Source organism: Ochotona princeps, chromosome X (assembly GCF_030435755.1).
Source record: "Ochotona princeps isolate mOchPri1 chromosome X, mOchPri1.hap1, whole genome shotgun sequence".
Lineage (NCBI taxonomy): Eukaryota > Metazoa > Chordata > Mammalia > Lagomorpha > Ochotonidae > Ochotona > Ochotona princeps.
In genome coordinates, this window is record NC_080865.1 from 18356471 (window position 1) to 18428559 (window position 72089).

Below are 72089 nucleotides of genomic sequence, written 5' to 3' on the forward strand. Positions count from 1 at the left end.
AATAATACTTAGGGCCCAGCATGATAGTTCAAACGGCTAATTCTTTCCTTGCAAGTGCTGGGAACCCATATGCACACTGTTTCACGTCCTGGCTGCTGCACTTCCCATCCAGCTTCCTGCTTATGGCATGGAAAAGCAGCAGAGGATGGCCCAAAGCCTTGGGATCCTGCACTCACTTGGGAGATCTGAAAGAATTTCCTGTTTCCTGTTTTTGGATGGCTCAGCTCTGACTGTTGATGCTCTAAAGGGAATGAACCAGCACATGAAAGATCTTTCTCTTTGTCTCCCCTCTCTGTAAGTCTGCCTTTCAAATAAGAATAAATACATCTTTATAAAAAATAAAACTCAATGTTTGAAATAACCATATGAAAGAATTACAGATCATATTACTCTATTATACATGATTACCTGTTTGGTGGCTGAAGACCCTTTAAATTATCGATGTTCTTTTTGCTTTCCTGCAGTATATCTTGGTATACAGGTGTAGCTTTGGTCATTTCCCTTTCAACTTCAATAATTTTCTCCATATGGTATCTGAATATTTGATGATATCAACTGATTTCCTCATTTTATAGCTTTTAAAAGACATATGGTGATGATTTGCTTCTTTTCCGCTTCTTTATTCCAAGGGGATATTCATCTTTTCTGCCTCCCCATAGTCAAGGGGGAAAAAAAGTAACAAGTAAAAGCATTAATTGGATTTATCTTGAGAACTTAGACTCTGGCAACACTTGATAGGGTAAGTGTTCCAATGAGCTAAGCAGACTGCGGATTTTATAAACAAAGAGGAGCTATACAAAGCAAAAAACTTAAGTAGATTGGTATTTCAAAGTCACTTTCTTCATAAAGGGTAGAACTGGAGACAAAACAAAAGAAACATAATTGGTTAACTTTAGACTTATTCTAAGGATTAAAAAGTAAAGAATGTAATAGTTAAAGGAAAGGAATTGCATTATAATTTCCCTTTAAAATGTCCTGCTTAGGAAAATTGGTCCTTATCTCACTTTCCCTTGAATATCAGATAACAATTTAGCTTTCCTTTTGTGACATGTAGCTATAGCCTGAGTGACTCCATTTTCATTTGTCATCTCATCACCTGGAACCATGTACAGGAGCCTAATTCAAAATAATGGGCTCCTGTAAATTTTAATAAGCATCACTTATTTCTGTATGAAGAGACAAGTCTGAAAAGAACCATAAATACAGTTTTATTCCTTATTATTTGCAGAGGCAAACTATTTCCCTTTTGTATATGCTTTGATTGCGATCTTCTCAGTGTATTAAATAATACCCAAGAAATTTGTCATCCTTTCCATTTGGTATTTTGTGTTGTCTCTTACATTTTCTTATTGTGGAAATTAAAGCACTTCACTCTGTGACTTGTCCTATGAGGGGGGTTAAGAAGCAATAATTAATCACACCCTTGTTTCATTTCATTTAAATTTAAAATCCTTAAAGACACAGTTGTGGAAATAAGGCCAATGTTGATAAAAATGTCAACCTAATTATTTTAAAGATGAATTAGGGGCTTGGGACTTCAGACATAATTGGCTTATTGATACCGTCCAGTGAAATTGAGTATATTTACCCCAAACCAGCCAGTTGTAGCCTTCCTGCATGCAGGGACAGATAATTGACACATGGAGGAGGGAGGAAAAAATGTGCTATCTGCTCGTGTTCCATTCCAAATTCACTAATCAGAACTAGTACTTTTCGTCCCAGGGCAAATCATGAATTGTGAGTGAGGAAGCAGTTTGAAAGGAGATTACTTTTCCTTACATACTTTTCCTGCCTTGTAAAGTGAACAGGCTCTTCTAGATTAGCCTTACAAAAATAAGAGATAAGAATCCCCATCAGTCCTTCTCCATTTGCTTCTTCTTATTGTCACAATCTTTTTCCCTCCAGTCCACTAAAACTATCATGCCACATTAATTGAAAATATCAGGACTTCTGTGCTTTTTGTAAGCCCTCAGTCCTCATGTACACCACTGAGTTAACCAAGATTGATTACTTTAATATCTTTATCATTCAACAACAATGCAATGAATATCTTTGCTATCATATATTAAGCTCAGCCTTAGAGATGTTAAAATTAATGAAACACTGATTCTTTGTTCAAGCTGATCAGACATCTATAAAAGATGTATTATTTATGCACTTTCACTATTTAGATCAGTATTGCCCTATTAGAATATTATTTTCCTTGGATTTTTGGAATCTTTTTGGCATTCTAGTTATACAAAATTGCAAAAACATTCTCTGTAGGCATAATTTCTCATGTATTTTTTATTTTCTCTTGATGAATAACTCTTGATCCAAGCATTCTTTTTGCGTCTCTCGGGATTGTTTCAGTGACTTTTGTTATGGTAGATTCCTTGTAGCAGCAATTTTGCCATTCAAAGGTAAATCAGATTTATAGTTGCTATTTTTCATTTCCCAGGTGTTCTCTAGCTGGAGGCCATTGTTATTTGATGAACATTCTTCTTTTTCATGTCTAATTTGCTGATACTTGTGTCACACTGGTCTCATTCCCCCCTAGGGTAGTCATCATATCATCCTTTGTTTGCATTGTGTATGTAAACTCCCATGCCAGGTTTGATCTATAATCACAAACAGCTCTAGAGAAATCTGCCATTGAGCCTCTGGGACGACACATTTGCCTCTAGTCTGGGACTCTGTTCTACTCCTTTTCTCTTTGTTTTCCCTGACAAATTCACCTGATCAAGGCTTCTATCTACCCACTTTAGAAGCATTATCTTTGAAAAGAATGCTAACCAATGCCTAACACATTAGTCAGATTTGTGTTCTGAACTTTATATGTCAGCAGCATTTACTGGTTGATCAACATTAGAGACTTCCTACTATTGGTTCTCATGCCAAATATTGTTAGGTTACTAACTCTCTGGCTGTTGCTTCTCTTACTGTATTGTTCTCTCCTTTTCCTCAATCAAGATGTAAATATTTGAGTAACCCCAGGATTCTTCTCTAAGAATCACAATATAAGCGTCACTGGTTATGTCCTATACACTTTCAAACATTGATACTAATGATGCTTCTGTAGCAGTTGAATAGTTGAGCTCTGGTTGTTTGTAAAGTCCAAAACCAGCTTGGATTATTTCATTAAATTGGACCTCAAGAAAATTGCTTTCCTTCATTGTAAACTAATTTTCTTCCATTGTAATAAGGAGATAATAATATCCACAGCCAAAGATATTTGGGGGAATTAAATGTATAAAGGCATGTGTGATTCTTAGAAAGTTCTGGTTGTAATGAATGTTATATGTTAGATAACATCATGATAACTTCAAGCTTTGCTTGAGTATTATGTGGCAGTGAGGTACTGCAGGGTCTGTTTTCCATCTTCAGACACCAATAGATGTTATGGTTATCCCAATGTCATTCAGTGAGTATCTCACAATCATACACAGAAACAAATAAATAAGGTGAAAAGTCTTGGTTATAGTCTAAAATTGGATGTTTAGAGAAAAGGTTTATGCTTTAATAAACTTCCTTATTTTATTCTGACATTTTGATTAAAAAAGAAACAGATATGAAAAGCACCAGACATGTAGCTGCTTTTCTTTTCCTTCTTACTGTTCCTGCAGTCAAATAAAAGGAATCTGTAGTCATTTTTACTAGTCAACATGTCTGATCTATTAAATGATCTTATGAAAGTGAAATAATCACATATAAATAAAAGATTCCTTCAAAAAGATATGCAATTTTACAGAACTAATATCAATGTATGGGTTAAGATTTTAAAGTCATCTGTTATAAAGAAACTAGCTTCTCTAAAGAAAAAAAATGCATCAGTTTTCTTGGCTAGTTTGCAACCCTTATATTATATTTCAAAATACATCTTCAGTGATTCCATTCATTTCTTACATGTTTAATATGTTCTGTTAAACAAATGTTTGCATTTACCCTGTAAGTAGAGAAACTGCAGAAATAGAAAGAATACAGATAGCAAACATCGTTATGCCATGATGTTTATTTCTTAATCACTGAGATACTTTTGGTTGACTTGTTAAATACATTTTCTAAATATGAAAATGCATATCGATTTGGGACACAAATTGCTTGCACTTCAGAGAGTTTTAAACTATCCCAGATAATCAAGTATCTTTCAAAATTACTGGTATTCAGCCAAAAATGATTAAAAGTTTCCTGTTCTGGAACAGAAATTCTTTCTTTAAAGATTTATTTATTTATTTATTAGAAAGACAGATCAGATTTATGGATAGAAGCAGAGAAAAAAAATCCTTATCCACTGATTCACTTCCCAAATGGCTGCAATGGCCAGAGATGAGTCAACCCAAAGTCAGGAGCCAGAAGCTTCTTCAAGGTCTCCTACATGGGTGCAGGGTCCCAAGGGTTTAGGCCATCCTTTAATAATTTCCCAGGCTACAAGCAGGGAGCTGAATGGGAAGTGCAGCAGCTGGACATGAACTGACCCCCATATTGGATTTTGGAGCTTGCACATGAGCATTGAGCCATTGGGCCATCACACCAGGCCTGTAACAGAAATTTTTGACCAATGCAACTTCCCTTGTATGCTGTGTTATTACCATGATACAAATGTTAATCGAGATCATAATTCAGCAGGGACAAACTCTAGACGAACATGTATCCCTTTTGCTCAGCACAGTCATTTTACTGCCACACTTAGTTCCGACAATAATTTCCCTACTCTACTCCAATGAGAAGAAAGTGGCCAGTTTTTCCTCCCCTTTCTTCTTTCATTTGGGTATACTCTTTAGTTTTGGAGTATCGCTCTCTCTCTGGAATTCTTAGTCATCAGTCCCTAAGCTTGTGTTCTGATAACTTTGTTTTACTTCTTCACAGTAACTGTTCAAAACTGGTTGTGGTAATTGTTCGTTCCCTCCTCTGATCAAAAGCTCCGTGAGGACAAGAACTCTTCTTTCTTTTTTTTTTTTTTTTAATTACATTTAATTACATAGGCTCTGGGATTCCCCCAACCCCTCCCCGTACCCTCCCCCTATGGTGGATCTCTCCATCTAGTTGCAGTATTACAGTTCAAATCCAGCCATGATTCCTTCATTGCAAGCATGTACTTTGCATAGTGTCCAGCATCTTATTGTCCAGATAAATTCAACAAAGAACTCTTCTTTCAATGAAGACCTTCATCTAATGGCTCTTGAAGGAATGAAGAAATGTAAATTATAAAACATTAAAGCATGTTATGTGTGGTTTGTTCAAACACATTATATATTTCATATTAGGAATTTCATCACAACTAGCAGGTGGCCCTTTGAGAAGGCAGATGTGTGTTCTTATATATAGTGAGATATAAAAGGGAGGTCAATAAATTTTTATATAGACTTTTTCAAATACAACTAAAATATATATTTATCTGGAATACAGATCTCATTAGGTTGAATGTTTCTTAAAGCTGGCTAAGAAGATGAGGCAGAAAATTTTCCAATGTTAAAAGGTTTGTTACAACCTTATTAAGAACAGTTGAACTCGAAATTTAAATATGTACTGTGGAAAACTGTTCTTACTGAAATAGTCATGTTAGAAACATACGTTTATTCTTTTTAATCTCTCAGCTATGTTTATCGTGATTGGCTTTGTCCAACATCCATATGATAATTGACTGACTTAACTCTTATCAATTCAATTGAAAGCACTGTGTAGATTTTCTCCAAATTAGAAACATAGTAAAATACATATTTCTTACTTGGGAATATGACTTTTCAAGTAAAATACTGAGACTAACAGAAAATCTTTAAAGTACACTGTAGAATGTCAATTTATCATGATTGTTGTCAAAACAGATTCTATAACCTATCCTTTGGGACTCATATCTAATATATTTTAGTTCCAGACAAGGGCGATACTAGTAGGGTAAAAAATATACTTACATGATTCCTTTTTCTCCTTACCCTTTTCCACTCACCTGATACTCGTATCTCTGTACTAACTGATATTCTTATAATCAGAATTACTTCAATTGTAGATATCATCAGGGAGTTCAGGGTATCTGAAGTCAAAATTAGTTTCTCATGTCTTAGCTTCATTCCGGTGCTGCCAATAAAGGCATTGGCAATTAAGTAGAAGTGCATGTGTAACTCAACTATGTGCAGTATTTTCATGTGTGGGTGGAGATTAGTACATATAATGAGAAATGGAATGGAAAACTCCAGAAGGAAGAGAGGGGAAGACAATAAGAAATGGCTCACTTTCTTCTGTGAAAGCTGTCTTTATTTCAAAACAGTTTTACATGGAGAAGAAGGGGAAATACTTCTCCTAAAAGTGAGAATTCATGCAATTCATTTGGAGAGATACAGAAAGAAAAAGGATTTTAAGGTTTTTTTTTTTCTAAGTACAAAATATATGCACGTTCTTTGAGAAGTAAGTATGAACTTTACATGTTAGTGAACTCATTTCATTGTGTATTCATCATATTTTATACACTGGCTGTGTTTCATAAATATTAAAAGATTTTGGAAAGATTTTCAGCGTAATGCATATTCATCACATGTGTAAGATACACAATTTTCGTAATTTTGCAAAGATGTTACATAACATCTTGGCCTCAAGTAGTTGTCATTTTTCTTAAGTAAAATTATGTCAAAGAACCCTCTAGAAACAAATTTTAGAATATTCACAGAAGCAAACTCTAACATAATAATAACATAACATCCATTGGATTTTGTGTGTCTAATGGAGATCTAATTATATTTTGTAAGTTTCAAAGCTCTAAATTAGATTATCAGTGCAAGATTACAAAAAAAGCTAAGTAAGGGTCAGTAAGAAAATGCTTAAAGTTCCTTTTGCTTTGGCATGTGTACATGTAATTTTAGCCCTTAAGGTACTGTAAAAATTTAAATGTTTAACTTACATGTCCTATATATTTCTCTAAGCATCCATATTAAATGTTATCATGTAGGAATCCAATCAAAACAAATTAGAATCTTAAATTCTGATTAGAATTGCAAAAGCTATCTCTAACATCTGAACACAAAAGAGAAGATATGAATAGTAGAAAATTACCTTGCTTATCATATAAACAAAACGATATGCCTATATTACAGTTTCTCAATGATGATACAATTATTTGTGGTCAGATGATGATCAGATGATTCTGAGTTTGGTGAGCTGCACTGTACATTGTAGAATGTTTAGAAATGTCTTTGATCTCTTCTCACTGGAAACCAATAACACCCTTCCCTTAGTTATGACAAACGAGAGTGTCTCTACTGATTGATGAATATCCCTCCCCTTCCAGGGGGAGATCAAACAGTTCCTTTGATAATCACCGATCTAGCATAAAGAAAATTAATTTGTGCATATGCAGCTATACCTATGGGATGGATTTCTGGAACTATGATTCCTGTGTCACTGAGTAGTTTTGGTAAAGTAAATATTGTGAGATTTCCTTCCGTAAGGATGTACTGTATTTCAGTATCAGTAGCAAGGTAGCATTTTTAAAAATATTTATTTGAAAGTCATAGTTATAAAGAGGGAGAGACACACACAGAGAGAGTGATTATCCATCCTCTGATTAATTTCTTAGCTGGTCACAATGGCCATGTCCAGACCAGGCCCAATTCAGGAGCCAGCAGTTTCATTCAGGTCTCTCACACGGGTGACAGCAGCCCAAGCACATGGACAATTTTTCACTGGTTTTCCAGTCAATCAACAGGAAGCTGGATGGGTAGTGGACTAGCTGAGACACAAACTGGCACCCACTGGGGATGGTGGCATTGCACACAGCTGCTTTACACCTACACTCCAGCACTAGCCCTGGATTGTTCTTAATATTTCATGGCATGATTGAAAAGTGAGAGGTTAAATTTGAATTTTTGCCAGACTGATAGGTAGAGGACAGTGTCTCAGTGCCACTTTGATTTGTACTTGCAAGCTTTTTTGAAACAGAATTTTTCATTATTCTCTTGTCAAGTTGACCACTTTAGCAATATTTGTTATTTTTAGAAGCTCATTTTTCTCAAATTGTGTCACTGTTCAGATAACTTAAGGGAAGGAAAAATGTAATTTTGATATTTCTTTGGCTTTGAATTACTTTTATTAACACATTACTCAAATCCATTCAAATATATAAGAACATATCCGTAATATACAACTTTTATGCAGGTATAAACATGAAGTAATCACATTTTACATTAAGAAAAAACAAAGAAAACAAAACTAGAAACGATCCAAGACACAAACCTATAATTAACAATACTAATTTGATATGGCCAATGACACTGTGAATACTTACTCCTTGTAGACAACATGACTGTCAAAGTGTTTGCAAAAAGAGAATTCTTGGGTGTCGGCCCTTGCCTTTCATGCAGTGTCACCGGATGTGGCAGTCTTTCCTCTGTTCTGAGCTGTTGTATGAGTGTAAGTTTAGGTCTCATTAAAAGATCCATGGAAACATCTGTCCTTGTTTTGGTGCAAAAACAACTTCTGTGCCTGTCTTAGTTCATTTTCTCTTGCCTATTCACAAATTGGGTAAGTTATAAACAACAATAACATCAAAATGTTTTCTTTGTCTCAATTCTGGTCCAAAATCCAAATGATGCACCTAGTAAAAGCATACATTAAAAAAATCAAGGGCTTATTTTCATCTTGCTTGAAAGTGTGACAGAGAGAGAAAGAGAGGGAGAGAGAGAGAGAGAGAGAGATCATCCTTCTGTTATTTTACTCCTCAAATACCTGCAGCAGGCAGAGATCTGCCAAGCCAAAGCCAACAGAATGGACCTCACCCTAGATCTCCCATGTGAATGGCAGAGCCTCAACTATTTGAGTCATCATCTGTTGCCTCCCAGGATGTATATTAACAGGAAGATGGAATTAGAAGTGAAAGATGCAAAGCTTTTGAGCCAGGCCTCTGATTTGTTCTGTGGGCATCTCAATAACCATCCTAATTTCTACACCAGATCCGCACAAGAGTGATAACCTTGCTGGGACAGTCTTCAGGTAGCAAAGGACATCATATGGCAAAACACAGTGATTGCATGAGAGACTTAACCAAAGCGGTTTTTATATTACATTAAAATATATTTTACATTAACCAATTAACCCATTAATCACATAAACAGATGTATCTATTCATGAAGGCAGAGCCCTTAATTACCCCCGAGGACCCTCTTTGGTTTCATCTGTTAATATCTCATGATGAAGACTAAATTTCCACAAGTTTCAAAAGGGACAATCAATACAGCATTGCTGTTTCTAAGTTCCTCTGTTCCTTTTCCTCTTATTGCAGATGTATTTATGGAAGTTTTTTCCAAAGTTCAGGAAATTGGTGACCCCTGCTGCTCTGCTCAAGAGAGTGGGATTCATTCTTACTTGCTCTATTGTGTTTTACATTTTCTAAAACATGACAGAATTGGTTGCTGAGAATTTTCTGTCCCTTTACACTATGCTTGCTTTCTCATCCTAATCACACATGGGGCATGTCAGAGAGCTGGAGACTGAAGCCAAGAGGTTTTAGTTTGACAAAAGCTCCAGACTAATGCCTTGAGGATTCCACTGTGAAATTACCCACCAGTGCCTATATAACAAGTGTTTATCAACTACTTTTGGAGTTAAATTGGATGACTCATCAATGCATTAAAATGATTTTTCACTGAAAGCCCCAGATGCATACCAAAGTTTCATAAACCGTACAATGAACCCCACAAAAATATATTTTAATCCAAACAGTACAAATATTAAATTTAGGAAATAATTAATATCACATTATAGTCCAACATTTCCATTTTAATTTTGAAGGTTTATATATGTGAAATGGGGAATACTGGAAATAGATTGGTTGATTTGCACTCCAAGTGGCTAAAAAAATAAGGTCTGGTTGAAGTCAGAAACATGGAACTCCATTCTGATCTCCCACCAGGTTTGCACAAGTCCAGGCATTTATATTTTCTTTTTCTGCTTTCCCAGGTTCATAAATAGGAAGCTGGAGTGGAAGCACAACATCTGGGATTTCAACCAGCATTGTAACATGGCATGCTGGCATCAAAAGCAGTATAACCTACTATACCACAACACTGGCACCAATACAGCCCAATTTGAAATATTGATGATTATTCCAATAATGATATTGGAATACTTCCCGACTACTCCACTTGCCATCCAACTACCTGCTTGTGACCTGGGAAAAACAGAAGATGGACCAAAGAATTGTGACACTGAACACACATGGGAGACCCAGAAGAAGCCCCTGGTTTCTGGCTTCAGATCCACTTGGCTCCAGATGTTGAGGCCATTTGGGGAGTGAACCAGATTGAAGATCTTCCTCTCTGTCTCTGCCTCTCTCTGTAAATATGTCTTTCCAATAAAAATAATTAAGTCTTAAAAAGAAAAAAAAAGAAAAATTTCAAGACCAAATCCAGGAATACAAACTGAGTTGAATTTTTTTTTTTAAAGATGATTTGTTTATTTAAATGTCAATGTTGTAGAAATGGAGGCAGAGACAGAAAGAGATTGAGATCTTCCACCCACTGTTTGTCATTCCTCAGATGACCTCAGTGGCCAGGGTTGGACTACTCTGAAGAGCCAGAACCTTCATCCAGATCTCTCATGTAGATGGCAGGAACCCAAACACTTGGGCCATCTTCTGCAACATTTTAGAGACCATTAACAGGAAATTGGATGAGAAGTGGAGCAACTGCACGGTAACTGGGATCCTGGCGTCACAAGCAATGGCCTTAACTGCTGAGTCACAATTACCTGCAGTACTACAACAGTGACCCTTGGCTACAGAGTCTTTTCATTTCCTTTAATTAACTTTTCATTATGACTGTCTTGGTAGTGGCATATTCAAGGCATATAGCTTAGATAATTTTCTCATGGGTAGATTCAAGTTTTGCATTTTTGATGTAAGTGATATCGTTTGCTCTCTCAGTGCATCGCATCATTAGGCATGGAATGTCAACTTGTTAGGTTCTGGTGTTGTCAACAGGGCTACTTAATTAAACTGAGGTCCAACAAGTTTCTGCAGAATAAAGCTCATGCTGTCCTTCTGTAAATAATAAGAATTTGATCAGGGACCAGATCATTTGAGACTGTAAAATTTTTGTTATTCAGAAGCTTCCCCATCAGGATTTAGCCTCCTTTCGTGATTATTGCCTGAAACAATTATTATAATTGCTTCCAAATGTTGGTTTTTCTGGTCCCATCATTTTCTGCATTTATTAGTTGATTTTCTGCTATGAGGAGAGATTTCATGGAAGAGTAAAATTAAAGATAAGTTTATTTTGGTGCAAAAGTATTTGAGATACGTGAATATAAGGGATCTTCACAAAGGTCATGAAAATGTATATCCTGAACAAATTACACATGGATTCTAAAGCAGTTTTTGCACCAAAATAAATTTATCTTTTAGTTACATTTTCCACAAGCTATTTGGAGTACTTGCATAAGTATTTGTTTTTATTACTGTGATTCATGGAGTCTTATTTTATTTAATGGGTTATAATGCATTACTGTCCTTATTCACTTTGGAATTTAATTTGTCCCAGATTTAGAGTGTGGAAGTGCCTGTAAGTTGGCTCCTATGTCTTCTTGACACCTTGCTAACTTTCTTTAATCACTTTTCTACTTCCTGGTCCAATATATTCCAGGCTTATCTTGTACTTTGCATGCAGTAGCCCAGGAATCAGTCGTTATTCCAAAAAGACTTGTTTCCTTTGAGTACAAAATGGCACATCTCAAACTCCTTTCAGATGTTACATAATTTTAGCGAATCTGTTCCATTCTGAGGATAATTTTTGTCCATGCTTAGTAACCCTGAGGTTCCATCCTTCCTTTTTTTTTTTAATTTTTAAGATCTACTTATTCTTATCTGGAATACAGGTTTCACAGAGACTCTCACATGATGGAGAATTGAGGATAAGTCCAGTTGCAAGCTCCATTTAGGAACTAAGACTATCTATCAAAAGTCACAAAGGAACTGAATTTTGTCAGTAGCTGTATAAGTTTAAAAGGATTTGTTGTTGTTGTGTTATTTTGTTTTGTTTTGTTAATTAAGCTTCCAGATCATAGTCCTTCTGGAAACCTTCTGGTCCCAATCTCAACCAACAAGTTTATTTATTTTTTTTCTGGATAAAAACAAATTTTTATGTATATAAAAGATAACATTTTAAAAGTGATAAAATGAGATGTATCCATCTGATTCCTGTTATGAAGAAGTCTTTAACCAACAAGTTTATTTTAGGCTTGTGATTTGAGCCTAAAGACTCAGTTAAGCCATCCACGGGAAATAGGAAATATCAGGTAAATTTTTATAAGGTATTAAGTTTTTAGGTCATTAGTTACACAGTAATAGAAAAATTGTATAATAATAATTCATTAGTTCTTTCATCTTTCAGTAAAATATATTAAAATGTTTTTACATTAATATATTCATAGTATGTTATATATTTTATTATTCATCAAATTTAGTGCTAAATTTGTGCTACATTTTGTAAACAGATATAAAAGCAATAGTCAAACTTGTAAAAATAAAAAACTATAATGAAATACTGGAATACAATATTAAGTTTTGCACCTCCTTGCTGACAAGATAGAAAGGCAAATACTGTGTACTACATATTCTCAAGACTTTGCAAAAGAACATGATCTATTGCTTTAAAATGTATATATCCTTTTCATAAATTCTAGGAAATTTTTCACTTGAAATTTTAAGGTACATTGTGCTATTCAATAAAGTATAAACTTCTAAAAAGATCCTTTTAATGAAAGATAGAGGGATATTGCCCTCATGACCTAATATTATAATTTAAATAAATGAAGATATTTTGATGATATACAGTCTGATAATCATTCAAGGGCAAGACTGAGTGAAATTTTCTGTAGACTAATATTTTGGACCTTGTGGGTCATAGATTCTTTAATCACAGTTGACACGGTAGCATGAAAGCAGGCCTAAAATATTTATAAGTGAGAAGGTACAGCAGTATTTCAATAAAATTCCATTTCCAGAAATGTGATGATCCAGATTCAGACACATAGACTGTAATTTACAACCAATTCTATAAGTTTAAATAATGTAGAGAAATTATATATATCAGTTACTCTGGTGTTATGCCAAAATACTAATTATCTTTACTTTTCCTTAAACTTATGTGTCAAATGTTAAATTGTTATGCTAACAAAAATGACTCCTCTTATATATTTGTACAAGTAAATATATTTCTCCAATAATATGTAACAAATTAGTGATTGGCAGATAAATGTAGATGAATCTCCAACATTTCATGTTGCGTGGAAAGAAATAGGCACAAAAATAGCATTTTGTACAATTCTAGAGCAGGAAGAATTAGGCCTTGGTATTAGAAAACAGAAGAAAAACTGTCTCATGGGTAGAGTGATGAAGACATTTCTTAAAGCAGTTACAAACTGCTTTTAAATAAAAAGTTAAAAAAAAGGAAAAAAATGGCTAAGAAAGGCATTCACAATTGCCAAGGTAACGCTAATCATGACGAGAATGTTAATAACCTGGGATTGTTGTCCATCCCATGGTTTGGCTCAGTGATAGGCATTTATATATTTCAGAAATAAGATTTCATCTTATAATTTGATTTATTTTACTTATTTTTACACTGGAAAGAGAAGAAAACTAACACATTTAGAGAATTCCCTATGTGCCCAAAAACGTGATTTGTTGTATTTTACCTGCGTTACCTAATGTCATAATAGATCTGTGATGTAAGTGATAGAATACATGGAAACTTTAAGCACTGATGTAAGAAATGCAAGGTGCATACTATAATTGAAGAACTATACAATCCAGGCTTTTCAAATCTCAAATTTTATCTCCTCTTCACTCTTATGTGATTTTCTGATTACTCACAGAAGATTCAAAGAAATGACCACCATCACAAGTATTATTACGAAAATGGCATCCACTTTAAGTGCAGTCTAAAACGGGTAACGGGAGGTGTTTGTAGGCCTTAATTATCTGACTGCTCTGAGCTATTTCTTGAAACACATCATATATTCAAGGCGTATAACCTGACAATCGCTTATAAAGGCACACTACGTAACTAGGTGCACATTCAAATTAACAAGCATGCCTATCATCATCCACATTGTATATTAGGTTATAACTGAAAATTCAAACACTTTTATCAATTTCTTCCCAATTCCTCAACTCCCTTAGACCCAGACAAAATCCTTCTACTCTGTTTTTATGAATTTTGTCACTGGCAGTAATAAATATCAGCATAACTTGATGAGGAAGAGCAGGGCAGACTGTGCCTGGAATGTTGAGTTCTTAGACCTCTGATACCCAGGAACAAGGTCAAACTCTGTGGGCAAAGCTTCTCTGATGAGCAAAAGCCTGAGGCCAAGGTCTAGGCCTGCAGCAAAGGGTCTGCAGCTGGCCAATGGTCCAAGTGTACAACACTGCATGTTTTAAGGATATTCTTGAGATAATCATGTACTGACTGCTCTTCTTGGGTCATGTTGTTGCTTTCTGGTCATCAAGCTTTGACTAGTGAACATCAGTATGGGATGTAGCTATCAAAATCTGTGCCATGTCAAGTCCTGTAATTTGACTCCCCAGTAAAAGGTTGAGACAGTGAGCCTTGTGGGTCAACCTCCCTTCCTTAGAGAAGGAGCTGTCCCTCTGGCAGCCCCTGCCTTAATAATTTTTATCTTGTGTTTGTTTCTTTTTTTGAATTTCTCCATTGCATGTCACTTCCCTTTCCAACTGTTCATGCCACTGCAAGCAGAGGTAAGTTTGGGTTTGGATTACCATTGGAAATTATGGAATTGAATCATCTATTTTGGGGACAACTGGGTAAACTTTCAGGACAGTTCAGTAAAAAACACTTTGGTTGTTAGAACTTGAGTCCAAACAGATATTTTGCAAAATCTCAAGATTTACATTTTTGCTTTGAATAATAATATGTTATTATTCTTTCAATTCTTACTTAGAATGTTTTAAAAATTCGTTTCTTTTGTGTCTCAGGTCACACTAATAATACAGTGCATCATAAACAGAATATAGAAATCTCTCACAACATTTGTATCCACTGAATCTGAAATGGATGGTGTCATTGACATTAAAAGAGTGGAAGCCTAGCTGTGAAAGTCCTTGCCTTGCATGCGCCTGGATCCCATATGGGCACCGGTTCTAATCCTGGTGTCCCCACTTCCCATCCAGCTCCCTGCTTGTGGCTTCGGAAAGCAGTCGAGGACGGCCCAAAGCCTTGGGATCCTGCACCCACGTGGGAGACTTGGAGGAAGCTTTTCATTCCTGGTTTCAGATTGGCTCAGCTCTGGTCATTGTGGTTACTTGAGGAGTGAATCATCGGATGGAAAATCTTTCCCTCTGTTTCTCCTCCTCTCAGTAAACCTGACATTCCAATAAAAACAAAATAAGTCTTTCAAACAAGAAGACTGGACTTCTTTAAGTACTCTTTATTACTGGCTTTAGTCTGACAAGCTAGAGAATGCAATACATAAAGTGAAACAAGTAGCCTGGCTTGGAGAATATAATTCATTCTCAACTGTGAAACAAAATTTAAGATGAAAAGTGTTATTATGTAACCTTTTACTTTATAAGTCATAGCAACATGCATCTATGATCAAATTTTATACATTTATTGCATTTTTAATATATGTGTTTATATTGGGTTAATCGTAATTTTGTGTAATTATTTATTGAACTCCTTCCTCATGGTTATCTCCTCAATATGTATTCATGTTCAAAGGCCCCTTCCATGGCTCTCTGATTAGAAGTGAAGGTTTTGTCATGTACTTTTGTTTGTTTTGTTTGAGGATTTATTTTATCTTTATTTGAAAGGCAGAGTTAGAGGAAAACAGAGAGATCTTTCATCTACTGGTTTACTTCCCAAATAGATGCTATGGTTGGAGCTGAGCCAACGTGAACCTAGGAGCCTGCAGCTACTTCTACATCTCTCTTGTGCGTGCAGGGTCCCAAGGAGTTGGACCATCATCCACTGCTTTCCCAGGCCACAAGCAAGGAGCTGCATGGGAAGAGGAGGAAAAAAAATAGGTTTGCTCTTCAGTGTTTTAGGCTCTATACCATGAATTCAGTGTTTAGCTTCATTTGCTTCAAAAACCGACTTGAATGTACTTACTATATTATATCTAAAGCCAAGATTTGTTTCTTTATCTTTAAATATATTGTATTTATATTCTCAGCTTGTTAAAGATGTATCTCTTAGACAAGAGACAGAATTTATTTTTAGAATTAAATGGCATGTATGATCTTCGATCAACTAGTACAAGGTTTTCTTCAAAATCAATATTTGAAAAATAATTTGGAAAGAATACTTTTTTATTTGAGCAATTTATTTCAATAATTTGATTGAACAAAATTCCCTCAGATAAATGTTCTCCTTAGAAAAGCAAAACACAGTTAGGATCTTTGGAAAGATTGCTATTTTTACAAACCAAACACATAAAATGGCCCTCTCCTTTAAAACCAGGAAATAAGACAAAAACGTAACTATGAGGGTATTTTTATCTTTCAGGTTATTGACTTATCATGAGTAATCAATCAATGTGTATTTTGTTGAGGAATTGTGCTGGTTACAAAAAGCGAGTAGATAAAAGAACAGGTCTTGCAAAATCAGACAAAAGGAAAAAATGATGGTTCTGTTTTATTCTTTGCTTTGTTACAACTGTGGCATAAAAACTTCTCCAAATAATTTTGCCTTAAAACCAACTATTTTGTTATGTCTATTTGTTCTGTCAAGAATTTTTAACAGAGAGTACAAAGAGCTTATGTCTCAGAGTTCATTTGAGAAGACTCTAGCATCGAGAATGATTGGATCACTAGAGATAATATCATTTGGATGTTTGTTTACCCGCATGCTTGATAACTAACTGTGGCTATCAGTTAGGATGTCAGCACCTACCAAGATGTTATGTAGGGATGCTCTATGGGACCCAGGCTTCCTTGAAGCATAGGTTTCCCTAGAGCAATCAGACTTCCATTTTGCATCAGAGTTCTGTGAATGTCTCAAAACTAAATGCCCTTTTGGTGTTCTGCACCAGAAGTTACATAGCATCACTTTTCCATGCTCCATTTGTTAAAGCAGTCACAAACTTACCTGGATTTAAGGAGCGTGGACATGAAATCGCCCTTTCAAATTGCAGGGTATCAAGATCAGTGAGTTCTTGGCTCATCCTGCAAGAACACACAGGCTTTTAGAGATTGCTAAGCCATTGTTGAGAAATCTAATCTGCAGCAACTCCCTAAACATGAGCTCCACACAATTCATGTATTGTTTATGTTTGCAAGCTCACCATTTGTGTTCTCAATAGACTCTTTCAAGCAACAAACATTTTAAGTTGAGCTTTGAATGTTAACTAGTTGATTGCAAGACATGGAAAAGCATAATGCAGTAATAAGAGAACTTTGTGTTCCTTAACATAAAGCCATGAGACAATATACTTTATTTTAAAATCTGTGAAAATTATAATTATTGAAATTTCCTTTGCTACTGTGAAATTAGGATCACATGTAGTGAATGGGTTTTTATTAATAAGCTCTTAAACAAGAGGTCTGTATTGGGTCCAATAAATTATCATTTATTTCAGCTTTTTAATTAGAAGACACAAATGATTTTGGCAATATTCTCCACTAATAATCACAGGATATATATAATTATAACAATTCCTTCTTCTAGCCGAAAGGACTTGATACAGTTACAGAACATATCACTGTTTGTCTTTCTCACTGACAAAAATATGAGCTGTTAGAGCAGATAACCCACACCTAACTGCGTAAACAAACATATTAGCATTTGAGTGACTAGTGAATATATAAATGAAATTATGAGATTAGGACCAACGGACCAACTTAATTAATTATTTTAAAAATTACAGAAGAAAGAAAACATCTTATGCCTCTACATAGCTTATAGCTTTTTACATTTTTCCATTGTTTTTACTACAGAAAATTAAATATTTGAGTACTCTCTAAGTCTATGATTTCAAAAAGTTCTGTTATAAAATCACAAGTTAATAATGGCCATTTGGGAACAGTGAGAAGGCTGTAAGTGAATAATATCTTTCTGCAGTTTGAAAATATTGGTAACGAAATACATCTGTGTGATCAACTTTTAAAATGTGTTCTATGAGGAGAACAAAAAAAAATGAAGCAATTTTCCCAGTTAAATGTAACTGTTTGGTAGGTGTTTGATAGCTACGCAGTATTTTAATACTCTCCTAAAATGTGCAACAAAGTCTGAAACATATGTTTAGTTAAAAATAAAAGGGGAATATTTATGGGAGTTTCTCAAATCTCTTGCCTTAAAAAAGCCTAATTCAGAAGTATTCAATTCAAAATTATTAGTTTGTATTTTTTTAAAGTATGCAAATATTGCTTAAGATTATAATAGAAGTTCTGTCCAACTTTCCAAAATCCTTTAGAGAATTTTATACTGCAAATAGCAAACCATAAAATTTTACTCAAAAATAATGGATACTCAGAGCACATAATTTACACAAAAAGATTCAAGGAATGAATTATACATTGCAGTAGTAGGATTCAATATGTTTGGTTTAAATTAACTGTTTAATGTTCCAAATCATTACTATTCTACAAAGTTCAAATCCATGGGAAGAGCTTCTCAATTATCTAGAAATCACCAACATTTGGAAAACATAGCAGAACAATAAGGAAGCCAAATCTAGATATTTTGGAACATGTAGCTATACTACTGCTGCTCAAGTGCATATCAATAATTGACGTATTCTGAGTTTTATATTTTATACTGTTTTGTAGTCTTTATTTTAATTTTTGTGTTTGAAAGACACACACACTGGGGTGGGAGTGGAGGGGGAGAGAGCTAGACAGAGAGCTTCCAGCATTGGCTCGCTCTCCAAACGCCCACAGCAGCCAGGGCTGGGCCAGCCTGAAGCAGGCTCTTGCATGTGTGGCAGGAGCCCAGCTACTTGTGCCATTACCTTCTTTCTCCTCTGGATGCACATTTGCTCTGGAAAAGGAATCAAATCCGGACTTGAACCTAGGGAATCTGATGTAAGATGCCTATGTGGCATTTTAGTCACTACATCAACTGCCTGCCCTTGAGTTTTATATTTTAAGATGATCTCTATTGGCTACTGAGACTTCTGGAAGTCTGTGAAAGGCAGATTAAGGAGATATTAAAACACCTTGCCATGTGTATGCAATTAGACCCTTAGTTGACTATCTAAAAGTGAAAAATACTTTTACTATCCCATCAATTAATTACTTGCTTTTAGAATTTAATTTTTTAACATTCATTAATTTATTCAATGTATTAATTAAGCATCATGCATAAACAATGAACTATAATTTTGATGACTATGACAAGTAAATGATGCTCTGAATGCATAGAATGAAGAAATTTGGCTCAGTTTCGAGGTCAGAGAACCTCTGCTCTCCCCTAGAGATAAAGGGTTTCGCAGGCAGAATAAACTACCTAACTGAAAGTTCCTCAGTGAAGGCAGAGCAGAACACAGACAAGGAACAACACATGCCAAGGTGGCTGAGACTCAGAAGCTAAGGCAATGTGAAAGGCAAGAAGTTGCCATAGTTGGAGCCAAATGGTGCAAAGTGTTTTCAGAAAACAATAGACATTGAACAGAATGGGGAAGAAGGTAGGAATTGGCACAGAGAAACTGATTGTGATACACATCCAACAAAGACTTCAGCTGAACTCTGGAACTAGGCTGGGCATTCAGCTGCACACCAGTCTAAAGTAAGAAGGCCTAGTTTTCATATTTCTGTATTACTCACTGGATGGAGACAGCCCCCTGAAGGAAGGAAGAACACCTTTGAATAAAGCAGGTCTCTTGTGCTGCAGACAATCCTAGCAAGGTGTCAGCCAGCTGTGGAAGTTAGTCTGTCATTCATAAAAGAGAATCCAGGCAGAACATCATCATACCACTATACCTTTTGATTTTTTACTCATGCTACATATTTGCAATCTGAATGTCATTTCTTTGTGAAACATACCAGGCAGCCAGAAATATATTCCTCTAATGACAACACAACATTGTCTTCTGTGGCAATGTTTCATGTTGTATCTTATTTGTGTGATGTCTGCTGTCATTATACCTTGAATTCAATGAAGGCACAAATCATGACCCTGTTGTTCCCCAAAGCTAACATACTGTCAAGCATAGGAGATATGTTTAGTAAATAAACTGATACTGAAAATCTTAAAGCATTTTTTGGCTTCCACAGTTAGCAGTAAGTGGTGACTGATACTCTATATAGTTATTGAATCTAAATTTGCTTTGAAATATGTAATTGGGAAATAAGAGAGCCTTGTTGTATTTCTTGGATTGCAGGAAGAACACTGAAATATATAATTAATTACAATATCTAATCAGCAATATTTTTAAAAGCTGGAGAATGTCATCTAGAGGCAGGCCTAGTGATTAAGGTGACTGTGTCCCATATCATAGTGTCTGGGTTTGATACCCAGATCTGGCTCTTGACTTCAGATTTTTGCTAATATAGACCATGGGAGGCAGCAGTTATGGCTCAAAGAACTGACATTGAGAAGACCTGGATAGAGTTCCCAGCTTCTGGCTTTGGCCTTGGCCTAACCTTAGCCATTGTGCACATTTGCTAAATGAACCAGCTGGTAGAAGCTAATTCTCTTTCTCTGCTTCTTAAAATAAACAGTAGGTTGTCTGTTTATATGGTTGTAATTGTTATCCTTATTTATTAAAACTATTATAGTCATATTCTTATGCAGAGTTTCTTCAAAGCAAATTGCTTATTATAATCAACAGGATGTTTTAAAATGGCTTAATCATCTCTAAAGAAACAATTATGGATATAATAAATGAGAACACTGCTCCTCCAATCATTCATTAAGTGTTCTGTATAATTTTATATATTTGGCCAAGTTTACAGTATTTCTTTTGTAAGTATGAGTGCAAATATGAATTGGTAAGCAGTAGATTGTATAATATCTTGTATTTACCCTAAGACTTTTATATAGGCTAGGAAGTCAATTCTCCTTTGTTCATTTCTGTGTGTTCATGTGACCTACAAAAAGCTTGAGGTTTATCCACACTTTGCTACTGGAGGTCTGTTTTAGATATTTTACTTTCCAAGTTTCCAGTGTAGCTGCAAAGTGACTAAACAAATTCTTGATATGTTATCCATTGAAGTGTGCTAAATTGAATTAGTTTAATAATTTCTATAGGCTTTTGATAACTATATCTTTTTTGCTTCTTGTCTGTGCAAAATAATTCAGAGTTCCCCATAATTGAACTATTATATTGTGGTCTTGTTAGTTAATCACCCTATAATATCATCCTGCATGTAATCTAATGAAAACAAAGCAACCAAATAATTGCTATTAAAAGTAACACAAGTCTCATCCTGTATTGCCTTGCTTGTGATTGCTTTTGACAGACACAATTAAATGATTCAGTCATCGCTTATAAAACATTATAATCAACAAAAAGCTCAAACTTCTGGATGACACAAAAGAAATCTCATATAGTCTTCTGCAAAAATGTCCTCATGATTATTTGTTTAAATTCTTAAAAATGCATAATGTAGTTTGTTCTCAAAGTTGTCTGGAAACTGTATAGAGACAGAGATCACAGAGTCATGGAATTAGAAAGAATAAGATATAGGGGTACGTCACATTCTATTGAACATACGATTTAACCCAGATGCATAAATGCTACTTCTTCTGAATTTTGAGGTAATAACCTTCCGATTTGAGTGAGCTTTATTTTAATAGAATAAAACTATTATTAATATTTTATAGTTAATACGAATTTAGTGAACAAGTTGTCTCTTACAATAAAACAATTTTTTTCAATTCTCACTTTGTTTTCCCCCCACTCTGCTGTTATACTTTCACTCATCTTTTTCTTAGATTCTAAATTGAATTTCTTCTTTCCTTCGTTCCTTCTTTCCTTTCCTTCCTTCCTTTCTCTCTCTCTTCCTTCCTTCCTTCCTTCCTTTCAAGAAGAAATCATTGCATTTCTCCTGACCTGCTTTTCCTTTTGATTTATTTATATATTAGAGAGGAAAGCTATAGACAGAGGGAGAGCATTGGGGCAAGGGGTGGGGAGCAAGAAAGAAGAGAGAGAAAATATTTTCTGTCTGGTGCTTTGCTCCCCAAATGCCTGCAATGACCAGAACTGGCCAGGCTGAAACTGGGAGCCAAGAATTCCATCCAGGTCTCCTACATGGGCGGTAGGTGCACAGCTACTTGAGCCAACTTTCTTTGTTTTCCTAGGCACTTTAACAGGAAACTAGATCAGATGCAGGCAACCAGGACTTGGTCTAGCATTCCTAAGGTATGCTCACATTTCAAGCAGCAGCTTAATGCACTGCACCACAATGCTATCCACACCAAGTTGCATTTATTTGTTCTTTCTTTCCTTCCTTACTTCTTTCTTTCTCTCTCATTATTTGTTTCTTTTTGAACATTTATTTACTTTTGCTGGAAAAGCAGATTTACACAGAGGAGAGACAAAGAGAAATCAGGCTACATTTCTGTATTCCCTTGTCCTAGAAAACAATAGGCAATTATAATTTATCTTCCATGTTGTCATTCCATTTAATTTCACATTTTCAATAAGGATCTTGATGTTTCCAATGTGATCTGTGAATTTGCTTATGTTTGCCATCATAAAATGTATGCCATATTTTTAGCATCTAACATAGAGTCTGCTTTATAATATATTTAAAATTTTTTTGTTCCAAAAATAAAAGAAGCAAGTATAGAACTAAAGTGTGTGGAAGAAACAAGAAGGGAACAGAACTGTTCATACTTAATCCTGAGTTAATTTTAAGTTAATATCCCTGCTGGGATTAGCACCGGGGCATATGAAGCTAAGCCTCTGTGTACAGCACTGACATCCAATATAGGTGCCAGTTCTAGTCCCAACTGCTCCACTTTCAACCCAGCTTCCTGACTACAGACTGGGAAATCAGCAGAGGATGGCCCAAGGCCTTGAGACCCTACACACACATGGGAGACCCAGAAGAAGCTCCTAGCTTCTGACTTCAGATCGGTTCAGCTCTAGCTGTTGTGCACTTTTGGGACATGAACTAGGGGATGGAAGGTCTCTATCTCTCCTGTCTTTAACTCTGCCTTCCAATTTAAAAAAAAACTTAAAAATAATATCCTTAATGTATTAGTAAGTGTTTTATTCAGTGTTTTTGGAAGTATTAATTATAAAATAAGCCTCCAAACAAATATGGAATAGATCTATTTTATAGTTGTGTAAAAACATTTTCTGGTGAATGAGTATATTTAACAGGAATTTTGCGATATAGACTCATTTATGTCAAACAAGTTCAAAACATAAAATAAAAGGTGACTTTTGCCCTGAACACTGCTGATCCTCTTGTGCTAACTGAATTACTTACTCCTTCCAAGTAATCCAGAAATGTCCAAGAATATTTTATATGAAGTTTAATTTATTCATCTTTGGTTCTGAGACTGTAACAAAGCATTTCCTCATGAACTGCATACAGGTTTGAAGTCTGGTTTGAGTGTATTTTAATGACAGCAGTTCTTTTACAAGAGTATAAGCATTTGTTGGCCGTGTTCACAGTCATCTGAGGATTTGGCTGATATAGATGATCAAAATGACTTACTTGGAATACTGAGAAATTTAGGCCAGATGTTGTCTAGAAACTGCATAGATACTGTCAACAGTAGTGTCTGCATGTAGTCTCTTTGTTATGTCCATCCTGAAAAACTGGATTTTGTACTTGGTGACTTATTTCCTGCAGAGTATATATTCTAAAAGAACCAGGTGGAAGATGCATGGCATTTTCTGACCTGGACACAAAGCTTCCAGAGCATGACTTCAGTCACATTTCATCGATTACAAGAAAACAGCCAACAGATGTAAGAAAGGACATAAGTCAAGCTTAGAAAGACACATCACACATACTGCATTCATAGGTGAAGTCCATCCATCCAGAAAGAAAGAAAGAAAGAAAGAAAGAAAGAAAGAAAGAAAGAAAGAAAACAAAAATAAAAAGTTAGAAAAGGAAAAAAGAAAGAAATCAGGTGAACTCATAGAAGTTACCATTGCAGAGGTGATCGGACCCTGGGGAAGGATTAGGGAAAGGATAATAGGCGAAAGCTTGATTGATGGTAGTAGAATTGTAGCTACATAGCAAATAGGAAGACAAAGCTCTAGGGTTCAGATATAATAATATTAATGTACTGTTTATTTCTCTATTTAACAATAGTAGAAGACAGGATTGTGTGTGTTTTTGTGATAAACAGAAGTTAAATGTTTGAAAGAAAAATAGTATTTATTCTGATTGGGCATTATACTATGTATAATATAAAATGTGAAACAACATAGTAATCAGTAAACACGTGTACTTTTATATGCCTATTATTTTATGCCTACTAATTTTTTAATAAATTAGATTTAATAAAATTAGCTTGTAATGGGAAAAGTTTTAAAAATGCACAGGCAGGCCGCAGTGCAGTGTGTTCGTTTAAATACTTTAAGCCTCATCTATGTCACTGATCCTTTCCCATTCCATCTCTTGGATGTTTTCACTAGCTAGAGGTCTTCGGCAAGACTCAGGTCATGGTGAGCAACACAATCAAGCTACAGAAGGAGGTGAAATTACTTTCACCTCATAGGCCTATATACCCATGTCAACTCAGTCTCCGAAATTACTGAAGATGTCTTAGTGATGTAAATAAGGTACTGAATATAGCTATCCTCCTTTCCAGTCACAGAGAAGCTATACCTAAGCAATGATTAGAAACCTCAAGTTACTTTGAAGATCTAGACACTATGGGGACATAAAGTGTCAAAGGAAAACAGGTTGGGCTACCTATATTCTGACCAACTTCCTTGCACACCTACTAGATTTCTCCCTTTATTTCAGGGGCTAAGAACAAAATAAGTTATGGGGCCTGCCTTGTGGCACAATAAGTGAAACCACTGCCTGAAATACTAGTCTCCCATGTGGCTGCAGTTTGAGTCCCAGCTACTCCACTTCTGATGCAGCTTCCGGTTAATATGTCTGCAAAAGCAGTGCAAGTACTGGTGTTTCCCTCCTGCCACTCATGGGGAACACCTGCTTGCAGTTCCAGGCTCCAGGCTGCAGCTACACCAGTCGCAGCCACTGCAGTCATTTGGGGGAGTGAACAGCAGATGAAAGATCTCTCTCTGTCCCTTTTTTCCTCCTCCTCTCTCTCTGTAGCTCTGCCTTTCAGATAAACAGCTAAATCAATGTTTAGAAAGAATAAAATCAGTTTTGATGAGGAAGGACCCCCACACACTGATGAGCACACATTTTTCATGTTTGCTGGGAACACAGAGGGGGAAGGAGGGGAAGAACGCACAGCACACGAGGTGGTGGCGACTACTTCATGACCTAAACACAATGATCTCCAAATCATGAAGACCCTCAGCAAAGGAGGAAATAGAAAGGGTTTCAAAAGACTCCTTTAAGGGATATGTTAAACTTCTGATGTTTTCATTGTGAAGAAAGAAAGAAAACAAGTTTGTTACGGGGAATCTTAGACATGAATCATATTCAAAATATTTTCATTGGAAAGTCAGATTTACACAGAGAAAGAAACACAGAGAGAAATATCTTCTATCCACTGATTCACTCCCCAAGTGGCTGCAATGGCAGCAGCTGAGCTGATCCAAAGTCAGGAGCCAGGAGTTTCTTTCTCGGTCTTGCACTCGGGTGCAGGGTCCCAAGGCTTTGGGCCATCCTCTGCTGCTTTCCATACCACAAGCAGGGAGCAGGATGGGAAGTGGAGCAGCCAGGGCACGAACCAGTGCCCATATAGGATCCCAGTGCATGCAAGGAAAGGACTTCAGCCACTAGGCTACTGTGCTGGGCCCAAATTGGTAAAATTTTTATTCAGAAACTATTAAAGAGTGGAAAGAGATTTCAGGCTAGAATTGAGCACAATACCAAATACAACAAGGCCAAACAGGAATTTGTAGCCAAAAGACATGCTAATGGGAATCAGAGGATAGAAAAGTCTGAAGCATAAATTCTACGGGTGGGTGAATCATTCCTAAATCAGCTTATCAAGAATTTTTAAAAATTTTATTTCAGGGGCATAGAGAGAAAAAGTGTTTTTCTCCACAAACCCCTACATTGTCTGGGACTGAATCAAGACTGAAACCTTAAACCAGGATTCTCTGGTTTCCTGGTCTCCTGCTTGGATGGCAAGGGCCCAACTACAGGATGTAAGTACTTGCACCCATCACCTCTGCAGAGTCTGGAATCCGGAGCAGGGCCAGTTGTCAACCCCAGTCACTCTGAAATGTGATGTTCGCTCCAACTTGCCAGCGTACTTGCTAAGGGCAGGCCTGGTCTCTGAAGTGACGTAGCAGTGTCTGCTAGGCCTGGATTCTACGACAATGGCCACAGCAGCCAAAGATCAAGAGAAGTCTTGATCTGCTGAGCTAAGGCTCAGGAGAAAATTTGGAGGAGTCTCTCTAAATTTTGATCAAGGAGAGAGTCTTTGTCACTTCCCTGCAATCCCATCTCAAAAGCAACACCTCTATTTACAACCATAGTTCAGCCTGGTGCTCTGTCAGCCTGGCCATGCTGTGCTGTGGTGGGCTGAAGAACAGAACAGATTTGCTGAGCTGTGTTTTCAGTGGCAATATTTTCAAGAAAATCAATTTTAAAAGTCCATTTCTTTTTGTGTTATTTCTAGCACCAGCTTTGGTAGATTTAGGAAAAATGGTTATCTTACTTGCTATACAATTTAACGAATGCTGCTTACAGGAAGGAGCCTGTCATCACACACTGTGGCCTGACATGCTTTCAGCGTCTATCTTTTTGAGACTGAGGTTTTTATTTTTAAAATATGCCATTCTCTTCTCTCCACCAATCATCCTATCTGCCACCAACATACATAATTAACCCTGAGTATTTAAACAAAAATGTCCTATTTATATGTTTTCTTCATTTGTATTTTTTTTTTAAATCCTCTCTAAAGAGGTCATTGAGAAATTGTCACTTCCCTCGAGTCCCATCTCAAAAGAGACACCTCTCTTTACAGCCTCGGTCTGCCTTGATGTTCTGTCCATTTCTGATCCTATCCATTCCTTTTTTTTTTTTTAAAGATTTATTCATTTTATTACAGCCAGATATACACAGAGGAAGAGAGACAGAGAGGAAGATCTTCCGTCCGATGGTTCACTCCCCAAGTGAGCCGCAACGGGCCGATGCGCACCCATCCGAAGCCGGTAACCTGGAACCTCTTCCAGGTCTCCCACGCGGGTGCAGTGTCCCAATGCATTGGGCCGTCCTCGACTGCCTTCCCAGGCCACAGGCAGGGAGCTGGATGGGAAGTGGAGCAGCCGGGATTAGAACCAGCGCCCATATGGGATCCCGGGGCTTTCAAGGCGAGGACTTTAGCCACTAGGCCACGCCGCCGGGCCCGATCCTATCCATTTCTGATTACAATCCCCTCACAAGTTTGTTAAAGATTCTTGATCGATATGTGCTATAATAAAAATAGTAAATGATGGTTATTATTTTTATTATCCATGCATACAACCATTCATCAGTAATATTTTGTTTATTTCTGTGAGTTTGCTTAATGTTCTATTTGATTTTGTTCAAAAACCTGCTTAATAATAATCTTTGTAGTTCGTATTTAGCTATATATGTTTCTCCTTAAATGTCTCAAGTGTTATTCTTGCACCTTAACTTTAGAAATGTAGAATTGCAGACCATATATTTTCTAAAATACTTGAGGTTTAGAATTATAGAAAATAACAAGCTTCTGTTACAGATAACGAATAGCCTCATCATTAATATGTTAATTTAAAAACACCTACTAATGAAATCATATATCATAAACCAATTATAGAGATGTGCTGATAGTAATACTAGTTCACCAAGAATCAAGCATTTAGTTGTTTTTTTTTTAAGATTTTTTCATATCTGTTGGAAAGTCAGACATACAGAGAGAAGGAGAGACACAGAGGAAGATCTAATGTAGGCTGCTTCACTTCCCAAGTGGCAGCAATGGCTAGAGCTGAGCTGATCTGAAGCCAGGAGCCAGGAGACTCCCTCCGGTCTCCCATGAGAGTGCAGGGTCCCAAGGATTTGAGCCATCCTCTACTGCTTTCCTAGGCCATAAGTAAGAAGCTGGATGGGAAGTGGAGCAGATAGGACATGAACCAGTGCCCATGCAAGGCAACAACTTCGACCAGTAGATTATCTCACTGGGCCCCAGAACATAGATGTTTAAATGGAGTTCTAATATCTGTAATTTTTATGTCACTAATATTATGGATCCCTATCTAGGACTTTCCAGCATTAAAGCTTCTATAATTAAGTTTTATTTCTTGTGTATTCCTCAGGCATTTTGCATGTTTTCTGTTGAACTGTAAAACATTATAAAAATCAAAGATAATGAGGTTGGTTAAAAAATGTTCCTACATTCTGATTTATGAAAACATTCCAGCAAAATATTGAGCAGTTTTAGGTTATCCCAGGTCACATACTTGATTATTAATAAAGCATATAATTCAGAAATCAAAGAAGAAATATTACAGCAGCACAATATAGCCTGACTGTGACAGTAATTCATTTATGTTTCATTTGCCTTGTATTTCTCTTTTATATTTTGGAAGAGAAAATATGGTATTTCTTAAAACAATCAATCGACTTTAAATTTGTAATTCATAAACCTTTCACTAAAATGAGCTTCCTGAGAAAGGATACTCTTTGTTCTTCATGTCCCATTTATTAGATCATGTACTAATAATAAAATATTGGAACAATAGCTGCCATCAAAATGGTGAGCATAGTAATATTGATTAATACTGATAGAACACTTTCACTGTGTCAAGCATTGGTTTGGTGGTTTCATCAGGATTACTAACTTCCTTTCATTTAACAGATGAGGAAACATAAATATAGAAAAAGTAAATCAATTGCTAAAGTCAGGGGCCTTGATAAAGCTGGCATTCCAATCTAATTCTGTATATCACTGCTCTCAAAGCCATGGAGTACAATACAGATTTTCAGTAAAAAATCAGTCTGCATCTGAATTGCCCTAGATTCTGTTCTGTGATTAACATGTGCCTGCTATCTTATTGCATCTCCTGTCAGCTTGGATTCTCAATTCCTCAGTTAAAGCCTCCCTTGCAATGTGTCCCTCCCCTGCTTTATTCTCCAAAGAAGTTCTTTAGTTTTTTTTTTCCCAGTCTTCTCCTCTGATATAGTCCATCGTAGCATGAAAATTGTTAGATCGTTACTGCAATTTCAAATGTCATTCAAGTCATTTCAAATCATAGCACTCGATCTTCCGGTCCTAAAATCCGTAATGAGCCTGTAAAGTGCTGACTTCTCAACTATCAACTAGCCAGCAGAAAGCTTAAAAAAGTGAACAATTATAAAGGAGTAATAGTAGAAATAGAATATGATAGCTACTGTAGTTGGTATTTTACAACTTAATTTGTTAACAAATGACTAAATTTTGAGTTGACACATTGAGTTCCTATAAGTTGTATAGAGGAGGATTTTTAATTTTTTTACACTATACATATAAGAAAAATCTTTAAGATTCCATTTTTTTCACTCTGGGAAAAATGATGCATTTTAGTAATTTTAAAAAAATATCTCCTGATTATTCTGTTAGCATTCTATGAAGTAAAAACCATCAAGATCACAGCTGCATAGCATCATTAATGTTTAACAGCAGACCTATTTGTGGCAGGATACAAGCTAAGAGAATAGAGTAATGATCAAATTTAATTGGCTTGATGTTTCCAGTTTTGCTGCATAAATACTGAATAATGCACCACATACTTCCTACCTCACTGCAATCTGAAGAGTTCTTAAAACTTGAGATTAGAGAACTTCTTCCTTTGACCCTGATGCTGCAAATTGCTCACTGAAATTACTCTGTGAAAATTTTTTCGTGTGAGACAAGAAGTGAAGTTACTTTGGTCCTTTGTGCCAAATCCTCTGCCAAATTTTCTCTCTCACCTTAAATAAATCCTCTTTCTACTTATGCAAACTACTGTGCCTCAGGTTAGAATTGTTATCTCTGTGAGAGGCAAGAACTTGGATTAAAATTAAAATACTCAGATCCACATTACTTACTTGTTAGGAAACAAGGACATGTTATACTTTAAGGGGATTAAGCAAAATCTTAAAAATGGATTTGCAAAGCAAAATGATGTTCATTTCATATATCATACAGTGAATACTTCTAAAATTCTTTGTGGGCTTTACAACAAAATCTGTCTGCTTTCCCTTTGTTAATCGGACAAATAAATCACTGGTAACACTACTGGAGAGTTTTGCATAAGATAACGAAACTGCAAAACTGAATACTTACTCAAGTGTCCCTAATCACAGAGGCATGATATCCCTGGACTCAATCTGCTACCCTTAGGCTGATTTTCCCTTGCTCTCTCCTTAGGATGGCTAAAGGAATTCACTAAATTGAAGAAATGGTAATAGTACAACCATTTGCTTTTCCACAGATAAAACCACTGATGGCCAGTATAAAAGGGATTGTTTCATATATATATATATATATATATATATATATATATATATATATATATATATATTACATTGCATTATGCGACACAGTTTTACAGGCACTGGGATTCCCCACCACCACTCCCCACCCCCCTATGGTGGATTCCTCCACCTTGTTGCATTACCACAGTTCAAATTCAGTTGAGATTCTTTCATTGCAAGCATCTACCAAGCATAAAGTCCAGCATCTTATTGTCCAGATAAGTTCAACGGTTTCTTGGGGAGACCATCTCTGGTTTGAACGGCAGAGTATCATCCTGTTCAATTAAAAGCCCCGACATTACATCAGTAACGATTTATAACGTTATGGAATTAGTTGACATGGTATTGAGTAATCAATATATTAAAAAAGAGAGAGAGAAAAAAAGAATGCAAGTTCTGAACCACATCCTGTGACTTCTACAATGACATTTCAATTATTAGCTTATATACAACTGGGTTCTATACACCTTAAAATGGCTATAGATTACTATTCAGCTGTCTCATGTCTATTTTAATTTTAGTATTTAGCAGTTTATAGCGTTGAAGCATGATTTTGCTGAACCTGGCTGTTTTTCGGGTAGTCTAACTCTGTAACTCTAACAAGACAAATGTCAACAGTTTAGGTGAACAGTTTTAGGAGGGGTGTGCAGAGAAATCTTCAATACCCCAGTGAGGAGTAACTAAATTTTGTGTCCCACCCAGTGAGTTATAAGTGCATCCCCGCTGACGTTTTCCTGTTTCTAAGCTTTCCTTGTTCTCTATCTATTCTAGTTTTTGTTTGTTTGTTTGTTTGTTTGTTTTGAGGGGTTTCTGGAGTGATCCTGATGGTCATTACGAGAGAGGGTGGGGACCCAAAGTCGGAACCAGGCAAGGACCAGAGAAGGCTCCTCTCCCTAGTCCTGAAGGAAGTTTACTGTTCTTCTGTTTCTGCGGACCGCTCAGTGCTCCTGGTTGTCGTTCTGATGCCCTTGGATCCTGCGAGGCAGGATTTGGGCTTCTTCCATCCCATGTGGTAGATCCAAATGGGGGTGGGTGACCTCAGAGTTCTTGGCCTCCGAAAGCACTCCAATTCCCTGTGGTCTCCTTGGCAGCTGGGATGTAGTCCTTGGTGCCTATACTAATAGTCCTTGGTGAGGATCTGGGAGTCTTCAGGGTTGGGATACAAGTCTCCTCCTGTCCGCCTGCTCCACTCGGGGTCCCCCCTCCCGGGGATTGTTTCTAAGAGTTCAAAATTTGGAACAGGAAATTCCATGTCTTGTCCAGAAGATAACTATCATCTACTTGTAATATTTCAGGCCTACGGAAACCCACCTGACCGTAATAAAAATTCCGTACAGAGCATGACATCACCTGCCAATCAAAGGAAACACGTGAGCATTACTGGCGAACTGGATACAAGCTAAGTAAGCATGCACCTCTCAGACCCAATTTCAGTCTGTAAGAAGCTTTACCTTTAACTCCTTGGGGTGCCTGGAAATTTAGCAGTAAATGTTCAGATCCTTGCTGTGCACTTTTCAAATAAATATCTGTTTTCTTCCTCAATGCCAGTGATTAGTTTTCTGCATGTTGGGCAAGCAGACCCTGCTAGTAGTGGGAGATCATTCTGCAACAAGAATAATTTGGTATATGGTATTGACTGACAATAGGTTTGTAGTTAGTCCAAAGTGATACAATCTGAAAACACTTATGCAAAAACAATTCAAGTTGAAACATGTTTTGAAAATAACTATTTTTCAGTTCTATTTTTATTAAGGAAGACCTTTAGTAAGTGCAGAGATAGGGTAATTGTTATCCCCAAAATTGTGCCCACTGCTGGACAAAAAATTCACCAGAGATGAGAGTTGATGGAAGGGAACAGGTTTACTCAAGAGGACAGCAATCCTAAGTGGGAAATAGACCTATTCAGCTTCACAGTGCTTTTCCCAATTTTCAAGTTAGCAAGAAAACTTTTAAAGGAGAAAGCAGAGCTGGGGTAAGTTTGGGAATTCAAGAAGTCTAGTTGATCAATTGTCAGGCAGGTTTCTAGATTTGGTTCTGGTAGTCATCCTGATAACAATTGGAGGTAAGCTTTTTTGCTATTGGGTTTGGCTATTTTGCTTGATAATCCAACATGGTCTTCCTTATTTGAGGTCTACTAATTTAGCCTCTTCTTCGCAGTTTCCCTCTGAAATTTTTAGGCCAGCATCTGTCAGAAAAACAACCTTATTAGCCACAAGATTAGCAATAAAATTCTAATTCTAACTAGCATGTGAAAAGGGAAAGAGGAATACATTTGCTTTACAGTTGAAAATGTGTGGCTAGTCACAGATTGGAATGTGAAAAGACAAAAAAAGATGTATTCATCATACAACAGGCACATCATGCAACATGAGCACTTACCAATTTACGGTCAATCCTGCTGTATTGTATGATCACCTTCTATGTTGCTTTAAAGAAAATTCTAGATACCCAATCTTCTGAAAATGCTTTTATTAACCTCTGAGAGTGAAAAATCATAATCATGCTGCTATTTCATCTCTAAAGCCAATAATAATTCTTTAACATCAATGCACATTGAATATCTATTCAGGACTTAAAATTCAAGTGCTTTTATAATCTAGCTTTTTAAAAAGATTTTATTTATTTTTTTGGAAAGTCACATATACAGAGAGGAGAAGAGACAGAGAGGAAGATCTTCCATCCATTGATTCACTCCCATCATTGATTCACGGCTGGAGCTGAGCTGATCCGAAGCCAGGAGTCAGGAGCCTTCTCCAGATCTCCCATGTGGGTGCAGGGTCCTCTACTGCTTTCACAGGTCACAAGCAGGGAGCTGGATGGGAATTAGGGCCACCAGGACAAGAACCGATATGGGATCCTGGTGGGTGCAAGGCTAGGACTTTAGTCACTAGGTTACCGCACCGGGCTCTAACCTAGCTTTTTTTTTTTAACAGTAGTATAGATTCACAGAAAGTTGCAAAAATAGTACATATAGGGGCTGGTGTTGTGGTGTAGCAAATGAAGCCATTCCCCAAGTGACTGTAAGAGTTGGGGATGAGCCAAGCAAAAGCCAGGAGTCACAAACTCCATTTGGGTCTACCATGTTGGTGACAGGAGCCCAAGTCATTGGGCTGGTTTTTGTCCATTTTCTAGACTCATCAGGAGGGAGCTGGATGGGAAGTAGAGCACTGAGAACATAGGCGGGTGCTCATATGGAATGCTGCTGTTCTAGTTAGCTTAACTTGGTGCTTCACAGCACTGGTCCCATCCTTCTTATTAATTTGATCTCCAAGTCTAAAATCTTATCACTTAAGGTCACATAAATGAAATAACACATAATATAGCATCATTTAGGTTTTTTCTCTAAGTGTGATGTCCTTCAAAAGTCTACATTTAATTTAGGGGAAAATTAGCAAGTCAAGCAGCACAGTGAGCAAGCAGAACTTATATGATGGGGTACACATACACACACACCTCATAAATGTTGTACTAAATGGGAATTGAAAGCTGAGGTATTATACAGCAGCTACTGTGATTCAATCATTTATTAAGGATTATTTTATGGCTCATTAATTTCCAGAGATCAGCAGAAAAATCTGCTGGGATTTCTGAAATATCTTCAGTCAAAGAGATACACATATTAAGTGAAATGAAAACACCTGAGGAAAATGAATGATCACAGATCACATTTCCTAGTGGGTAATTAAGAATTGTCTTCATTCACAAGAATGCACTCTTAAGTGTATATACAATCTGTGAGGTCATTGGCTTCAAGTGATCTCCTTTCTAAGACTCAAATCTCCCTGCCCAATTATGTAGAAATATCAAATAACTTATCTTTAAATGATATTTTGGAAGTATTAATGTCAAGTTGACAGTCTCTATAACAACTGAAACAATGATCCTAAAGGCCTCAAAGTTGTAAGTAGTATTGATTCATTCTTTGTTCACTTCTACATTTGTATTAAATATGTAACAGGAGGTTGGATAGAAGCAATAGATCTATATCTTTGAAACGGTTTTGACTATTAAGGGAATAGTAATTCACTATAATAATATCAATTCAAGGTTCTTTGACATTTCGTGCAATAAAAATTGACAGCAGACTTGATCAGGTTTACTGGGGAAATCATTCAGCAGTGGTGAATGTTGACCCAAATCATATCCCCATACCAACTCCACTTTGGGACATACAATGTGAGGAAAGGCATGCAACTGGCTTGCACCTGGTCATAAGAAGAAAGATGTACCTTTATTACTTAATTAAGTCAGTCTATTTTTCACCCCTTGTATTCTTTTATATTACCGTTTTTTTCTAAAAGCTGTGTGTGCAGGAAGTCACATTTGAATTATGTTCCAGATTCATTTCTTAGCTGCCTCCAAATAAACTTTCTCCACAAGACTAATGGTTTGGTGTTTAGACTTCTGAGGTGTGCAGGCAAATGGGCTCATCTTGGTTTGCCAACATAGTCTCCCTTTGCTAATTATTTTATGTTGTTCATAAGTAATGTCAAAGATTCCTATAAGTATTTTATTACACATGAGGTAGTTGTTTTAAAATTAATTGCTTTCCTTCTAAATAATCAACTATGTTTCATTGAAACAGAAGAGACAATACACATTACAAAAGAAACATAAAAACAGTGCTAACATTTGCATAAAATTTATTAAGTCAAAACAATTCAAGCAATATTAGAGCTGCTGAATGTTATGTTCATGCAATTGCACATAATTGTTAAATATCTATGATTTCTTGGAGGCTTTATAGTTAATGTTTTCCTCATAGATGATGCATGGAAATGTCCACTTAACAATTTTGGCTTTTCTCTACAATTATGCATGAGTTATTCTAAGGCTGTTTTATTGCGTTTTACTATCCATGGGTAAGATTTTTAGCACTAAATTCAAAGTACAGGATACAGTTATAAAGTGAATTCCTACTGAAGAAATATGTAAGCTGATCTAAAGGCTTGGAGATTTCTTTTAATGAGATTTGAAATTTGGTATACTTGTTGGGATTAATGATGACTTCTTTTTTAAATCAGAGAATGAGCAACAATTCTAGTCACATACATGAAATGATATAAAAGAAATTCAAAGTCTAATTAATGGGAGTAATGAAAGGAAGAAATGCAGAAATAATGAATCAAAAAACAAGACACACAGAGACAGAATCTCGAGTTGGTTAGCCCAATTGTGTGCTTTGTTCATGAGGTAAGCTAACTTCCAATTTGGGAAAAAAAATGAAAAAAAAAAAAACATAACTTGCTGTAAGTTTTAGGGCTGTGGTGGAACAGATTGCAGTAAGAATAGGGTGAACAAATGTTCTCAGTGAAAAGACCAGAATGAATTTTAGGCTGGATGGACTCTATGCAACATTATTTCTTTGTAGAAGAGCACGAGATATTAATATTTAAAACCTATAATGTTAGAGGTAGATTTTCTGGTAACTGTGAACTTTGAAATACATTAAAAATAAAATGAATAGAAAAACAATATGATGAATAGGGCTAGTGCTATGATGCCAAGAGTTAAGCAGCCTGCCTATAATGCGGAGTCATAGATTAGAATGGTGATTCCAGTCCTGGTTTTTGTGCTTCCCCTTGAGCTCCCAGGCAATTGCCTGGGTATGCAGCATAAGAATGTCCAAGTACTTGGGCTTCTGCTACCCACATAAGAGAATTAGATGATGTTTCTGGTTTTGGGTTTCAGTCTGCTGCAGCCCTGAGTGCTGTGGTCATTTGGGGAATGAGTGAGTGGAGACAAGATCTCTTTTTTCTGTCTTTCCCTCGCTTTCTCTGTCACTCAGCCTTTAAAATAAATACAGGAAATCTCAAATAAATAAAAGATGGGTTGATAAAGAGGTATGGATAGATGGATAGGTAAAAGTGAGAAGTAACTATGGTGCATGATAATTCTAGAATCTAGGTGATTAGTGAATGGATATTCCTGGTATAGTTTAATTTTTTCAGTATGTTCGAAAACGTTAATAACATAATAAGGGAAAATTTACATGTAGAACCAAATTCAAATTCCTATAACATTTTCTAAAATAATTTAAAGGCATTTATTGCTAAAATTATTATTTTAAAAATGATTTTCCACATACATAGCAAGATCCCAGTTACTTGAGGCATCACCATTGCCTTCTAGGAGCTGCACTAACACGAAGCTGAAAGCAGAAAGCAGAAGCCAGAGCTGAGCGTTGAACCCAAGCACATGGGACATGTTCATCCTAACCACCAGGCCAGACATCCATTCCTGCTAAAAATATTTTAATTGAACAATGTTAAGACAAATTAGAAATGTACGATTTAAATCAGGAGTTATTTTCAAAGAATTATGCATCAATTGCATCAAGCTCATCAGAAGTTAGGAAATTTAACAATAACTATAGTGGAATGAAGTGACGCTATGTTACAATCAATTTTCTATGCTATTGTGTAATTCAGAGTCATGTTATATTTGTTTGCTCTTGTGATTTTACTCTATGTATGTTTTTAAAAAATCATTTATTTTTACTGCAAAGGCAGATCAGATTAATGGAGAAGCAAAGACAGAAAGAAAGATCTTCCATCTTTTGGTTCACTGTTCCAAATAACCACAGTGGCTGGTGTTGAGCTGATCCAAAGCCAGAAGCCAGGAACTTCTTGTGGGTCTCCCAAATGAATCTACATTCCCAAGGCTTTGGACCATCCTCCTCTGCCTTCCCAGGCTGCAAGCAGGGAGCTGAATGGGAAGTGCAACAGCCAGGACATGAACTGGCAGCTACATGGATCCCAGTGCTTGCAAGGTGAGAATTTAGTCATTGAGCCATAGTGCTGGACTCTTATTTTATGTTTTTAAAAGATTTATTCTACCTGAAAGTGTTACAGAGAAAAGCAGACACACACACACACACACACACACACACACGGTGGGGGTGGGAGGGAGAGTGATCTTCCATCCTCTGATTCACTTCCCAAATGGCAGCAGTGACCATAATTGAATCTGTATGAAGTTAGGAGTCAGGAGCGGTACTGAGTGACCAATGTGTTGGAAAATGCAAGTTCTTAACCACATCCTGTAACTACTTCATTGACATCTCAAATTTAGTTTATACATAACTGACTGCTATAAACCTTAAAATGGTTATAGGGCACTGTTCAGTTGTCTTGTGTCTATTTTTTTCTTCATATTTATACTTAGCAGCTTATAGTATTCAAGCATAATTTTTACTGAGCTTCGTGAATTTTAGGATAGTCCAAACAGGCTTATAACTCTAACAAGCCATTTGTTGACAATTGAAGAGCAAAACAGTTTTAGGAGGGGTGTGCAGAGAAATCTTCAGCACTGTAATGAGGAGTAACTGATCTTTGTGTCCTACCTAGTAAGATATATGGGAGTCCAAACTAATTTTTTCTTGTCTGTTCTAAACTTTCCTTATTGGTCTCTCTCTATCTATCTATCTGGTCTAATTTTTAGGGCTCCAGAGTGACCCTGATGGTCATTGCAGGAGAGGGTGGGGATCCAAAGTTGGAGCTAGGTAAGGCCCAGAGAAGGTTCCCCTCCCAAGTCCCGAAGGAAGTTGTCTGTTCTTCTGTTTCTGAGGTCCGCTCAGGGGTCCCAGCTGTTGTTCCAGTGTCATTAGACCCTGTGAGGAGGGTTCTGGGCTTCTCTTGTGATTTTAAAAACACAGGATTCACTTTAGATTTACATGAAAATAATATTATACTGTTTAATTCTGGGAAGAATAAGGTTAAGGACAGGTTTAATGACTCAGCACACATACAATGCAAAGTTAAGGTAATCTCAATGGATAGGACAGTTAGTTTACTGTATCGTAAAAGAAAATTATCACTGTTATTAATGTTGCCCATAAAAAACAAAAGCATAATCCTCACTGTACCTACATTAGGGCCTTAGGATATAAGAATTAACCTACAACAAAAAGTTATTCTCTTACATGGCTGGGAGTCATTCCAGTGGAAGTATGATGGACTTGGGAAAATTCATGATGGACACACATTATGAACCTAGCAGGGATAACAGAGTGGAGGGGAGGGAATGTGGGAGAGGGGGAGGGGAGAGCCCACTACCAACTAAATTGTATCAAAAAACAATAAAATTTAAAATAATTGTGAACCTTCAAAAAGAAAATTATTTATTGTTACTTGAAAGGCAGATTTACAGAAAGGAGGAAAGGCCCAGAGGGGAAGATCTATATGCTGGTTCACTCCCCAAATGGCTGCAATGCCTAAAGACAGGAGCCAGGATCCTCTCCCAGGTCTCCCGATGGTTGCAGGCAGGGTTCCAAGGCTTTGGGCCATCCCCTGTTGTTTTCCCAGGTCACAAAGAGGGAGCAAGAAGAGAAATGGAGCAGTCGGGACGTAAACTGGTAACCATATGGGATCCCAGCACTTGCAGGGGGAGGATTAGTCAATTGAGCTACTATACCAAGCCCAATTTACTTTTTCTTATTACATTTTTCCTGAAATAAATATGGCATATGTTCTCGGCAGGAAAAACTGTCAGAAAATGGCTTCTTGCCACTCAGGGTTGCAAAAGAATGACTGCTTTGAAAGTTATCATTGTTGCTGTTCAGGTGTATTCCCATTTAACATAACAGTGTATTACTTGTCACTTTCAGTAAGGTAATACTTAATGATGCCAATCACTTTAATCTGTCTAGATTTTTATAGCACTTGTCTTTTACATGAGTGTATACATAAGGAACCAAGATACTTAGTGTATTATGTCAAATATTTTGGCCAACCCATGAAATATGCAGTTTAATTATGTTTTTAATTTTTGCATGATGCTATCTCTAGATCAATGCAAAAGAAAGCTAAGAAGTAGAAAAGTTTGTTAATCAATCATCAGGAAAATACTTCCCTCTCTTGCTACTATCGTTTTCAAAGTATGATGTAGGATTGACGTTATTATTTATGCACCCTTTTACATAAGCAGAAGAAAGTGGTTTTAAAATCATTTATATAAAAATCATAATCATTTTTCAAGCTGTTCAAATTTTTAAAATAGCAATTATTTTAATTTTCTTTCTATATTAACATTACTAAAATCAAGCCAAAAAGAATCTTTATTTCACCTAGGAATCTCAAGGTGTCAACATCTCACATTTGAATTAATAGCTTATGTCCTGAAGTTTTCATTTTAAACATGAATGGGAAAACAGCATGTGGAAAATGAACAGCAATGTCATAATCATGTATAAATGGTTCAAACTGGGCACAAACATGCAGCCTAATGGTAAAGATGCCTACATCTCACATTAGAGTGCCTGACGTCAATGCCAAGCTCCAGATTCTGACTCGAGCTTCCTATCAATGTAGAAGCCAAGAGGCAGTAATGAGAACTCAAGAAATTGGATTTTTGCAACACTCGCAAACAACCTGAAATACATTTTCAATTCCTGGTTTTGGCACTGGCTAACCTTGGTCATGTGGGGAGTGAGCCATTGATGAGATCTCTCTATCTCTCAAAGCAAAGATAATTCAAAAATTTTAAATCATTCAATTTTTATCAGGTGTTTGTATAACTATTGAGTTAATAGGTATCACAGTTTGATATTATTAGTACTGAATATAGCTAGTTCCTGCATGTATTAAAAATCATGTTTTTCAGCTATGTTTAGTCTTATCTGAAGGGTGATTTAGTCATTTTATTAGGAAAAATAAAGTCACATGTAGCCCAGGCAAACTTGAAAATGCACCATCACCATTGCAATATCAGACAAAAAATTATAAATAACCAAAAAGCAAAAGTCTAAGAAGTTATTGCCCAGATCCTATTGTATACACAGAACTACACAGTTGGTAGGCATGAAATATAATAAGTTTTAATGAAAATTAATACATTTTCTTTTGTCTTCTGGCCTTTAAACAAATACTAGAAGAGTATAATAAGTGCTGATGTCACCTGGTTCTACCCAGAGAGCAAGGTTAACAGTTTTTTTCCACGGGAGTGAGTACTAGAATAATCCACATGTGTCCTGATGTCAGGCCCAGACATATAATTGCTCAGCTGAGGTAGCCCTAAGAGAAGATTGTTGGCTAGATAAAATGATTAAAGGGGGCTCCTGTCATCAAAACAATGTGGAGAAAATTATTTTCTCCCCTTCATCTTTTCTCTTCCCATTTAAACCTAAAGGAGAATGCAGTCATTTAGGAATTGCAAAACAGCATAAAAAGCTAGAATTTTCTTTCTTTAAATTATTACCATTTTATGATGCAGTTCCATAGATCGTGGGATTTCCCTTATCCCCTCCCCAATTCCCTCCCCCCACCTAGTTCCTCTGTATCATTACTAAAATACAGTTCTTCATACACAGTTATATGTCCATCATTGTGGGCATGGACAATGGCAGAGTCCAGTATCCTATTGTCAAGATACACTAAACAGTCTCATTGCGAGTCCATCTTTGTCTGGAAGTAGAGATGCATATTGCATTGTATCCTCACATCAGGATATGATAGTCTCCATTGCATAGTTGCCTGAGGTCAGCTCAGAACTTGAGAAGGGTGCATGAAATAGGCATAGAGAGAAGAAACGGATCACTACAAGTCCAAGATCATCTTGGCCAATGCGAGAAAGTTGTCCGCTTTGTTTAAACAGAAGCAGTCACAAGCTCTGGCACAGATCTTTTACCTCATGGTGTTGCATCCACTCCACCACAGAGTGCAGCTCCAAGCAGTACAATTACAAAGTTTTCTTTAGGGGCAGTTTGACATAGCTTCAAGGGGGACAAAATTTACAACAGCTTGAGAGGTAAGTGAGGAAGGATTACGCATTCCTTGCTTATCTCGGCTTGCCAGCTCCCACCTGCTCTCCTCAAGTCTGGGCTCTAACCTTGGCGCCGCCTGTGACAACCAGACCCCTATCTTAAATTATCTATAGGTTAATAAGTCTGGGCCCTTGGTTTATGAGGATTGGGGTCATTGACATTACTTGGCCATTAGGCCTGCAAACTCAGCCTTTAGGGACACAGTAACAGGATAGCCTTTAGGGTCACAGTAGCTATATATTTTTGTCATAGCAGTTTCAGCCCATACTCCCATCACTTCTATTAGTTTGTAAAATTCTTATCAAGCCATTTCCCAGAAGGCATGCTATATGTCTGGGCCAGATTTTAGGGGAATGGGTAGGCACACAATAAGGTGTCCAGAAATGGCATGGGCTTAATTGTACTCCTGTGTGCAGTTAAAGGCTCACTCACCAAAACATTATCAACAACATTAACTCTCAAGCTCACGTTGGTTGCAAAGCCATCTCACAGGGCCAAACAATGCCTCAATAGATTACAGAAGTCTTAGTGGGGTGGTTGAGTGTCCATGCAAAAAGGGGGTAAGACTGCATCAAGGTGTCAGAGAGAAATCCGCTAGGCCCTGCCAAACAGCTGGAAGCTCCCCTGGGGCCTGCCTAGCAGGGGAGCTGTTTTCTTCACACCTTTGTATTATACATGCCTACTACATGGACCCCAGCACATAATTACTATATATCCCCTTAAATGAAAAGCCACAAAACATAATCAACAACAGGAAGAAAAAAAATAAATTAACAACACCATTAAGTTAAATAACATGCTACTGAATGACTAATGTAGAAATGAAAAAGAAATGAAAAAGAAAATCAGGAACCTTCTTGCAGAAAATGATGCTACTGTATGATCTATGAGTCACTGAATAATTTAATCAGAAGAAACTGTTTTGAAGAGATGAAACTAACCAAAAAAAATATCAAAATCCATTAGATATAGTTTCCACTGATCTTTGTTGGTGAGATATGTCTCCTGTAGGCAACAAATAGATGGGTTTTGGTTTTTAATCCAGTGTACTAATCTATGACGTTTGACTGATGAGTTTAAGCTGTTTACACTCTAGATTAATACAAATAGGTGGTAATTTGGTCCTGTCATTTTAGCAATTGAGTTGTTCATTGATTTAGTCTTCTGTTGTTATTTTACTGGAGTGTTCTTAGCATTCGCCTTTGGTTTTGGTGAGCACTATTCCTTTTCTCTGTCAAGAGAACATCTACGTATCATTTGTAGGGCAGGTTTGGAAAAGGCAGATTCTTTTAACTTTTCTTTACTGTGGAAGAATTTTATTTCATCTTCAAAGACAAAGTAAAGTTTTGCTAGGTACGTTATCCTGGGCTGACAATTTTTTTGCTTTTAGAATCTGGAATATGTACCTTCATTCTCTTCTGGCCTGTAAAGTTTCCTGTTAGAGGTCTCCTGTGAGTTTAATAGGCATTCCTTTATATGTCAATTGATTTTTTCACATGCACATTTAAAAGATCTTTTCCTTATGTTAAATTGAAGAGCGCTTGATTATCATGTGTGGTGGTAAAAATCACTTTCGGTCAACCTTGTTGGGAGTTCTCAAAGACCCCTCTTTTCCCAGCCAGGAAAGAGTCAATAAAAGAGACTTGGGATTTGCCAGAATCAGTATGATCTTAAATACATATACGGTAAGTATAAAAAATGTAGTATGTGATCATCTTTCACTCATGATGTTTTATGTTTCTGTTAATTTTATAATAGAAAGGAAGCATTGGGGATTTTAGATCCCCATTAACAATGTTTTTCAATTTAAGTTGAATTTGGCAATGAGAATGTAGAAAACATCTCTCAGCTGAATGGCTGAATTATATAAGGCTTTCAAAAAAAGTGTTATCAATTATGCAAGATAGATGTTTAAATAAACATTAGTGAGGAAATTAGTAAAGTGTTGAGACACTTAAAGTAATTTGAGGATCTGTGTATGTAGACACAGTATAATAAAGAAATTTATAAAATTATAAGACTTAAAATCAGTTAATGCCTTAGAAGATTATAAACTCATGTCTTTGGGGATGTTTGGGGGTATCAATCATTTACCTTTCTATGACATGAAAATCTGTGACTTAAACATGTAACATCACCAAACTTGTTGACATAATTAACAATCAATCACTCAGAGTTCATTCTCCCAAATAATTTTAGGTGAACCTAAATGTGACCAGATGTGACCCTATGATGTTGAAAGGACATTGCCTTCCAACTTTTTCTTTTGTTTTCTAATTTGAAATACATCGCACTCATGTCAGACAAAATGTGAATCCCAAATAGATTTCTCCCCAATCTTCATCATCTCTGAATTCATGCATTTTTTCCCTTCTGGTTCCTACAGTGAGAGCCATGATAATTAGCTCCATTATTACATCATTTTGTCTTTGAATTTATTGCTCTGAATTTCTTTCTTCATGGCAAGACTGGATCCTCTTTATAAAAGGCTCATCTGAGTAAGCCAAACCAAGCTACCACAACTACACTTTAGATGAACTGTTAACTTATCAAACATTGACTATTTAAAACACAAACCCCGAAAACAGTAAATCGTTGATCTCCAATGTGACCATTTCATTGTCTGAAGGTAAACTGTATTACTAATAGCAATCTCTTCAGTGAAGTATTTATTGCCCAAGCTGCTGAAAGTGCTGTGGAAAGCGAACCTCTAGTCACTTCCAGAATTGCTTCAGTGATAGAAAACCACCATCTCTAAGGTCGCCCCTTTCCAAAGTGTTATGCATCAAACATCTGGGCAACTTGGGTGTAAAAATTACTGACCATATCAGTGCTTCTCCAAGAATTTTGAAGGCACGTTTTAGCAGAGGACTCACAGGGGTTGGTGCAAGTTGTCTTTGGGACTACACTGCATCACAAGCTCTCTTCAACCCAACCCTGCTCCCCTTCCTTCCCTTCTACAGATGTTGAGCCTTCTTACTGAACTTTTGACTGGCTAAATTCCATCTCAGAGTCTGTAGTACACAGAACTCAACCCACAGCAACAGTTATTAAAAGATAAATCCTATTTTTCACAAGTTATGTGAACATCTTAATAAGCACAAATTGTTTTCTCATTCTGCTTGTGAGAATAATTATTTAGTTTAACATTTAAACTCAAGATCAAACAGAGTATCATTCAATATAAACATCAAGGTAACAGAATAATATAATAATGTGAATGATCCAAAATTTTTGCAGACTTTGAATACACTAAGGGAATATTTATTGGACTCTTTTTGTGTTAAAATTATACTAGCCCAGGAGAACAAATAATTAACTTTAAATACTAATCATAATCCTAAAAATTTCTTCTATATAATCTCACTTTTATGTGTAACAAATTACCACAAATTTCATAGATATATTATCTCACAGTTTATGTTGTTCAGGAGTCCAGACATTATGAGTGGGATTGCTGTTCAGGATTTCAAAATACTGAGATCAAGGTGTTGCTAGGAAGACAGTCTCTTCTGGAACATTGGGGAGAAATCTATTTGGAAATTTGGTGGCTGAATTCGGTTCCATGTGGTTATAGGACAGGGCCCTCATTTTATTTCTGGCTGCTCAGCAGGGGACCACTGTCAGCTTCTAGAGATTGCCTTCAAGTCTTTACAATATGGTCACCTTCATAGCCAGTTGACAGTTTAGCTATCCCCCTTTTTAAGGACACCAGAAAGAAATCTGTCATTGTGAATCTCTCTTGTTTTGCTTTTCTCTCTTCAGAGGAAGACTGGATCCTCTTTTAAAGGGTTCATCTGATTAAGTCAAACCCAGCTACCATGACTGTGCTTTTGATGAACTCAAAAACCATTGATTAGGTGTCTTGCCTACATTGGCAAATCTCTTCACCTTTGTGATAGAGCGGATACTCATCAAGAGAGGACAAGCTCACTATGTTCGCAAGTCTTACACACTGCTCAAGGGGAAATGCTTACGGAGGATGTGTGCAAATTCTACCACAACTTAGTTCTGTTTCTAATACCATATTTTCATATAAGTAATGTTCTATTCCTACTGAAATAGTTACAAGCTTCAGCTCTTTTTAAGACACCAGATTCACATTTTGTCTGACATGAGGGTGATGTATTTCAAATTAGAAAACAAAAGAAAAAGTTGGAAGGCAATGTCTTTCCTTACAATACCAAACGTGATAGCTGCTTCTACTCATTATAAGTCAAAATAATCAACAAAAAGGGCTGTTGGTAAGTTGGATTATTTTTCAGTGAAACTGTGCAGTATGTTTTGAATGCATGGTAATTTGGTGAATAGCTAACAGATGGTAGTTAATCCACAAAATTTCAGGTTAATATTAATAAAAAGCAGAATTCAAAGTTTGCTAGTTTTTCAACAAATTTCTTTCTGTTAAAATGTGCTAGAGGTGACTTTATTATTCCTATTACTTTTAATAATATCCACAGAATGTTTTGACTACTGGAAATTTTTATAATTCTTATTTTAAAATAAACTAGCTGAAAAGAAAACTATTGATCTGAATTTGAGTGCATAGTGCATCCCTTTTATGATGTCTCAGAATAAGAGCTTTGAAACCTTTGTTCCCTGTAATCATTTCAATAATCATTGATTTTTTAATTTACACATCAATTTTCAGCTTAAAATTTTAAATGATTGTCAAAAAAAGTGAAAAAAATACTAAAAAGCAAATAAAAAGCTCACTCATTGGGTTTCTATTATCAAAAGTGGCACTAAAGTCTAGTCTAATCTGCTTATCTTATTTATTTTTATTTAACCCCTTTTTCAGTTCCTCTGACAGAAACCATCAATATAAGGCTGGCTTTTCAGTCTCCTGCTGAATTCTGTTTACTGCCAGTGCTTATAAGATTGGTGCTGTGTGAAAGTTAACTCATTTGTGATCCCCAGCACACCCTGATCCCCTCCTGTCCTCTCTCTTCAGATTCTGTCTGCTCATTACCCAGGCTTTACTCAGGGTTTTGTGAAAGAATTTGTTGTTTTTATAATATGGAAACACATTTTACACTAGTAGGAGTCTCATAAACTTTCTCAGGAATATTTTCATCATTTTTTCAACCAAAGCGGTGGTAAATGCATATTGAATCCAATTTTATGATTTTCCTATAATGCCTTCCTCTGCTAGATGCTGATATCTCCTTAAGAGGGTAGAGCATACCCTATTGATGCGTAGACAAATATTGCTTTGCTACCATCATGTTCTCTTCTTTTAAAAATTTATTATTGTTCTTATTATTTATCATTTTATGATACAGTTCAATAAATCATGGGATTGCCTTTATCTCCTCCCAAATTACCCCCCCCACCTAGTTTCTCTATATCATTACTATATAGTTCTTCATACACGGTCATATGTCCATCATTGCAGGAATGGACAATGGCAGAGAGTCCAGCATCGTATTGTCAAGATGTAGTGAACAGTTTCATTGTAAGTCCTTCTTTGTCTGAAAGTAGAAATGCATACTACATTGTATCCTCACATCTGGATATGTTAGTCTCCATTTCATAGCTACTGTACATCCCCTTAAATGAAGTCACAATGCAAAATCAACAATAGGAAGAAAAAGATAAATTAACACTGCCATGAAGTTAAATAACGTGCTACTGAATGATTAATGTGTCACTGAAGAAATGAATAAGAAAATCAAGAACCTTCTTGAAGAAAATGATGCTACTGTATGATCTATGAGTCATTGAAGATTTTAATCAAAAGAAACTTTTTAAATTGTATTTATTTATTTTTTACAATCTTTACATAATTAGGGTAAAAAGGTACAAGCACTACAGGAAGATGGGTAAGACAATTAGGTCTGTATTGTTTCCTTAATATATCTGATGTAAAACGGGATTTTAAGGGAGAAGCCCCACCCAGTCTCCCACCTGCCCCAGGTCCCTAATGTGAGGCATGCTCCGAGGGTCTTGCTCAAGAGGTTTTGATAGTTCAACAGTTCTGAATTGCTGCCAATCTCGCCACTCCAAGCACGATGTCGTTGAAAAATCCACTGATTGACATAGTCCAGCTTAGAGTCTCCATTTGCCCAGTTTTTCACTGCCAACATATAGCTGAGGTGGTTGATTGACTTGTTCTGTCCTCTGTCTTTTTGATGGTTAGGGTTCTGAGTCCGGAAGCTCAATTGGGGAGATCGCCAAAGAAACTTTGTCTGAGGTGTTCCCAGACCAGATTCTTGTATGTACTAGCAAGCTCAGGGCCCGGCACAGTCCATCGCCCCATTCAACTGGTGGTTGCAATTGCTGGGTTGGTTCTTTTTCCATCCCTGTCTTTTACTGGAACCAATGGGTGCTGTAGTCCAGCCTAGTTCTGTCCAGCACATACTCGGCCATCACACAAACCTATATGGGCTGCAGCCTAGGCAGAGTGACCCAAAATGACCCCCACCAGGCCCGCCCCCTGTGCTGGTTTGCCAGTATGTGTGGCTGACTAGTCCAGTCTGTCCCACATCCCCTTCTGCTCTCATACATGTCAATGGGTATTAAAACCTTGTTCCATCTAACCAGCTCAACTATCCAGCCCTCACAGATGTTGTTGAGTGCCTCTCTGTCTAGCCACCCCAGCCCCTGTCCTAGTTTCCATGCCCTCCCGTAGGAGCAGTAACCCAAGAGGGAGGAGCCCACTATTTCCTTCCCAGGTCACTCCCACTTCCGGACTATGCACTCTGCAGGTGGTTCTGTGCTTTGACTTGACAGAATTAGTCCCCAGTGCCAGCTTCTGCCAGCTTCTGCGGAAGAAACTGTTTTGAAGAGATGAAACTAACAAACACGAAAACATCAAAATCCATGAGATATAGCATCCGCTGATTTTTGCTGGTGAAATGTGTCTCTTCTAGACAATAAATAGATGGATTTTGTTTTTTAATCCAGTCTACTATTCTATGACGTTTGATTGAGCTTAACCCAATTACTTTCAGGATTAATACGTATCAGGGCTGCTTTGGTCCTGTCATTTTAGGAATGGATTGTTCATTGATTTAGTCTTCTGTTGTCATTTTACTGGGATGTTCTTCACATTTGCCTTTGGTGGGTGCTATTCTTCTCCTCTGTCAAGAGAACATCTTGAAGTATCATTTGTAGGGCAGGTTTGGAAGAGGCAGATTCTTTTAACTTTTCTTTACTGTGGAAGAATTTTATTTCATTTTCAAAGACAAAAGAAAGCTTTGCTGGATATGTTATCCTAGGCTGGCAATTTTTTTTTCTTTTAGAATCTGGAATATGTCACTCCATTCTCTTCTGGCCTGTAGAGTTTCCTGTTAGAGGTCTCCTGTGAGTTTAATTGGCATTCCTTTGTAATTCAATTGATTTTTTTTCCACATGCACATTTAAAATATTTTTTTCCTTATGTTCAATTGAAGAGAGCTTAATTATCATGTGTCTTGGTGAAGATAGCTTTTGATCAAGCCTGTTGGGAGTTCTGTGCCCCTCCTGAATCTTGTTTTGCAATTCTTGTTCTAGATTAGGGAAAATTTCCCTTATTATTTCATTAAATATATCTGTAAAACCGTTTCTCTTTCTGCACCTTCTGGGACTCCCATAACTCTTATATTTGGCCTCTTAATAGTGTCTTTCAATTCTTGAATACTTTTTTTGGCCTGATCCGGCTCTGCTTCCAGCTTTTTGTTTGCTTCCCCCTGGTGACAGGAAATATCTGCCAATTCTGAGATTCTTTTTTCTGCTTGCTTCATTCTATTTTGGAGACTCACCACTGTACTTTTAATTTGCTCTGCTGTGTTCTTAATTTCTGACATAGCAGCCTTGATTTGCTTTATTGCTGCTATTTCTTGTGTAATATATTCCTTAAATTCTTTGAACTCTTGTATGTGCTTCTCATTGTTGATCAGAAGCTTTAAAATGAGTTTTCTGAATTCTGTGTCCCCCATTTTTTCTATGTCTTCCTCAGTTAACTCTGAGTTTGGCATGGGGGGAATTTTCAGTAATATTCATTGTGCCTTTGTCTCTTCTTTTGCTCTTGGTCATTGTATTTCTAATTATCAGATTCTTCTTACGTGGCAGGTTTCTAAGCTTTTGTGACCCACAGGTCTGCAGTTTGATTTTACTTATCGCTGTTGATGCACAACTTTTTGTTTGCAGCCAATTGTGCCACTCCCTCCAGCAAGTTCCAGGTCTGGGTTCTTATGTTAGATTTCCACCATGATCTCCATAGCCCCAACTCCTGGATCACCACTCTCCACCTCCTGTGCTATCGTGCTGAGGGTGCATGGTTGTCTGAACAACTTTTCTCTCATTTCCAGTTTGAGTAGGTCCCAGGATTATGGAGACACCAGGTGTCCTATATAGTTAGGTTGTTGGTGGTGCTGATCTTGCTGGAACCTATTGGACGTTAGGTGTGGGTGCCACAGGAACTTATTTTGATCTGTAGGATGCTGCAGTTGGTATTATTTTCCCGCTGGACCAGTGCAATCCATGGTACTCGGTGAGTTCTCACAAGCTCAGCACATGAGCAGTTCACTGTTGTCCCTGTAGTCCTAAAGCTATTGCTACAGTGTACAAAATGGCGCCTAACGTACCACTACTAGAGTTATTGATCTGCTGGCCGTCAGGGCTTAGGGCTACCCAGACCTTTCTTGGGTGGAACCTGTAGAATGCCACATTGATGCAGTTCACTGAGTCAAAAATGGGTTCACTTCCAGCTCAGTTTATGCTCAGTCTTTTCCCTTGTCTTTGCCTCCTTACACAAAATGGCACCCAATTCGGCTCTGGGGGGCTGACTGGGCTATGAAATCCACCCTGTTCTCTCATTGCCCATCTGGGATCTGCTGTTCTGTCTCTGCTCCTGGTCAAATCAAACAGACCAGTAGGATGGACAATTCTTTGGGTTCATCTCCCAAGCTCCTAGTGAAAATCCCTTCCCACCTGGTTGCTGGTGGAGATCCGGCTGCTGGTGGAGTTCAGATCACTTTTAGCTGAATGCTGCTGGAGTATTATTCACTGCAACTCCACACCATTGTTTTCGTTTCTTTCCTGTGTCTGTCAGTCTCCAGGTACCCCTCTGCTGTTGTTCTGTCCTCTCCAATTTCCTGGAATGTGTCCTCTCTGCTTCGTCCTGATTAAATGTTTCTCTGTCTGTTTATATGTGTCCTTACCCTAGTCAGCCATCTTGATTCTCCCAAGTTCTCTTCTTAGTGGTGCTCATCCCAACACCTTCATTCATAGAACTTCTAATGTTCTGTGTGCATTCCCCTCTTCATTAGCTTCAATTTTGCTTCACACAGAAAATATCTTTGATTTGTGCATTGTCAGCCTTGTATTTCTTATTAGATATTGTGTCTAAGAATGAGGAAGGTAATTTAGTATAGATGACAAAAGAACACTGAGTCCTATGTCAGGGATCCTGCATTTTGGTATTTCTGAGATTTTCAAGAGTTCTCAGTGACAAGGTTTTATTTCCTCATTCATAACACAGAGGGGCTATTACCAATTGAAGTTGAAATGAAAAGAAGTTATTATGTTCTGTAAGCTGTAAGTCATTCTACAAGGATAATCTTTTATTATTATAGCCAGTTCAAATCCATCTACCATTTCTCAGAGTCCTTTAAATACAAGTTGGCCTCATATTGTAGAACCTGTGCTACTCACCACTTCTCCTTTGTGAGCAGTCTTTGTGTCACCTCACATGGTTCCTCTTGTTCCTTGACAAAAATCACAGTAGTCATTTATTTTCATCCGTGCACTTTTGCTCATGTTCTCATCTTTCATATAATTTTTCCCAGTGAGAAAAGAGTATTATCATGGTAAGAAACATACTGTATAAAGATAAGGAATTAGTATTTCAGATTATTAAATGCAATAGGTAATGAAATATCAAATGGAGGAACATTAGGAACAAAGATTCAATAGTGATAAAAGAGACACAAAGTTTTGGAAGGCATTCAGTTAAAGCTACCCCTGTATTTTTAGCAAGGTGTGGTGGAAAATATTGGTACTATAGATCAAGACTAGAAACAGAGATTTAATACTGAGTTTGTTTTTGCTCATGTAGAGTTTGATCATATAATGTCTGTGAAAACATTCAGGAGAAAATATCTGACAAATATGGGTGCAAATAACAAGTAACTTCATATTGGCAAAAATATGTATAGATTTTATAACTCAAATCTTTAGTGCATGTCCTGTGTGAAACAGTTTTAAAATCTAGGCAACATTTTCTAATGTTGTTTTCTGAATTTTTACTTCCAAACCTAAACTGCTGCAGGCTCATTGTTCTTCATGAATTTAATCTCAAATAAAGCAGATAATACTTGAATCTACTGTAGCAAATCCTAAAACATCAGTTCCTCTTTTTTTTTTTAACCTAACTTCTATTCAGCTCACTGTGGTAGGTAGTTTTTATTATTATAGTGAAATACCTAAGAAAACTAACTTTATGAAGTGGAAAGATTTTTCAGTCTCGCAGTTTTGGAGGTTCAAATCTAAGATTAGGAATCCCCATTGGGTTGGCATCTGATGAGAGTGCCCATGGTGAAAAAGCAGAGTGTAAGTGGAGGGAGGATCACATGGTAAGTCAAGAAACAGGGAGAACAAATCAGATTCAGTTTGCTTTTACAATATTCCTCTCACAGGATGTCACTGAAGACCTAGGGATCTACCCCTAAGCCCATCAGCTAAACACCAATTGTTCATCCTCTTGTTACCATTAATTTATGACTTAGAGACTTAAAGTCCTGCCTAAGCTGGGAGGCCAATCAGGATCAACCCTTAGCATACATAATTTAGAATTGATTACATTTGTCACTTAATATTCTCATACTAAATTTGTAATCAGAATTATTTCTTTTGAAATTGTCGATAGACCCAAATCAGATTGGATTAGGCCATAATATGTATCTTTAATTCACATTTTTGCGCATTCATGGAGCAGTTTCTTCCCCGGTTGGACTAAGAATTCTAAAAAGTCTTTGGGACTGAGTTTATTTACATTTTCTGCTATGTGCAGGCTCCATTTTAACATTCCATGTGGTCGTTCCAAAGCCTCATCATCTTCATTCTTGGGATGTGCAGCTACAAAAGTGTTATTCTCTGGGACTCAAGTAGATGAGTAAAGTGTTCAAAAACTTAAATGTTGGATACGATATAGATAAAATCAATGTTGCTACATGAGTAAATGAGAACAAGGCTTTGAAGAAAGTTTATTTTACTCACATGTTATAGAGAAGGACTCACCATGTGTCACCTTGGACCACAGAGGGGAAAGCTATAGTTCTTGATCAGATCATAAGAGACATGAGGAAAAAGTGAAATTCGGACCTTTATTAAGGCTTCTATTGAAAAAAGCAAGACAGGGCAGAAGAATAAGTTAGAATTTGCCAATCTATGTAATTCTGGTCAGATTTGGGGGGTGGGGTTAATTTCTAATTGTCTTATACCTGATCTTAATGTGATTTAGAGCAGAGGAAATAATGGCATGATGTATGACAGTAGGGTAAAGAATAATTTGCAATATTATGGAATTGACATGGTTTTGAGTAACCAGTATGTTAAAAAAAAAAAAAAGCAAGTCCTAACCACAACCTATGATTAGCTCATTGACATTTCAATTTTAGTTTATATACAGGACCGGCTGCTATATACCTTAAAATGGCTATAAGGTACCATTCAGCTGTCTCGTGTCTATTTCATTTTAGTATTTAGCCATTTGTTGTGTTGAAGTACAATTTTGCTGATCTTGGCAGATTTTAGGATAATCTAGACTGGCTTGTAACTCTAACAAGATATTTGTCGACATTTAAGGTGCAGAACATTTTTTTTTTTTTGCGGGGGGTGTGCAGGAAAATCCTCAACACCATGGTGAGGAGTAACTAATCTTTGTGTCCCACCCCAGCGAGGCATGAGCCAATCCACGCCAGCTCTTTCCTGTCAGATTCCAAGCTCTACTTTCTGTTGTTTGTCTAACTTCGGACCAGAAATGGTCTCCCCAAGAAACTCTTCAACCCATCTGGACAATAAGTAGCTGGACTCTATGCTTGGTATATGCTTGCAAGTAAAGAATCTTGATTGAATTTGAACTGTAATACTGCATCAAGGTGGAGGAATCCACCAGGGGGGAGGGGCGTGGGGAGGGGTTGGGGGATTCCCAGAGCCTATGAAACTGTCACATAATGCAAAATAATTAATAAAAGAAAGAAAAAAAAGAATAATTGGCACTATATACTGGAATTTTCTTATTTGTAAATGAAAAATGTGCTACAGTCGCTAACCCTTTACTGTAATTTGGAAAGGGCTGACCAGGCAGTTTCTCACTTGGTAGCACTTTGGTTTTAGTGTCCTCTGCTACTATGCTTTGGATATTGTTGAATATATTCCAAGGCTTCATGTATAAAACTTTTGTATCAATTATGAGACGTTAAGAGAGTGGAAACTTAATCCGACACTGGTGTTTACAAGTGGGATCTTAAGGAAGTGATTAGAATTAGATAAGGTCATTAGAGTGGAGTGATGGAATTCCAATAGCTATATAAAACAAAGAAGGACTAGAAGAGTCACATATTAACAAATGCTAGAGTTTCATGTCTCTTATTACATAATGCTACGTGTCATTTTGGGATTCTGTTAGCAAGAAGGCTATGACCAGATGAAGTCCTTACATCCTAAACTTTGACAACTATGAGCCAAAAAAAAAAAAAAATCTCCTTTTCTTTATAAAGAATCCTGCTTCAGGTATTTCATTGTATCAATATACAAAAACAGAGTAAGATTCAGTCACAACTTATGGTGAAATTTAATTGCCATGACCACAATATTAAAAGGTGGATTCTTCAAGAGAGGATTACATAATGAAGATTCCGCCCTTGTAAGTGGATTAATGGTGTTGTAGCAGTGGTTTACTGTGGATGTATGTGCCTGATAAAAATGATGCATTTGTTGCAATTTTCTCCCCATGTCACAAGTTCTGATTTGGTCTTCTACCATGTTGCAGGGTTAAACAAGGATTCACTCAGAGCTAACACCTTTCTTTGGACTTCCAAACTTCTAGAACCAAGAGGCAAGTAAACCACTGTTTGTAATTTACCACGTTATACTCAGTACCAGAGCATAAACTCATTCAGTAAGCGTTTAACACATCAAAACTTTATAGTACAGAAACAAATGTGATCAATACAGAAAGAGATTATTATTTTTTTTCTGAAATTACTTCCAAAAATTCAGATACACAATATCTAATTTTCCTGTCATCATAGGACTATTACTTAAACAGTAACTTTGTTCAATGTAATACAAGATACTTATTAGATTCTTGATAGAAAAGTCAAACTCAATAAAAAAAAAATAAGATATGGAAAGATGTATCTCCAAAAAAAAATTATTGTTTGTGCTAAAGAAAGAAGTCAATTTTCTAAAGCCAAAATTGAATATACACTAGATGTGTGTGAATAAAGCTTTGTTGCTATGGAGTTATAAATACTTGTACTCTTTGAACATATTTATTTCAACTGAAAGCCTGATTTTTTGAGATTATGACTAGTATTGAAGACAATTGAAGGATTTTAAAGTAAATTACTGTAAAACTTACACTGAATCAGATAAAGCTTATGCATGTCACTAATGAATTTACATTATGGTTGAATGATTGTACTATTTATAGGTACATTTTTTTTCTCCTTTAATAAACCTTATATATTTTGAAAAAAACTTTTTGAAATTTTTTATTTAAAAAACACAAACACAGACTCTTCACTTCAATATGTGGTACGTTGCATTTTCCAGTTTGCTCAATGCTTTAAAGCTCAAGGATGCCTCTGCTCTCAATTGTGCATGGGCCTGAAGCATCTTAGCTTTTGGCAAGCAGGCAGGAGACGCAAACAAAAATCAAAATAAGAACAAGGCAGACGAAAAGCATGGCACATCTGTAAACATATTATACATCTAAAAACTACAATTATCACTAAAATTGATACAGTTTACAGGTGAAATAAGATTATCTGGAACTGGTCTACCACAAGTTTCTGAACCTGGACTGATACAATAAGTTTATACATATATATATATGTATACAATAAGTTTATACATATATATATATAAAATGTATAAAAAGTTTTGTTTACATCAAGTGGAATTGGCAATCCATGCACATACTCTTAAAAAAGTCCAAGCAGGGCAGAAATCTGGACTAAAAAGATACTTTTCCCTACTCTATGTTGAGTCCAATGTCGTCTTTCATGTACACTTTTTAAAAATTATTTATTTTTAGTTGAAAGGTAGATTTACAGATTCCATCCTCTGGCTCACTTACCAAATGGCCACAATGGCCAAAGCTGAACTGATCTGAAGCTGGGAACCAGAAGTTTCTTCTAGATCTTTCAAGTGGTACAAGGGCCCAAGGACCTGAGCCTTGCTCTAATGCCTTCCCAGGCCATAAGCAGGAAGCTGGATAGGAAGTGGTGTAGCTGTTACATGAACTGGGATTTTAGAGGATGCTGGAGCTGCAGGTGGCAGATTAACCTAACATGCCACTATGCTAGCCCCTAATTATGGAAATTCAGCCTGTGTCAGTAGATTCTATGGCTACGTTTTAATTCTCATGTATAAGTTTATCTTGCAAGATTTTGTTTAGCTATTGGGTAATAGTTTCATGCATGCAAATTTATTCATTTTCCTTGTAAGTAGACAGATTCATTAGGGTAGATTTTGAGAGGTTTTATTTTACTTAGTCAATAATTCTTAATTCATAAGACAAAACACTTTTCTAAATTTCTTATCCACGTTTTTTGTCATTACATGTGTAGTTCTGAATCTTTTTCTATATTTTACATGGAAAAGAAAAATAAAATATTAGTTAAGACAAAATTTCCCTAATACTGTCTCATTCCTTAAATATTTCATGAGAAATGTCACCTACCTTTGTTTCTGACAATGAAATACATGGCTCTATATCTACAGGTTACCTAAATTTACTAGATATTGTAAAGGTCAAATCAACTGGATATCCACCTGCAAAAAAACTAATCCAAACATAGACCTTATGCCCTGTATAAAAATAGATTAAAATGCATCATATTGAAATGCAAAATATAAAATACCTAACGATAACATATGAGACAAATCTAGAATGAACTTGGATCTGATGATGGCTTTTTAGGTATAAAACCTAAGGCACAATAAATTAACTAATTGATGTTATATTTCGTTACATTTAAACACTTTTGCTGTAGAAGAGACACTCTTTTTTTTAAAGATTTATTTATTTTTATTGGGAAGGCAGATATACAGAGAGGAGAAGAGACAGAGAGGAAGATCTTCTGTCCGATGATTCACTCCCCAGGTGAGCGCAACGGGCGGTGCTGCGCCAATCCGAAGCCAGGAACCAGGAACTTCTTTCCAGGTCCCCCACACGGGTGCAGGGTCCCAAAGCTTTGGGCCATCCTCGACTGCTTTCCCAGGCCACAAGCAGGGAGCTGGATGGGAAGTGGAGCTGCTGGGATTACAACTGGCGACCATATGGGATCCAGGCGCATTCAACCCGAGGACTTTAGCTGCTAGGCCATGCCGCCGGACCCAGGAGAGACACTCTTGGGGGAACCAGAAAACAAGCCAGAGTGGGAGAAATTATGTGTGAATAACATATATAATGAAGTATTCTTTATCCCACATATTCACACTCAAACACAAAAATCTTAAAATACAACAGTAAGAATACAATATGATTAAGCAATCAAAAGATGTGGCTAAGGCTTAGTACCTGAGATGCTGTTTGGGATGATCACATTTCATATCAGAGTGCCTGGGATTGAATCCTCTTCCTTCTAGTGTGGCTGCTGCAGGTACAGGTGAGAGACCCAGCAGCCATGCTTCTGGCAGCCCCATAAGAGACCCAGGATGAGTTCTTGGATGCTGGCCTTGGGCTGTTTTCCTATGGGAGATCTGTTTTCTTCTGTCTCTTTCTGCCTCTCAATTAAATGAAGCATATAAATATAAATATAAAATTAAGAAAGAAAAAATAAGAATATCTGAAGACATCTCTTTGATGAACATATAGATAGCATAGATTACAAACATAAATAGGTACTCAACATCTTATGTCATAGAGAATTATAAATCAAAAAGTGATAGAGCTATACACCCATTAGAATGCCAAAAATTCAAAACAATGGCAATGTCACATGCTTATGAGTGTGAATCTATAGGGACGTCATTCATTGCTGGCTGGAATAGGTAATATACAGCTACTTTGGAAAAACAGTTTGGCAGTTTCTTATATAAATATATTCTTATTGTACAATCCACAAGTTTCACTCATTTATATTTATGCAGGGGAGTAGAAAACTTAGATACACACATAAATCAACCCATGAATGTGTATAGCAACTTTATTCATAATTACCAACACTTGGAAGCAGTCAATATATCTTCCAGTATGTGACACATCCATATAACTATCACTCAGCACTGAAGAGAAATCAACTATCTAGACATGGAAAGATATGAAAGAATCTTAAATGAATATTAATAAGCAAAAAGATTACATACTAATTCTAACTGTATGATATTCTGGACAAGGGAAAACTATAGAAAAAAAGTTCAGTGTGGCCAGGTGTTAGGACTCAGGAAAGGTGGCATGAATAGGCAGAGTGAAGGGCAATTTTAGGAAAGCGAAAAACTGTCCTGCGTCATACTGTAGTATACCATAGTAATACATACATCATAATAGTCTATCTGTATTTGCCAAAACCTACAGAATGTACAAAGTCAAGACCGAACCCCAATGTAAATTGTGCAATTTGGCTGATAACCATGTGACATTGTTGGTTTATGCATTGCAACAAAATAATCAAATCCAACAAATGCAACAAAAACATTCTTGCCAGTTATTGATGATAGGGGAGATTATGCATGTGTGGGTAACAAAAAAGACAGGAAATATCTTGTAGCTCATGCTCAACTTTTCTGTGGGCATAAAGCTTCTTCTTAAGAAGTGTATTAAAAGGACATGCACTTATGTCCTTTATTACAATGTTTAAAGAATTAAGTGTATCTATAAATGAGAATATAATAAATATATCACATTATATAATAAGTATCATATTCAAATATGATATAATAAGTATCATATGTATCAATCAGTTACTCTGTATATATTTATTAATTTGAAAGAGAAAGTGACAGAGAGGATGAGATAGGGAGTGCACAATCTTATCAGTGTTTCACTCTCCAAATGGTCAAAACAGCCAGGGCCCAAGCTAGTAGACAGCAACTCCATCTAGGAAATCAGATACTTGAGACATCACTGGCTGCCTTCCAGTCACATTAGCAGGAAACTGAATGGGAACTGGAGTAATTCAGTCTTGAGTTAATATTCTGAGATGGGATATGGGATGAAATAACACTGATATGGAATGCTTGTGATGTAAGAGGTGGCTCACTCTGTTGCACCAAAATGCCAGCTCCAGAAGCAGAAACATTGTGACACAAACTGACTGATGCCTCAAACCATTCATGTGGTTTTAAGAGAGTTACATACATTGTGTGTGTGTGTGTGTGTACAAAATAGAACAACTGTACTAAAATAGACTTTGACAAACTGAGCCTGTGAAATTAAACTGGCTGGATGCTAGTTTTTATAGATTTCCCAGTATAACTTTTACATTTCATTATTTTTAAGATTTATTTTTGTTGAAAAGCAGAGCTACACAGAGGAGAGACAGAGAGAGGTCTTTCATCCACTAGTTCACTTTCTGAATGGCTGCAATTGCTGCAATGGCTGGAGCTAGGTTTGTTCAAAGTCAGTAGTCAGGAGGTTTTTTCTGGGTTTCCCATATGGGTGTAGGGGCCCAAGGACCTGGGTCATCCTCAGCTGTTTTCACAGACCATAAGCAGAGAGCTGGATGGGAAGTGAACAACTGGGACACGAATCAGTGTCCATGTGAGTTGCTGTTAGTGCAAATGGATTATTAATTTGTTACCCCACTATGCCAGCCCCCAATTTTACACTTTAAGTGACTGAAAAAGGCAGTGGAAGAATGATATGTGACACAAGAAAATAACATACAGTTGCAACTTCATTTCTATAAAATAGTTTTATTGGAAACCAGACACAGTCATTTATTTGCTGTCTATAGGGTTTTGGTTTTTGTTTGCTTTTTGCATTATGACATCTTGACTGAATAATTGAGACGAAACATGTATTCAAAGTTAAAATTCTGGGGCCCAGTGTGATGACTTAGTTGCTAAATCCTTGCCTTGTACATGCCAGAATCCCTTATGGGTGCCCATTTATGTCTTGGTTGTTCCACTTCCCATCCAGCTCCCTGCTTGTGGCCTGGGAAAGCAGTAGAGGATGGCCCAAAGCCTTGGGACCCTGCACCTGTGTGGGAGAACTGGAAGAAGTTTCAGATGAGCTCAGTTCTCAGCTTCAGATGAGCTCAGTTCCTGGCCATTTTGGTCTCTTGGGACATGAATCAGCAGATGAAGATCTCTCTCTCTCTGTCTCTCCTTCTCTCTGTAAATCTGCCTTTCCAATAAAAATAAATACATCTAAAAAAAGAGAGAGAAAAATAGTATTCTGACACAGTGGGTCAAGGTTCTGCTTGCAGCAGAGGGTAGTGTTCCTGGCTCCTGGCTTTGGTTTGGCACAACCCTACCTGTTTGTGGGCATTTAGGGTATGAGGCAGTGGATGGGAGAGCAACCTCTCTCCTTCATTCTCTGTCACTCTGCTATTCAATAAATCTCTCTCTCTCAAAATGAATATACAGTTCATAATGTTCATAGAAAATTGGAACTAAAAGCTAAATTTATTTTGCTGGAAAGACCTTAAAATACATGCATAATTTCTTCTTAATATGCATTTACCAGGGACCTTGTAGAGTTGCAAAGCATAATATATTTACTCTCTGTTCCTTTAGAGTAAACATTTGACAGTCCCTCAAACAGGGCCAGTAATGGCCTTCAGGAACCACTGTGAATGGATTGATTGTAATTTGCTCACACACAGTGTTAAGTAGAATTCTGGAGACTCATTTATGGCATCGATTTGTAATACCTGCTGTAGTTGAGGTGTAGTGGAGTAGTGATCCATGTGCCTCAAACTTGCCATCCATTAACAGGAAAAAAGCTAAACTGCTATGATTCTTTCAAATTCCTTTTCCTTCTCTGGCTCTCTAAAAGCTATTTCATTGTTGGTAGTGTCAGATCATTTGTCTCTATTTTGCACCACTGTACTCCGTGTGTGTGTGGGGGAGGGTGTCATCAGTGGCAGCATAATTCTCCCAAAGCCTACAAAACCCCTGAAGAGATTAAAATTACCTTTGCCTTGAGTGTACATGGAGATTTAATTGCTTTTGTGTTTTCATGTTTATATCAATTTAGAATATTTAAATAGTCTTAAACCTTTCATATTAAGTTTTCTGAGAATCGTGACTATTCTCCTATCTGAAATGTTCCAATAATTTAAATTAAAATGCCCAGAATGGAATGCATTTTAATTTGACTTTTGTCAGAGAAGGATGGGAGGAGGAGGTAATTGGAGAAAAGCTATTAACTCTTTCATGTTGTGAACATACCTGAAATTGAGATGGTAAGTTATGTTTTCCATTTCATCCTGGGTATTGTAGTCTCAGGAAGAGGTTGTTTCACTTTGAAATGTCCATGTAAGCTACTATTGTTCCAAAGGAAAATGGGTAATTCAATTGAAGTGGACCCAACTGAATAGTGAATGCAAGTGTAAGACACATAAAAGCAACAATTCTGCTCAGCTGTGCTTTTGGAATCGTAACAAGGAGTCAGGCAGGTGCTCTTCCTGTTTCTCCCATGGTAACTGCTGATTCCAATAATCAAGTCATCCATTCTGTTACAAGTACTTATGAATTTCTGCCTCTGTACTGTATTAGAAATATGCTTGAAATGGCCACCGTGGATTTACTCATGCCTCACTAGGTGGGACACAAAGATTAGTTACTCCTCACTGGGGTTTTGGGGATTTCTCTGCACACCCCTCCTAAAAATGTTCTGCACCTAAACTGTTGACGCATGTCTTGTTAGAGCTATAAGCAGTTCAGACCCCCCCTCCCCCCAAAAAAACAAATAAGTTCAGCAAAATCATGCTTCAACACAATGGACAGCTAAATACTAAAAAGAAAATGGACACGAGACAGCTGAATAGTAATCTATAGCCATTTTAAGGTGTATAGAACCCGGTTGAATATAAACCAAAATTGAAATGTCTGTGAAGGAGTCATGGGATGTGGTTGAGAACCTGCATTTTCCTATTAACATATTGGTTAATCAATACCAGGTCAATTAATACCATAATGTTGAAAACTGTTGTAAATATTATGTTGGGGCTTTAATTGATTGGGATGATACTCTGCCAGCTCTACCTTTAGACCAGAGATGGTCTCACCAAGAAACCGTTGAACTTATCAGGACAACAAGATGCTGGACTGTATGCTTAGTAAATACCTCCAACGAAAGAATCTCAACTGAATTTGAACTATGCTAATGCAACAAGGTGGATGAATCCACCGTGGGGGGAGAGTTTGGGGAGGGGTGGGGGGAATCCCAGTGCCTATAAAAATGTGTCACATAATGCAATGTAATTAATAATATATATATATATATATATATATATATATATTTGAACCAAAAGGGCAGAATCAGCCTAGGAGTTTCAGGAAGTTAATGCCTCTGGCCAAAGTCCTTGATTTGCAGTGGATGAATAATTGAGAAGCAGAGGTTACAAATACCCCTACATCATTGATTTTGGGGTTGGAAATCTCAGAGATATTTCCTCTAAATTCTCCAGAAAATCCTTAGAAGGAGTGAGCTGCCATTACCTACAATGGTTACCTTTCCAACAACACACTGGGTTAGCTTCTTCCCTTCCTTGTTTCCTTATATACCTTGCACTCACATCACAAAAAAAGTACTTCAACAAGACTTTATGGCTTACAGGCTGCTAACTGAAGTGGATAGAATTATTGTATCCCCCACCCACATAGTTTTTGGGGTGATTAGATCATGCCATGAATCCTTATGAATCTGATAAAAATTCTTACAAAAGACACTCCAGTGAACTCTTTCTTCCTTTTTATTATATGAGACTACAATAAGAAGTCAGCAATAGGCCTTCCAGAAGAAGCCCCTTACCAAAATTTTTTCGTATTGCTACTCCACTCTCAGATTTCCAGTCCCCATAACTGTGAGACACTAAATTTCTCTTGTTTATAAGCCAAGTAATCTATTGCACTCTATTATGGAAGCCTGAATCGACTAAGGTAGTGACCTAAGACATTCACGAATCTTAGCTTGTTGAAATAGTATAAACATTCCTTTGTACAAAAAAAATCAATAAGCATGATTAGCTCCTCACTATGATTTTAGTTGATCAGCAGTGGCCATCTTTGTTCAATGTGTTCTGTTGCTAGATCTCAAAGGAGTTTGTGTGAAATGTCCAGAGCTGAGCTGATCCAAAGCCAGGATCTAGGAGATTCTTCTGCATCTCCCATATGGGTGCAGGGTCTCAATGACCTGGGCTATCTTTTGCTGTTCTCTCAGTCTATAAGCAAAGAGCTGGATAGGAACTGCAGGATTCAAAACAGAACCAATGAGCATATGACATACTGGCACCAGAGGACAAAGGATTAGCTTGCTGCATCAATCGTGCAAGCCCCACAACTACATTTTTTTAAATAAAAATTGTGGTCCCAGTACGGTGGCCTAGTGGCTAAAGTCCTCACCTTGAATGTGCCTGTGTGGGAGACCTAGAAGAGCTCCTGGCTCCTGGCTTCGGATCGGCACAGCTCTGGCCATTGTGATCACCTGGGGAGTGAATCATCGGACGGAAGATCTTCCTCTCTGTCTCTCCTCCTCTTTGTGTACATCTGACTTTGCAATAAAAAGTAAATAAATCTTTAAAAAATAAAAAATAAAAATTGCAATTATGGAATGTAAAAAAATCACTAAAGAAGTAAAGTTATACATCAAATCCAAACATGGAGGTTGGTGGAAAAATGTCAGTGATGTAAAGAACCATAATCTTTTAAAACGAGTTGTGGAGTTCAAATCAGTGTTTACTTGCACTATTCTTCAATTTTCTTTAATGAATGTGCTTAGAATAATTGCATTGTTTTTGCACTGGCATGCATTGTAGCATGCCTTGCTTTTGAGGATGGTGTTTCTTCCAGTGAAAAAGTATTGTTAATCAAGGGTTCATCTAGTAGTTACCTACTTCTATAATTGATCACCTCTATTTATTCAATACAACTTTGATTGCTGCAGTATCAAACCAAATAAGACAACCAGGAAATTCCAGGTACCACAAGACTTCTGAGATACCTTGGAGATAAACTTTTGGCACTTTCTTACATGGCATGTACTTAGAATATCTGATACTTAGACTATCTGAATTGAAAACATGTTGAATGATGGAGCCTAAAATTTTGAATTTGGCACATAAGTTTGCTTCTTTTTGCATTTCACAGAAAGTTTCTATCATGAAAAAAATTATTCACAGAAACTGATATTGTAATTTTACAGACCTATAAATGAATTTCATCCCTATTGAGAAACATGCTAGAACCAAATTTCCAAAAATAGTTTCAAGTCTACAGATTTTAATGAGCTTCAAAAAATTTTTATTTCGGGCTCGGCAGCGTGGCCTAGTGGCTAAGGTCCTCACCTTGATCCCATATGGCCGCTGGTTCTTATCCCGGCAGCTCCACTTCCTCTCTATCTCTCCTCCTCTCAGTATATCTGACTTTGTAATAAAAATAGAATAAATCTTTAAAGAATTTTTTTTATTTCTATCCCTGATTATTTTATATCAAATATTATTGATTTTACTTATGGAGTTACACTGGACTATCCTTCCTTTCTCAGCTCCTACTCTGTCCAGATACAGAATGCCTCGGTTACTCTAGGCTGTCACCTTGGACTGCCGTCACAGATTTTGTTTTTTTTCTGAATCAGTTATATTCAGATCTAGTCAGTGGTTTCTTGTGGATTACAAGCTATATGATCTTTCTCAGCTGGAAATTCAAAGCATTGTATATGTTACCCCTCCCCCTTCAATTTACTGTCACATCATTCTTTTGCTTGCAATTACCTTAAAATCCAAACCAGAAAGCAGGCTTCACTGAACTTTTGCTCTGTACCTTTGCGCAGTTTAGCTTCTCTTCCATCCAATTTCTTCTCATATCTATCCAGCAAAATATTTTCCATTTTGTTATTTGGATCAAATTCTTCCAACTGAAGTGGACATTCCCAAAGAATCAACTATATCTAGCAAAAGCATCACTCATAAACAGCTAAATTGGGTTAAATCAGAATTTTCTAAGTTCAGTTCTTTGACCTCCTTTGCTTTTTTCCAGTTCAGCTACAGCACAGGGTGAAATGAGCCCAGAGGCTCTGCTTGGCTGGTTCAGGAAACTCATTCAGAATGTCCTTGCCTGACTACCCCAGGCAAGGAACTGGATCAGAAGAGAAGCAGTCAGGACTTAGGTCAGTGCCCATATGAGTTGCTGATGCCATGGGTGGCAGCTTTACTTGCTGGCTGTGCCACAGTGTGGGCCCCCAAGAAAGTGAAATTCTAACTTCAATCCTGTGAGCTATCAAGGATACACATATTTTAAAAAAAGTTTTATTTTATTTTTTTATTGGAAAGTCAGATTTTACAGAGATAAGGAAGATAGAGAATACCCTAGAAATGGCCCATGGGTTGTACATCCTCAGCATGGTGCTGAACACAGAAATAATCATCTGTACAAAGCAAAGGCTTCTGGGAACAGTGCAACACTGGGGCTGGTTTCTGTTTTGAGATTATTACATAAATAAGAGATGGTGAATTTTAGTCATCTTGCATTGAGGAGAGCAAGCCATCCAGATAAGCTAATTGAGTATAACCCATATGCTTTAAAATTGATTTGCTTATTGAAATTTGTGTAATTTTTAACCTTGGTCAAACATCTATGAAGGTACTAGTGTGTCTATGCTTTTATTTAAAAATCAGATGTTGAGTTCTGCTCAGCACTAGAGTTTGTACTCTGTCCTCACATAAAAAGGCTAATGAGATCTGATCAGACCTTTCCTGTAAGAGCTTCATGAGAAAAATTTATGCATAAGCATAAAAATGTGACAGAATGTGGCACATCTGGGACCAGTAAGCAGTAGCTGAAGCTCATGATAGATGAGCTGGGAGTGACAAAATGTGGAAACAAATGGAGGTGGGAACAGAGGACCTGGTAGTGACACATTCGCACCTCAGGGGCTGTGTGAATAAAAGGTAAGAAGATGAGTTCAAACCTTTTCTGCATGTATGACATTTCTCTTGAAATGACCATATAATAGGTGATTATATAAAAGTGCTTCAAATTTTTCATAGAGAATAGAATTAAAAGTTTATCTTGATGTAAAAAAATAAAAACCAGAATCCCTGAATGAGTGGTCTTCAGTAAGTTAACAGAAAATGTGTTGTATTAGAATCCAAGTATGAATCTAAGAAAAATTTGCTCTAAAACATTTTTTCATGAAATGTTTTAAAAAGTGCCTTTATTTACTCATCAGAATAGGATCTTCCTCTCTGTCTCTCTTCCTCTCTGTATATCGGACTTTCCAATAAAAATAAATAAATCTTAAAAAAAAGAAGTCATCTTGTCCATTAATTATATTTCACTATTTTTTTGTATCTAATGTTTTTTATTTTTATTTAAAATACACTAAAAAGTGAGGAGACTACAGGCACACATGGGCTGTGTTCAGGGGTGGAATGATCTAGGAGAGGAAAGGTGGGAGGGAGAGAAATGCTTCTGCCTTCTGTCCCGTGTTGGCAGGAAGACAGAAAGAACCTGTTCTCCTTGCCACAGGACATCTGTGCCTGGAAAGGGGACTGGCTCAATGATACCATCTCCGGGACCCAGGTGGAGGAAAGAATTTCCTGGGGTGGGTGTATGGTGAGGTGTGGCTGTGAGGTGTCATTTAGTTGTTTTGGATCTACAAACTCCTGGTTGTTTGGCATTTTCTTCATCTCTTTGTGAATGGAAAATGCCACGTTCTCAAAACTTTGAGTATCCCAACTATTCTTATTTTTAAAAAGTGTAGGGATGGGTTTGACATAGCAGTTAGGTCACTGCTTGGGTTGCCCACATCCAATATTGAAATCTGAGTCCAAGTTCTAGTGAAAACACTTCTTTTGGTTTTTTCAAGGAATTATTTTCTTTTTATTGCAAAGTAAGATATATATAGAGGAGGAGAGACAGAGAGGAAGATCTTCCCTCCAATGATTCCCTCCCCAAGTGACCCCAATGGCCAGAGTTGTGCCGATCTGAAGCCAGGAGCCAGGAGCTCTTCTAGGTCTCCCATGTGGGTGCAGGGTCCCAAGGCTTTGGGCTATCCTCAACTGCCTTTCCAGGGCACAAGCTTGGAGCTGGATGGGAAATGGGGCCGCTGGAATTACAACTAGCGCCCACGGACCCTGGACTGGCAAGCACACAAAAGAAACAGGTCTGGGATCACCTCAGATGAAGTTTCTTTGGAGATCCCACCAACTGAACTGCTGAGCTCAGAATCCCAACCGTGAGGAGACTATGTCAGCCAGTGGATTCTGAATAGATTTCATCATGCTTGAAATGGCGAAATTGGCAGCAATTCAGAACTGTTGAAGTATCAAAACTGCTTGAGCAGGACCCTCGCAGCATACCCCACATTGGGGACCTGGGATGGGTGGGAGGCTGGGTGAGGCTTCTCCCTTTGTTTCTCCCCTGACCCCAGTTACAAGGGGAAAAATGATGATATTAGTGTGGAAACAATAGTCTTATTCACTTTCCTGTAGCCCTTAACCCTTTGTACCCTAATCAACTATGTAAGATTATAAAAAAAAAAAGAACTGGCACCCATATGGGATCCTGGCGCTTTACAAGGCTAAAGTCCAATAGGCTACTGTGCTGGACCCATTAAACCACTTCTGATCCAGCTTCCTGCTAATGTGCACCTTGGGTGTCAGTAGAAGATGGCTAAGTGGGTGCTGAATACCCACATGGAAGACGTAGGTGGAGTTCTGGGCCACTGACTTTGGCCTGGCGCAGTCTCAGCTATTGTAAACATATGGGGGATGAACAAACAGATGAAAGATTTTCTCTCTCTCTCTCTCTCTCTCTCTCTCTCTCTCTCTCTCCATTTCAAATGAAATTAAAATAAAGTTAAAAATAAAATAGAAGAGCAATTTACCAAATTATATGGTAAAATTTTACATCATCAAATGATAATTCACTTTCTATTTTTTAAAAACATTTTATTTATTTTAAAGGCAGATTTCCGTAGAAAGAAAGAGGAGAGACACACACTAGGGGATCTTCTATCCCCTAGTTCACTTCCTAAATGGCTGTAATGGCTGCAGCAGGACCAGGGCAAAGCCAGGAACCAGGAGCATCTTCTGGGTCTCCCAGATGAATAAAGGAGCCCAAGCATTTCCATTGCTTTCCCAAATAGTGGCCATATGGAATGTCAACATTACAGGCAGTGGCTTTAAATGCTAGCCCACAATGCTAGGTCTCATCCCTTTCTCTCTCTCCTCTCTCTCTGTGCGCACACATGCATGTGTGCCAATGGGGGTATCTTTGTTAGCTTTAGATTTCTTCCTTATTTTAGAATTGTGGACCACAGGTTTATCTAAGAAGGATTTATTTTTTTTTTGCTTTGTACTGCTTTTTCTTTCACACGCCTGTCTCACTCTTTCCCAACAATAAATTATGAGGCTACTTCTGTGGTAGTCCTGGGGTCCACAGCTGAGAAGCAACTCTCCTAATGAAGGCTCAGGACTCCTCCTGGCGGGGAGGTGAGGGCTGGAACCTTTTAGCAGCCTCAGGCAGCCCTGTGTTCAGGCCATGCCAGGATCCTCAGGCTTACATCGCCTGGCAGCTGCATAGATGTCGTGGCTGCAGGCAGTGATTGTTGGTCTGTTTTCACCCTGTGCTGTGAATCACAGCTCCTGGATTTAAGCAGTGGGGCCAACTCCATTTTCCCATTTCACACAGAGGACTTGTAGTTCTTGCTAGAGGTGTAGTTGCAGCTCCCACTGTCTGCTTTGAAACAGAGGCTCTCAGCAGTGTTCTGTTGTATCTCAGGTCAGTGAAGATTTTTGCCTTACCCAAACCGCATTGACTCCTTTATTTTTACAATGTATGTGCATTGGTAAGTTTGTAGAATGCAGGGGGAATGTCAAAGAAAGAATATAGTATGTTTTTTTTAACCAGTGTCTCCAGGCTAATTTTAAATGCAGCAACTTCCAAGTAACAGTAACTATCAAATTTCCATGGAGTTAAACACATATATTGTATTCTGTTACTAAAGTTTTGCTAATCTGTTTCCAGAGATGCTTAACATATAAAGAGTTATGTAAAAATTTGTAATTCTGTTAGCTGATTAAGGATACCAGGACTGGATCCTGCTCCTCATCTGTCTCTGAAAAGAACTGTGTTCTCTACATTCTAGGCTTCATTAAGTAATTTTTACTCCATCGACTTCTAAATTTAACTTCTCATTGAATATCAGATTACTGGATCCTTGTCTTTACTTACAGTCTAACATACGTCTGGGTAAATCTGTTTTGAAGTCTTAAAAGTACTGCACTTATAGAACTTTAAAGGAAAGGCTTTGAATTAGAATTATATCTGCAAGAAGATATTTCTTTGCTTCTATAAGAAACACTACCTTAATCTAAAGCAAATCATGAGCCAATGGGTTAACATGTAAGACTGAATCATCTTGCTTAGATGGCTTAGCAATTGGACAAATGAACCAGGATTATATGAGTGAATTAATCCATTCTTTTCAAGACCACAACTAAGAAGCTTTCTCATGTGCTGCAGACTAATGATCCCAGGTAGGAATCTTGTATCTCTAGACAGCCAAGAGAGGTCTACCCTCTGGGTTACAGTCAATCACGATCCCAAGGGAATGGATCTCTTTCATTCTGTTACTGATCTTGCTCCATAATCAGGCTGAGGACTTTGACTCTAATGACTCGTCTCTCACTCTCTTCACAACTCAGTTCCTACTCCAAAGTTTATTCTCAATGTTAATGACTACCCTTTCAGGTTACTATTATATACTATATTAACTCTGAAACTCAGTTCATGAACTCACCTATAGATGAAAGAACACCCTTAAAACAGAAATTTGGAATAGAGCTGGGCTGTCAAGTATTGACACTTGATGGAGTGTGACTCTTAAGGATTCACACTAATAGGAGCTAATGAATCACTTGCATCCTTAATATTGATATAGAAAAGTGGGGAATCTATACAACAGATAGATGAAGCTGTTTCTAGTCCAAATATAACTTGTCCATATTATATACTTATGAGATACCAAGGAAGTATTAATCTAAAATAAACAACTTCATCTGTGTTCATAATTATCCCTTTCAACAATTCATGAGTGTCATGAATCAGCTATTTCAAAAGATAAATATCACTGGACTCCAGTTGTGAGTTTTTCCAAATGAGCCAAGATAACCAAAGTTCTAGGAACTTTCCTTTTGACAAAGCATCAGATACTTTTCTCTAGAAAGCTGGCTCTTGTGGCCAGAATCATGGTGCAATGGGCCAAGCTTCTGCCTGTAGCACCAGCACCCCATGTAAATACCAGTTCGAGTCCTGGCTGCTCCACTTTCAGTCCAAGCTCCCTGCTTATGGTCTGCAAGGGTAGAGGAGGGACCCTGTACTCATATGGGAGACCCAAAAGAAATTCCTGGATTCTGGCTTTGGGTTAGCTCAGCTACTGCTGTGGCAGACATTTGGCGAGTGAACCAGCAGATGGAAGATCTCTCTGACTCTCTTTCTCCCTTTCAAATAGAAATAAAAATAAAATAAATATTTTTTTGAAAAGAATAAATTTGGTTCTGGAATAGGATAATGTGTTTTAGTCTCAAATGTTCAGTCAGATAGATTTCAGAGCTACTGGATAGCAATGTGTATACCAGGAAAAACCACAATTATGGCTGATTTCCTAGAAAATGATAAGGAGACCTTACGGAGAGGAACAAATGAGAAAGACAATGGTCTTTCTTGATTATTAATAAAATTGAAATGCTTTGTTCATATATCTGTATCACTTACCCATGGGTTTCATATGTTATACTTGAGTTCTGGGGTAAAATTCTTCTTTGCTCTTAATCTTCAGGCCATAATTCTTAACTTTCACTGAATTAATCTGGTGGATTTCTTTTCTTTTTCTTTCTTTATTTCTTCAGATCTCTTTAAAGAAGAAACTCAACAATACTGATTTTTGTGTAAGAGATACAGGGACTGATGCTATCTATGTGTTACCAATATCAGAACCAAACTGAAGTGAGAAGTTAAAGTATATGAGTATATTCATATACAAGTATACACTCATTACAAATATACACTCATTACTTACGTAATGAGTCACCTACTTTTATGTCTGAGTGTTGAGAGCGCCTATTGATCTATGGGGCTGTCTAGGACAGCACCGCAGACCAACGCCCTGAGGAGGGCAGTGGTAAACAAGTTCAGGAAGTGTCTTCCCCTTGGGGCACGGCTGCATGTCCTGCCTGCGGGAGTGACCTTTTAGCTGATTGGTCGCTTCCCACGTGCAGGGGTGACCTTTTAGCTGATTGGCTAGGTGTTATACATAAGCAGGTTGGGTCCTGGAGCGGGGAAGAGAGAAAGAGGGGAGAAAAAGAAGGAGCAGATGGCTTTCCTGTTTGCATGCTGCCTGGTGGAATAGAGTTCCTACACATTCACTCAGCGTCGGGTTTTCTTCCGCGGGTTCGGAGATTCCCTGACATCTGAGAAATTTGCATTGCATTAAGATATCCCACATGGGTGTGAGGAACCCGATTACTTGAGTCATTATGGCCATCTGCCAAGGCTGCACTAGCAGAAAGATGGTGTCAGGAAGGAGATCAAGGCACTGAACCCAGGTAATCTCACATGAAAGACAGGTGTGTTTTTAAAATGTCTTCTTTATGTTCTTCATATTTGTAAGAAGAAAACCAAGAAGTGAAAATGAAGGAGAGAAACAGACCTCCTGTTCATCGGTTAACCCACAATGGCCAACGTTGAGCCAGGCTGATGTTAAGGCTTGGGAACTCAATCTGTGCTTGGGAGGAACCCAAATCCTGAAACCTTCATCTACTGTTTCCAGGATACACATTAGCAGGAAGTCAGAATTGGAAGTGGAACTGGGATTTGAACTCCAGTACAGGTTATACACATCTCAAGCAATGTCTTTTAAGATTTTTGCTGTTGTTGTTGTTGTTATTGTTAAGGTAAATTTACAGAGAGAAGGAGAGACAAATATCTTCCATCCACTGATTCACTCCTTAAATGGCTGCAATGACTGGATCTTAGCCATTCCAAAGCCAGGAGCCAGGAACTTCTTCCAGGTCTCCCAAGGCTTTGGACCATAACCAACTACTTTCCCAGGCCACAAGCAGGGAGCTGGATAGGAAACTGAGCAACTCGGACACAAACTAGTACTCATATGGGATGCTGGCACTTGCAAAAAGGAGGCTTAGGCAACTAGGACATTATGCTGGGTCCCCAAGCTGTGTGTTAACCACTGCATCAAACATCTACACATCTGCCCTTGGACAAACATCTCGTTTCTAAGAAATTTTTTTTGAAAGGCAGAGTTACACAGACACACAGAAATCTTCCATCTGCAGGCTCATCTTCCAAATGTCTGCAATGACAGGAGCCAGGAAATTCTTCTGGGTCTTTGATGTGAGTGAAGAGGCCCAAGGTCCAGCACCTGTTTGCCCAGGCCATCAGCACTGGGCTGGATTGGAGCAACTGAGATGCGAACTGGCA